Raw genomic sequence first — 59,961 nt, forward strand, 5'->3', positions numbered from 1 at the left:
TTCGATAATAAATTTAAATGCCATGATGGAGTTTGAGTGTGTTTGGGTGTTTGTTTTTTTTACACAGCATGTTTAAAAAAGTCCCTGTGCTTATTTTATCTTATTGTACACTGTTTGATCGCATTTTATTCTTTCTGTAAGCTCCCGGTTCTTGTAAATAGTTTTTCCTTTTTACTCTTAATAATAAACCAAAATGGGATGGGACCAAAGAACATAGTTAGGTATAGTTATGAGCCTATAAAGCACCTTTAAGGGACTTTGAATAATAATGCTTGTTTTGTGTTATATTTGAACTGGAAGGAATGTGTCTGTACAATGTGTGTTCTTCCCGATATAAACATTTAATGAAGAAAAAAAAAAAAAAAGTCCCTGTCCCAGATTTTTCCCTATATTGTAAAAGCAGCTTTTGAGGTCAAAATATGTCTGCTGTTTGCTTCTAACTATAAACAGAAATATATACATTTTCATAAAGAATGTGAAAATTAGATGCTGTCCAATAATCAGAAAGTGTCCGTTAACATTACTGTGATGGCAAAATTCCGTTGTGGTCTCAGAGTTGTGAAAAGTACTTGTAAATTCCTTATAGTGACTAATTAGGATTCTCAGAGTGCGTATGGTGAGTGAGGAATAACACTGGACCACTGCAAACTAGATCTGTTTTTCACATTTTTAAGACAGATCAGGTACAGCGCCTTTAAGCAGTATTAACATTATTTAAAAGGGGCTGTACCTGATTTTTTTAGATGTAATAAAGTGAAATTTGTCTCAGCCCAGTATTTATAGGGTCAAAATGAAACCACTGTGTGTTGTCTGCATGGAATTATTATTTTGAGTCATATAGTTAGGGTTTGGTCATAGGATTAGGGAGAACATGCAACCTCCATATAGAAAGACCCCAAGAATCGAAGTCCTAACCACGTGCCATGATGGGAACATAATAATCATTCTATATTTTTTGTACTACGTAATACTACTGTACTACTCAATATTAAAATTTCAAACTTGTTTCGACACTGAGGAATAGACTCAATATTCAACACAGATTTTGATACCACGATGATAATGACAAAAAAAACACTCTTTCTTTAGACAATAGAATGTGATTTTCAGCATTAACTCATAGTACTTTCTTTTATATTACCACGTAGCGTTATATCTGTGTATTCCTGTAGTCGTCCAGGTAGGTTCCATAGTGGTCCATGGGCGTATACTAGTCTATGTGTCTAATACTTGTTCTGATACAAGATTCAAGATCATTCTACTGTAAAGCTATTCAGGAAAGGCTCATTTCTGTCTTGTGAATGTGACTTTTTAGTATCAATACCTGCTCAAGTTAAGTTTCGATACTTGTTTTAGCATTGATTAGTTAGTTATCAGATTTTCAATACTTTCAACAACCCTGATATGAACTGTATAAACTTTGGACCTTTCATCTTCACTGTGTTGTTCCATGCATACCAGCCAGACCACCAGAAACCATTGTGTAACTAAAGTGCACTAACATTTTCCATTTTCAAATCATTTCCATTCTGTGTTGCATGTTGCGCAACCCCACCGCTTTCAAAAAGACATTTAATAACCACCGTGGTAAACAGCCCATAATGACCCCACAGCGAACCGAGCTCAAAACCTCGCAGCGAAGTACCATAATTCACCTTGAAACACACAAAAGACGTATTCTCTGTAGTACCGCACTGATCTACTACTAACCACACGACGCGGCGCAATTATCACTTGAATCGCGCAGAGGAGGTGGTAAGCAAACATCCCCGCTGGCTCTGGTGACATTCAGGGCCTGACCGGTTGTCATAGAAATGGGATGAGTCAGACTATTAGCGGAGCAGCGGCGATGACAGCTGATGGCGGCGGCAATGGAATACGTGGGCTGATTAGCACGGCGCTTAGATAAGAGGAGGGCAGAACAGCACAGAGCCGAGGCTGCAGGGGGAAAATGAGAAGTGGTGTAACGGGGGATAGGGGACTAGCCTCTGTAATGGAGCTCATTCATTTTTCTCATAGACTTTCTGAAATAAAATAAAAATCTTTTAAAAGTTTGCAAACATAGTCAGGGCCAATCTGCTCTGTGGTAACTAATGACCATATGACCGATAATTTTATTTAAAATTTGTTTCTAAAACTTTATAAACTGCCAAGTTATTAAAGCATTTTGTCAAATTTTGTGTTTTAAATGTGCTTTTTGGACTTAAAACAACAGCATTATTGATATTAGTTAGCACATAGCTGGTAAGGCTCCACAATGACTTTGAATTGTTAATATTTGAATTTTTTGCAAGTCTATGGAAAAAATGAAGGAAAAATCCATTAAGGCTATAACTACATGACTATATTTGAGTTATTACCAGGGGCTATTTAGGGTTGTGCAAAAATCAGAAAGTAATTGATAATAAAACGAGTACCAAAACTAGATACTCACTTGAGCAGGTATACTAAAAAAGTCACACATACAGAACAGAAATGAACCTTTCCTGAATAGCTTTAGAATGATCTTGAGCTGTATCAGAACAAGTATAAGACACATAGACGAGACCCATGGAGCACTATGGAGCCTACCAGTACAGCTTAAGGATTACACAGATATAAGACCACATGGAATATAAAAGAAAGTACTACTATTTAATGTTGAAAATTGTATTCTACTGTCTAAAGACTTTTTGTTTATTATTATCATTGTGGTATCAGAATCAGCATTGTGTATCGAGTCTAGTCCGTAGTATCGAAATGGCGTTTGATATTTTAGTATCGTGACAACACTAGTCTATATAATGACAGAATGATATGATAAAATTAATTGTAGTCATGTTTTCATTGGTAATGTCAAAGAAGTGACCTGTTTTTCCCCTAACAAATGTTTTAGTTCTTCTTCCCTTTCAAATATATGTACATCAAGACCCTGCATCTTTTTTTTATCTGTTTCTTTGTGTTTTATCTGGAACTCTGTTTATTAAGTGTTTATTATTATAGTATGTAATGTGCACATGTCCGAAATTTTGATACTAAGGAAAGGGCTTGATACTCATTATACGGAATGACATAAAAAACATTCATAAAACACAAGTACTGAATAGAAATTTCAACATACACTTTTACAAACTTTTTTCTCAAAAAACATTTTTTATTGGTCTTACTAGTACTTACTAGTACTACTTCAGATATCTGGTAAAATTCAAATTTTACTATTAGTAGTTTACTTTAGATTAGATTAGTTTCTTGATATTGATTTTTTTTGATAACCTCAGCTCTGGTAATGTAATGAACAGAATTTGGGTTACCAGATTTAACTAGATTTACATTTATGCAACAATCAGCAATCTTTTCAGATATTGGAAGAGCCAACAAAACTATATTGGCCTCTAGTACAGTGCAGGTTTAGAAAGCTCTGGATTCCTGCTGAACCGTGAAATTTAAAGTACATGCTAAGATTGTTTATTTAAGAGTTAGCCAGACGGGAGGGGTTGGTTTACATATCCAAAGTACAGTCTCATCCTCAGTTTTGTTTAGGAAACCTGGAATCAAGGGAAGACGTTTCCTATTGGGTAAGCTGTAACTCATGTTTGACTGTTAAATCCTGCATGTAGTTATGAATAAAGAAACTTATTATTTATTCATTTATTTAAACTTGTTATTTTTTATTGTTCAAGAATCTGATTTTTAAGACATTTTTGTAAATAAATAAATAAAATTGAGCTTGTTACAACAATCACCAAATCTTTGCATGCTGAAATTAAATTTAAAAATAATTTCACAATGACACTTACACTAGGGTTGTTAAAATGATTGCAAATCAGATACTAATCGATAGTAAAACTAGTATCAAAACCAGATACTCATTTGAGCAGGTATTGATACTAATAAAATCACATTCACAGGACAAAAATGAACTTTCTTGAATAGCTTAAGAATGATCTTGAGATGTATCAGAACAGGTTTAAGACACATAGGCTAGTCTACACCCATGGACCACTATGGAACCTACCTGGACGACTGAGGGATTACACAGATATAAGACTATGTGGTATTATAAAAAGAATATAATATGATTTAATGTTGAAAATGGCATTCTATTGTCTACATAAAGAGTGTTTTTTTTTATTATCAAATCTATTCTTGTCTCAAAATCAAGTTTGAAATTTTAGCATCATGACAACACTAACTTAGACACAGCTTTTTATTTTACCCACGTCAATTTGAATCAACAGAACAGTCTTAATAAAAACAATGACAAGAAATATTGAAACAGTACTTACTCAGGTAAATTGTGAATTTGTTTGTAAACATTGATGACTTCCTCGATGCTGCGTTCCACTTTTTTCTGTGGACAAAAAATCATGACGAAGGATTAAGGTGATGTTTTATATACAAAATAAAATGCAATGGATTAAGGCTATCTGGTAATTGCCGTTATTCAAACCTGTGTCAGACATTTAAAAACACATTCAATTTGACAACACGCTGTGCAGTCATAAAATGTTGAGGTTTAAAACAGACTTGAGCCATTATAATAAATTTGTCATCTTAAAAGCTAGAAAGTGTGCAAAGTTGGCATGAACGACAGGCATCGTGGTCAACTGGCTTCAACTCCAGAAGGCAGACAAAACTTGTATTGTCTCTTCAGCCAAAATAGTACAGTACTGTGCCAGTGATATTTGGGAGAGCTGACTCATTTGTTTCACTGAAAAATGTTGCTTTGTTCTCAAATTCAATAGGCCAAAAACCTTTTATATGAATGGGATGTATTGTAAGATGTTTCAAGTTTCTATTGCTATGACATCTTTGCTGTTGCTGTTTTACTTTACAGTAAGTTTGGGATCAATAGGTGATGTACGTAACTAGCATTGTTTCCCATTACTAGAGGAGGCTCACATAAACTAATTTTCTCACCCATAGTCTAAAAACAAGCTGAACGATATCATTTGTAATACCAATCTCTTTTTTTTGGTAATAATTTAACATTCACAAAATCATAAAGTATTAACTATTTAAAAAACATTAAAAGATTGAATAGAGGCACTTTATCACATTTTGCTCCAATCTGTTTTCAAATGATGATTACCTGCATCACCATCATGTCAGCAGAAGTATACAACAACAGGTAACACCAGGTTTTCTCACGTGTAGTTATATCTAAAGTCTAGTCTTCAATTAATAAATACAACTACAAAACAAGACAAAGTGAAAGAAATCAACAGCTAGTAAATATTTTTAACATACAGTGATTTAAATTGCATTGCACTGTACATATCCATTGTATGTGTAACTTCTTATTTTTGCTACCTACTATTGAACTGAAGCCATGTTTAATTTCAATTAGAAATGCATTTAGCAATTCTTGGCTCTTTTTGACCAGTCTCTCCCCTAGTGCCTGCCTTTCAAGGACAAACACATTGCACTCCCAGTGAGTTTTGGAGATTATCGTGCACACAGAGAATGCCCTTGGAGCGTCGTTACCGTGCTACAGTAAATTAACAATGGATTTGTGGTGAATAGTCTTAACCTTTAAACTTGTTTAGCTAAGTTCATTAAACTTAATCCCATTAGGGGCTAAGAGACGAATCGCTCAGATATGACAACACTCCAAGGATCAAACTCTATGGATGGAAGATCGGTGCTAATTTGTGCGATTGTTGACACAGATCTCACGCTGTTTTTTGGTTCAATGCCAGGTAAATCTGATCAAGCACTGCTCCCCATTCAGGAGTTGGGGAGAGTTAGCATTAGCATTAGCCACCCTGCCCTGATGGAGCTAATCTCGGCACACCTGCTCCACAGAAGTAACGGTCTCCACGCCGTCGTCCACAAACTTTTCCACCGGATGACAGTCCCTGAAGCACCGGAGAGGGGTGGCTCCGGCTTCCATGATGACAGCAGTGTGGAGAGCAGCGGGGATCTCAGAGGAGAGGCGATGATCTCGGTTTTGTTTTGGTCCTCTGCTCCGCACACTTCTCCAGCCCGTCCGCTCACTTCCGGTTGAGGTTGGAGTGGGCGTGGTCTTCTGTATGCCCGCTACGGCGTCTCCAAGGGAACAATGGAGGTTTACAGAAAATCACTTTTACACAAACTAGAGCTTTTGAAATTCAGTTTTGTTGACTGTAAATACATACAACAACAAAATCCCTCCATTAATAATTAAGTAAAAAATAAAAATAAGCGCATTTCAGAAACACCTATGTCAAGCTGTCTGTAACTCCATAGGAATTTCATTGGCTTTCAAAGTAAAGTTGGCAATTACGCTTTCCATTATCTCTACATTTTAGAAATGTATTGAACAAAACTCATACGCACACGCATTTGTTGTAATATTACACACAATATTTGTTTTTACACATGACTGCACATTTAAAGGTCCCATATAGACTGTGGCCAATGTGAGTTAAAGGTGCAGGGAGGGTCTGTTTGTCTCATGAAAATGTCATTTCTTTGCTTGGAATGTTCCACGGTTATGGGTTGAACCTATTTATCTTACATTTATTCACTCATGGGCATTCTGATGGCCAAAAAAATGCTGTCAGCTGCTTGTCCTTATTGCATAGTTAATGCTGTTTGGGGGGCGAGCCCACCTCTCTGTTCCCTTATCTCACAAAACTTTGAGAAGCATTGTTCTAGACCAGGCATGCCCAAACTGTGGCCTGGGGGCCAAATGCAGCCCTCAGACCAATTTTTCAGAGCCCTCAAGCTTCCAGGTGAATTGGCCCATATTACCTTAAAGAGTACTTTTTGCTCTACATTCTGAAAATCTACTTTAACAAGCCCATGTGAAATATTTAATGTGTCCCATTGAGGATGTAAACATGAATAAAGGTCTAGTGGTTCAATCTATCTTGTAATAATAACAACGCAGATTTGAAGTATTCACTCTATTGGTGACCAGTCTATGGCCCCCAATCGAACCTCAGCTTTGTCTGTGTTTTTATATGTGGCCCTTGATGAGAAAAGTTTGGACACCCCTGTTCTAGACTAAACACCTATATCTCCATATCCAAGAACTTTGCCAAGTACCATATAACTTTACATTGATTTTTTTTTAGCATCAAAGAGCTACCTAGCCTTGAGCAACATTGTATTACATGCCATGCAATCAGGAAAATTGGCACGAAGGCATAAGGCATGCTTTTACATCTGTCTTTATTTTGACTTGTGTCACCTTGTGTCCATGGAGATATATCCATTTTAATGCCATACTGTAGAACGGGGTATCCAACTCATATTCACCAAGGTCCACATCAGCAAAATGGTTGCCCTCAAAGGGCCAGATGTACAATATAAATGCAACTTAATGTAACCAAATGTAATGTGAATGTAACAACTTTTTAAACTAGTTTATTAACTGTTTCTATATTTATTACTTGTAAAGTTACAAATATTGCTTATGCATTTGCATAGATGTAAAAATGATGGATGTGTAACTGCATATCTCCCGATAAACTGGCATTTTAAGACCTTGTCCTGGGTCACATAAAAGGACATGGTGGGCCACATTTGGCCCACGGGCCTTGAGTTTGACACGTGTGCTGTGGAACATTCCAGGAAAAGTCATCTCCATCTCCAACGAAACAAGCAGGTAGTTGACCCACAGCAGATCAGGTTACATACTGCACCTTTAATGACATTTAACAGATAGGCTATATATTATTCAACATGTTTAACCAACCATGCAGTTCATCACTATCAAGAACCCATGATCTTCTCTGAGCTTTTACTCTGAAGTCTGTCCCCGGATGTGCCTCTCCCTCTGTGCTCGTTCACTCTGGTCCACACCGCACCCTCCGTGCGCGCGGAGGAGCGTCCCTGTCTCCAGCACTGCGCTCCGGTGACCAGCAGCAGACATGGGATGCGAGCGGTCAGCCTTCACTCACTCACCGCTGCACAGTTAGCTCATCCAGGCTAATTTCAACACTGTACAACCTTATTACAGATTTAAAAAATGGCTAAACAATACGACGTGCTCTTCCGCCTGCTGCTGCTGGGAGATTCTGGCGTGGGGAAAACGTGTTTGTTATGCAGGTTTACGGACAATGAATTTCACCCGTCTCATATTTCCACTATCGGTAAGTGCGGCTATGATTACGCACGTCTTGTGGTCTATTAATAATGCACGTTTAAGCACATCGTGGCAGTTCTTTTGATGTGATTTTGGCGTCACGCTGTCGCTGTTCCGGCGCGCAGTTTCTCTAATCAAACGCGCTGTTAATTGGCACGGCGTAATCACGTGGAGTGCGCTGAAAACTGTCAATTGGAGCGTGTTTGGGGCAGGTGGGGTACTTCTGGAGGGGCAGAGCGCACTAGTTACCCATGGCATCCCGTGACAAGGAATGGGAGGGATTACAATTAGGTTAAATATAGACTCTTGAGGTGTGATTTCAGGAATGGCAAATTATCAGACACAAGTACAGGGACTAATATGGGCAATCTCCAATCAGAAAAAAACAAATGTTCAAAGGTGCACTGTGTAACTTTTGTATTTGACAGTGTTTTTGCTATGAATGTCTCACAGTATGACATAAAACTCCTCTTTCTTTTTGGATATAAGCAGGGGACACCACCAAGCCATGTTACAGGTTACATCTAGGGAGAGGCGACCCCACTCACCACTCATCACAGTAAGAAAGAATGTAAATTTTTCTTAATAAATGCGAGTTTTAATGCCGTAGTCTGGAAAATTCAAGGCAAAACAGCAACATGGAGTCAGTCAATGGCCTTACATAGTTTAAAGCTTTGACAGTTGAGATAAATATGTCTGATGGAACAGTCTACACACAGTTTTAAAGACGCACTGTGGTACTTTTCTGGTAGGTTTCTGTCACCTGCTTGTATTCATGGAAATAGGAAATTTAAATGCCAGTGTGGAACTTTCCAGGCAAAGCAATAGCATCTACATTAGACAAGCAGGTCGCTGAATCACAACTGGAACAATGATATAGAGCATTTTTCGTGTTAGTTTTGTAATGACTGAGATGTTCTGTGTTTCTGTCAAAAGAACATGACACTTTTATTAACCTTTAGGTCCTTGGGCTCCTCTTGAACTGCTTTTAGGTCATATTAGACAGTGCAGTGCTCAGTGTTCCCATCTGCAAGGTCATGTGAATGTGTTTCTTTAGCAATTCTAATCAAGCCTTCATGGATGGTGTTTGCATCTCTGTCTTAGGCTTCACACGTCATCCTCGTCGTGTCCTTGTCTGATCCTGGTATGAACCCACTTTACTCCTGATACAGACTTGGTTTGGTTCTTTTTTTTTCATCCAGATTTAGTCCAGATTTTTGATGTGGTGCAAATGTAAAGTTATTAATGCACCCTGAAGTGAATGTAAGACCCATTTCTAGGTCATAAATTAAGCAAATTAATGAAAAAAATGAATAACAAATGTACTTTTTTTCTCTTTGTCGTAGAATAGCGACGTAAAAATAACTGAAATATTGTGATGCTGTATTGTCAAAGGTCTCACAATAATATGATGGGCTGTCACAATCAAATGAAATCCATTTTAGGGAAGCACCAATCCAGCTTTTTCAGTTCCAATACCAATATTTTTCCCTTTAAGCATTCATAATCCTCATAATGCAAGAGAGTAAAGCACCTGTCATTTATCCTTCACATCACTACTGAACAGCTTTATATTTAGTTCAAACATTATGAGACGTTCTTGGCCAAGGTGAGCCTGTAAATCATCTTATTGCAGCCAAATAAAAGCCCAACCAGGATATTGGCTTAACTGATATTATGGACCCAATATCCGATCCAGGAAATGTGTCCGTATCATATCATATCATGTTGTTTTGTTGCAGCGAGAGCTAAAAAAACAGGGAACTACATTGAAAAAGAAATAACTGTTATAAGGAACTTTATTTAAAGCTTAATTTCTTAATGGTTGTCACAGCAGAAATGAACAGGTTTGACTCTGCGCATTAGACATCATCTTTGACTCTTATGTGGAGACTGGAGACTGGGGTGTTGGTGAATACTATTGATTGATTGACTCTATATTGACTGACAAAGTAACAATTATCGCAACATACTTAATAAATTGCAATAACGGCAAAGTTCTGACAAAAATGCACTATTTTTTAGAGGTCCTATATTACGCAAAATGGACTTGAGTGAGCTTTTATACATATTATAATGTAACCTCATCAAAACATACCTGGAGTTGTGTTTTGTTTCATTCACACATGTTTGAGTAATCCTGCATTATTGTGTGTCTGCATCTCCAAAGCTCAAAATGCTCTGTTCCACCTTGTGATGTCACGGTGTCAGCTGTAGTTTTCAAGTTAACAGCTGCAATTTACATTTAGTTCTGTAGAGAAAGGCAATTCCAGGGCTGAAATTGTGTTAAACATGTGTGAATGAAACAAAACACAACTCCAGGTATGTTTTTGATGAGGAAACAATATTTATAACATTAGAAAATAAAGTAATATGGACCTTTTGTTATATGTTAAATAAAGCAGATGTTATTAATGATTTTCCTTATTAAGTCCATAATTAGCCATGATAATTTAGCCCTGGTTTTGTCTCTGTTAAGTTTTTATTTTGACAGATTTTCACTTATAAAAAAACTTTTAATTAACTAGTGAAAGTATTGAGTCAAACATATATTCAAATATTGCAATAACAACAACCGCGCAGCCATATAACATACTGCAAAAAAATGTGAACACTGAGCAGCCCTAATGGTAAACATGTTTGTTTTTACTGTAGTTAACGATGCAGGCTGACTTGAAGTGTTGGTGAAGCTCATTAGTTGTTTCCACATTGCAGCAGACAGGAGCGTATCTTCTCAAACTGCCCTGTGTCTGTGTCCTCGTTGTGTTTGTTTCCTCCTGGACTGGACTTTTACAGGGAGGGAGGGATCCATTTTGTCTGCAGTAATTGGACATGAATTAGGGAAGACAATTTTGAGGCTTGGGCAAGTGCCAAGCTTCAATGGGGATTATACGAGAGACGTGCGCTGTTTGGGATGAGTTAAATGATAGTCTGTTCTCATAGGCAAAGGTCAAGAAGTTACATACTGTGGCTTTAATTATTGTCAGTAATATGAATATGTGTTCCCGAGTATTGAAGCGTGGGGTTTGTTACAGTGGCTGTGGTTCTGTGGTGTCGTCCCTTGGCAAGACACTTTACCCACTTTACTTGTATGGTGTTCAGAGGGGCCATGAATTTCGAATTTCAAGATTTCTAACGACGATGTGCAGAGTGAATGAATAATATAATAAATGAGTGCTCTGAGTGCTAAAAACAGGGTAAATAAGACCAAAAATAGGCTAAATAAGACCCAAAACAGGCTAAGCATCAGTAGTGGTTGACTAGCTTCAGAATGATATTTGGTGGTTATTTTATTGTATTTATATTTATTTATTTATTTTAAGTAATGGATAAAAGTGCTGCGACACTCTAACACAGTTTCTAATCACATTGACGTTATTGATTGTAATATGTTTTTGAGGCACAAACAGTATTAGACCACAGTTAAACAGTTAAAGTCAAGTTAGCATTAGCATAATATAACATTACCAGTTGGCTTAATATAACATTACTAGTTAGCATTAGCAAAATATAGCATCACAAGTTAGCATTAGCATAATAGAGCATTAATAGTTAGCATTAGCATAATATAACACTGACTTCCTGTTAAAACGTGGACTACATAATTCCACCTTTTCATAGTGACCATGAGTTCCATTTACATGTGAATGTCTTGTTGAAAATAACTTCACATCCTTGGCAAAATATTATCTGAATATTGTTATAGTTTAAAAAAAAAAAAAAAAATTTTTTTTTTTTTTACAGCAATATTCCGTAAACATCTTTTGTCATAGCAACCATAATAGCTTATCCAATCACATGCCTTTAAAGCAGTGATATGATGGTGAGTGTCTCTGCAGGACGCTCTGTCCTGGTGAGCTCTGTAGGTGAGCACTGAGAATAGCCGTCCTCCTCTGTAGCATCTTAAAGGCCATACATCTTCTCTCTACTCATGGGCTTCACATTGTTATTCACTTTATCCTAATCTTTCATCATTCTGAAACTCACAGACACTAGTCTGCACCAGGTGGAACAATGGAAAGACTCATTTGAGATTGTTAATAAAAAGTTTGAGTGATTGGGGCTGCAGCTGGGAGATGTTTGTGCAGTTTATTGAGCACAAATTGATTTCTGCAACACTCCCAGAGCTCACCTGTGTCCCACATAATTAGTTTACAAGTGCTGGGTGTGTGCTGTGCTGTGTGGCTGTACATGAATATGGAACAAAAACAACACAAACAGTAACTGATGTAGACGTAGTATTAAAGGTTTCTAACTGTGTATGAAATATAAGGATGATATTATGACATTATTTTTTATTTGTGGCCATACGGCTTGTCAAAGCCTGATCTTGTCAGATCTCAGAAGCTAAGCAGGACTGGGCCTGGTTAGTACTTGGATGATAATATCAAGTGCCACAGTGGGGCACCAGTGGCAAAAACTGTTGTTGTATCCTTAGGCAAGGTACTTTACCCACATTGTCTTGTGTGAGTGTGGTGTATGCATCAGGACAACTGTGGCTACAATAATATTTTACCACCGCTGAGTGTTGAGTGAATGAAAATCATCTTTGAGTGCCCAAAAAAAGCACTATATAAATCCGATGCATTATTATTAGTCCTGAGCGCCCAGGGAGGTGTAGGGCCTGCTGTGATTGTTCACCAGTGTCATGCTCTTGCCCATTGCCAAGCAGAGTGACACTCATGGTATCGTGTAGTGCATAGCCCTGTGCCACAAAAGTGGCATAATTGTTCACCCCCAAAACATGGTGCCAAAAACATGATACACCCTCACACTGTGCACACACAAAAACAAATAGCAAAGTGCTCACCCCTTTCTAAGCAGTCATGGTGCTAAATAGTGTATGCAGTAGTACTCACTGGCATAGCCCAGTGCCAAGAAAGAGGCATAATTGTAACTGTTAACCTCAGTAAACTCACAAAACAGCCAGTGGCAAAGCCCAGTGACTCAGTGGTGACAAAGGCAGCACATGTCCCCCAAACACACTCCTGGCACCAAGCCCTATCCAAGCACCCATGCCAAAGGCACAGGCCATATTTAGAACTTATAAAATGAATGGAAGTCAATGGGAGGTCAGTGGGTGACCCTGATGAGATGGTGTATGGTGACGTTGAATAGTATTTTCTTTTATATTACCATGTGGTCTTATAGTAGTGTGGACCACTATGGAACATACCTGGATAACTGAGGGGTTAAACGAATGATCTTATACTTGTTCTGAGACAGCTCTAAATTTATTCTAAAGCTATTCAGGAAAGGCTCATTTCTGTTCAGTGAATGTGACGTACAGTCATAGTAGTAATAGTATTTTGTCAGAACGTATTAGTCTTAGCTAAGGGTCAGAAATATGGTGTAAGTTAAAAAGTAAACTATGCCTTGATAAATGGAGGCTCTTTCTATTCAAAAATACTCAATGTAATATTTGAGATATCAAGCAAGTCTATTAGAATTATGAGATGTAATTACCTTCATAAGATGTTTCAGCTGCTAGTATATAAAAAAGAAGACAAAATGAAAGTATATTAGCCAGTGTATGCCCACATCTAGCCATTCAGTCTCTACAAATGTAATTACCTTTGGTAAATGAAACTGATGGAGCTGAGAGCTAACACTTCTTTATCAATTTTTGCGCCCGCCCAAAAAAGATCTTTACAAATTTTGTTCTGAGCAAATCAATACGAGTGCTATATTAACAAAATCGGTGGTTGCACTATGAAATAATTTGACAGTGTTTTTAGCATGTTGCTGCTGAAGGAACTACATAGACCATAGAGTTTGCTGTGTTTCCAGTCCATTAGTCTCAACAGTGACCGCCCTCTACTTTGTTTCAGTTGTAAATTTCCCCTTAATTGCTTACTAAAAAGTTTTTCCTGAAGTTTTGAATATATTTTTTGGAAACAACCACCTTATGAACATTTTGTAGCACATAGCTGATTAGCCTCTGTCGTGCCCCTTTATATTTGATTTCCTGTGTGAGTCGGTGGGAAAAATGAATGGAAAATTTACTTCCCACCTAAATCAATGCATTTATGCTGTCTTCAGTGGCCTCTGAAATTTCAAGTATTTTGTGACATCATGAAAGACTGATTAGAGCCAGGTGTTAATGTTTACATACACCTGGCTGCAGGGGCAGATTTTAAAGTGTGGAAACCTGTTAAAACAATCACACTGTTCCATGTACCCTCAAACCCCGCCTTCCTCCCGCCTCCCGTTTGTAGGAGAAGTTTAGGTGTTTAGTGCCACTTTACTGCACTGCTACATTCATAATCTTTGTTGGTGGGTTGCATATCTCAGGTCTATGTTTTGATAAATAAAGATGTCAAATAAGTTATAGATAGATCCAAGCTACAGGGCAGAGGTGTAGTATCAGGGTGTGGTTGCAGAGGGGAACCATGTGTCTATTAAGTGATGTCTCAATATACAAATTATTTTTGTTATCAGGAACTATAACATGGTTTGTTTTTCTTCATGGTAAATGTTCGACTGTATTGCCAGTACTACTACTTCTACTACTACTTCTACTACTACTTCTACTACTACTTCTACTACTACTACTAATAAACCTGATTGATTTCACCAATATCCTGTGTAATAGTGACCAGTTTTATGGCTGGCATGTAAATGAGGTTTTACTTGTAAAACAATAAAACACAAATAACATTTTTTAATTATTTAAATTTATTTTTATTTAGTCTTAATAAAAGGGTAAAGTTCATGTTTGGAGCTGCCTTAGAGCTGGTAACACCTGGGCTCTCTCCTCTGCTCCTCCACTTGTCTTTTTAGTTGAGCGAGGTGCTGTGCCCTTTGTTCCTCGCTTTTCTTAAGAGCAGACTCCAGATTCTTCTCTGTTTTTATGAAGCACACCTCCTCGATGATGCAGCTTGAGGATAGCTCACCTTTCCGGACATGTTTGTTTTAATGTCCATCATTGGTGGCGTTTTGTTGTTCCACCTCTGCTCAGTGGCCCTGGTCTTTCAGTGCAGCGATTACACTGTACTGCCTTTTAAGTGTGTTGTTCATCATTTCCAAGTCTCTTTTGGTGAAGGCCAGTTCTTGTTTAAGCTCTGTTTTGTCTCTCAGAGCTTTGTGGAAATGGCATCTGATGTTGTTGTGTACTCTGGTGAGGTCATCCAGCTTTTTCTCTGTGTCTTGGAGCTTGCCCGTGACTTTGTGCAAGTCCGACTCAGTTTGGTTCATTTTTGCTGTGACTTCTTTGGCGAGGTGAAGCTCCTTTTTCATGCGCACATTCTCCTGTACTACATTGATGCACAGGTTTGTCATCTGTTTCTGTGCACTGACGTGGGCATCCACCTCCTTCTCCGCCTTTTGGAGCTTCTCCTTGACTTTGAGCAACTCCTGCTCTGTTGCATCCAGCTTTGCTGTGACTTCGTTGGAGTTGCGAAGCTCCTCTTTCAGCTGCACATTCTCCTGACCTGTGATGATGAACAGGTTTCGGATCTGTTTATGTGCGCTGATGTGAGCCTCCATCTCCTTCTCCGTCTTTTGGAGCTTATCCCTGACTTTCAGGAACTCCAGCTCTGTTGCGTTCAGCTTTGCTGTCACTTCTTTGGAGTTGCGAAGCTCCCCTTTCAGCTGCACATTCTCCTGACCTGTGATGATGAACAGGTTTCGGATCTGTTTATGTGCGCTGATGTGGGCACACATCTCCTTCTCCGTCTTTTGGAGGGCATCAGTCAGGTTTTGGATCTCCAAGTGTTGCTCTTGGTTGATCCTCTCCTGAGTTTTGAGCTTCAGGTCCAATGAGTGGTTGACTTGGACCTGATTGTCGAGCTCAGCCCTCGTTCGCTCCAACTGTTCGCGGAGCTCCCTGATCAGAGCGTCTCTCTCATCCAGGGGTGTTAGGACCTGGACTGGACCTCGTTCCTCAGGGTTTGAGGAGTCCTGGATGTGGGGAGACACCGGTGGGGTCTCCTTGGTCTCTTGCTCGTCCCCTGATGGTGTGGGGCAGAGCAGAGCCTCCAGGTTAAAGTCCTCATCATAGAGGTGGATGTCGTCCTCGGGTGAGTACAGATACCAGGGCTTCATACTGAAAGAGGTAGAGCTATCCATGTTTGCGTGCGTATCGATCGGTGTGTTGAGAAGTTGTGAGAAAATTCCCGTGGGTCACGTGATACTAAACCTCTGATTCTAAATTCTGGCATCATTCGTCATGGTGACGTAGTGATGGAATGGTGGCACCACTCCGTCTCCATGGTGATGTAGGGTTGCAATAGTGGCACCACTGACAGAGCAGTCAGCTGATCAAAACTATATTTATCATACAATATTAATATAATATTATTTTACTGAATATAATGTTATTTTATTGAATATAATGAAACCACTAAAAATGCATCATTATCTGTCTGTTGGCAGCATTTAAAGACCCCATATTACACTATTTTCTGATCTATGTTATACTGTTGTTTTCCTCATATTCAGGCTGAGTTCATCTCTCAAACAAAAAACACTCTGCTCCACCTTGTGGTGTCATGTGGTAATACATGAAGTGCTCCATGGTGTTTTTAAACTCCATACACTGGAATTGCCAATCTCTGTTGAACAAAAGGTAAAAGGTAGCTGTAAACCTCAGAAGGTGGAACAGAGCATTTTGAGGTTTGGAGATGTAGACATGTGAATGAAACAAAACACAACTGCAGGTATGTTTTTGAGGAGGTAACAAAATTATGACATGTCTTACAGCTCTCAAGAGTCAGGTTTGCGTAATATAGGACCTTTAACTTAATCTACATTCCAGTGGTGTGCAGTCAGGCAAGCAGTGCTTGTCCAGTAAAATCTAAAATCACTGTGTGTCAAAAGAATCATTAAATATAAAATCATCTAGACAAGCTGTACCTGCTCCACTTCAGCTCCTGTTTTTCTTCAGGAAACGCATGGTTTTGATTTGCATCTGTGAGAAGTGATTGTGAGCACTTTTCTAACGCAGGGCTGTGTTTAAGGAGACTCCATAATATTTGACTATCATTTCATCCCTATTGCTTTTAAAAAATACACCATCTGTATTTCCTGATTGTAAACTTGAATGCCTCAAAGCAGTACCTGGGTGGATGAGACTTTTCTAGATCCGTTCCATATTTCAAACCTCCCCATGCGCTAAACAAACATTTCAGTCATGGTAGAGAAAGAGAGCTCAAAGATGGCCACCACCGCTCCTTTAAATCAATAAATAATTTCCAAGGCTTCCCTCTGTCACGCTGGAGGATAAATCTTTGTCCGGGACCCCCCTTGTGCTCCTCCGATGTCATCTGCTGTTCCTTAAGGCCAAGGATGATACCATAAAGAGGGCATTGGCAACATGGCTCAAATAGACCACCGCCATCTTGGATTTATAGATTTAATTTATGGTATAGAATATATGGAATAAACTCGATACTCAATACAGATTCTAATACCACGATGATAATAAAAAAAACACTCTTTATTTAGACAATAGAATGTGATTTTCAACATTAAATTGTACTTTCTTTTACATTGCCATGCGCCCTAATATCTGTGTAATCCCTCAGTCGTCCAGTAGGTTCCATAGTGGTCCATGTGTGTATACTAGTCTGTGTCTTATACTTGTTCTGATACAGCTCAAGATCATTCTAAAGCTGTTTCTGTTTGGTTGACGGAATATTTTTAGTATTGATACTTTTTTCAAATGAGCATCTTGTTTCGATACTAGTTTTAGCATCTTAACATTTAGTATCTGATTTTTGATACTTTTGACAACTGTATAAGCAGTAGTACTGTTGCAGTAGCAGTATTAGTAGGCCTAATAGTTGATGTAGAGTACAGTCTTACCGCAAATGGTAATACTACTGGAGTCTAGATGTGGTTCAGAACAACACTGGGAATTGAATCTTCATTTGAAAACAAAGTTGGGCGGTGACTAGTTTAAGTAGTGTCATTAGTAGTTGTTGTTTGCAGTATAAAATGCATGCAGTAAGCTACAAGCCAAGTTCCTCCTACCTTTACATTTAGCAGATCTTATGAACAAAATATTTCTTGCTGGATGAAAGAGAGGCATGTTAAAAATGGAAGACGCATTACACTATTTTTGGAGCAGGTAATTCATTTCACCAGGCACATGTGTGAATGAGGCCACAGGCAGAACATGGAGACCATTTTTCAGAATATGTTTGATGCAGCTACAATCGTCCGTGGTTATATTTAGGCGCACTCTCTATGCACTGATTTTATTATAAACAAAAAATGTAATTATTTTTCAAACATTTCCAGGACAATGGCTGTAGCTGACGTCAGAACACAAATCGATTATTTTTATATAATTTATTTAAAGAAACTGCATGTTGCCTGCACTCTTACAGTTTTAAGAAAAAGTAGTAGGATCACTGCTAAACTTGTGTTGCCAGAGCCTTAACCTGCAGATAGAGACACATACAAGTTTTGCTTATTTTCAGTTTATGGACAGGCCTCATGTGAAAGCTCAGAACCTCCAGAATTCAATCGCTGATTTACAGAGGCTACATGAGCACTGATTCGTGATTTGCTGAAGGTGCTGGGGTTTATGTAGTGACCATTCAGATCAGAGAGAGGCATTTTTAGGTTTAACGAACTGGATTTCAGCATTAAAACTAGCAACACAAGTAAGAGACTCATGTGAGGTTTAAAGCTGAGAACACAGTATAGGTCATGTTTACAAAAATAAAAATCCTGCATACAGTTTCCTTAAAGGTACAGTATGTAATTTTCTGGAGGCAGTACATCACCTGCACGATTCCACAGAAATAGAAAGTTAAAACCATACTTCGGCACACAAGAAGAGGCACTTCTCCAGGCCAATAAGAGTCGTGTTTGTGGAGATGTAAGCCCGCTCACAGTAAGGATGCAAGTTTTCAGTGCAAAAAAAAGCTTATAATTTAGTATTTTTGTGGCTAGAAAGTTACATACTGCATGTTTTTTTGGTTTATTATTAACAGTGTAAACATAATGTAAATCTGCAGTACAAAAAAGAGGATGAAACCAAACAGTAATAGATAGGCCTAGTGAAATAGAACAAAGCAGAATGTGTTTTCGTGGTTTTAAATGATTGTCTGACCTTTACTATTTATTATTTACTCCTTATTACATTTGCAGGAGATTCTTGCCTGAACTCGTTGAAACTCACTACATTCTGCCAAGTCTACAAAACTGAACTGCCAATAATAAATCTTTTCCAAAAATCCATTTTCTTACATCTCAGTTGGAGTTTTTTCCTGCAGGCCTCGGGGTGCACATTACATTTCTGTCCTGGCAGCACGTGCAGGGTGATTTAGTGGAGGTATCAGGTGCTGCCTCCTTTTCCTCCTCCTCTTCTTCTTCCTCCTCCTCCTCTTTCTCACCTTGGAGAGCTGTTCTTGTCACCACAGTCGTAAAGCAGACAGTGGCTCTGTATCATGTCTCAATCAGGCTAGTGCACCTGAGCTAACTCTATATCGTGCTATTGATAAAGCAAACAGTTACCATTTAGATTGATCATCATAATTGTCTTGCATGAGGTCCAACATTTGTGGATTCTACTGAAAATAACTTAAAACCAGCTCAGGTCTCGTTCTGGTCCCTGTTTAGTGAGAGGCACAGTATCACATAACACTGAATAGTTTAAAACAAATCTGTGTTCTATAATTTGTGTTATTAAAGTTACTAGAACCTTCAAATCCAGAATGATATCACTCTATTTTTTATACACACAGATATCAGTCTGGTCCCCACTCTAGGTCTGTCACTATAATCACTAATCACTTGATTTATCATTCAATATATGAAGCTGGAACAATATTTTTGAAGGTCAGTATTTATCATGTATACTCTTTCTTTGTACTACTGGGAAATTTTTGGTTATTTTTGGTTATATGATAAGATTTAAGCCATAAAACATTGCATTAATAACTTCTATGAGTCACTACAAATGCAAACTAAGTACTAAAGTGTTTCATTCTGCTGTTTATTTATTGCATCTCATGATTTTTTACAATATTGTAGATTTCAACAAGTTTTTGTGGTTTAAATCTGCTCTTGGGTTTCAATGTTATCATTTATCGTCTGTATTTACTTCAGCAAAATATCTAACTTCAAAATTTACTATGGTGAGAGACCTACACCGCTCCATCACGTCTCGAGCCAGAACCAAACAATATCGTCCAATCAGATTTGTCTTTCTTAGTGACACGTGCGAAACGAAGGAGCTCATTGGTCGCCTCTCATTTACAGACAAAATCACATTTCTCTCACGTCAGATTAACAGTTTAGTGCTTTGCTCATTGATTCTACAGAAATCCGCAATATTTTTCGATCCCTTTTGATATTTTTTTCTTTCTTTTTTCCTCGTAAGCAGCCGTATTTGTTTTGATACGGGCGGACCATCCCAGGCAAAAAAGAACCAGTATTTTGATTGCATCTTCTACGTACTTGTATAACCTCCAGTACTGCAATACTGAATGCTGAGTAATTATTTGCAATTTTTAATTTTCTGAATATGGAGTTAGGGTTAGGCACAGACAATACAGTATGTTACTATTACTTCATGTACTTGCTGTGGCCCAAGAACCTGACAGAATCACAATGCCCTTTATTTGCCATACATTCCTTAAAGACATGGTCAAAACACAGTACCTCACCCTCTGCAACACCTGGTCCTACTAATTAACAGTCTTAAATAGTGTGAAGTGTTCAACCAGACTGAACCACAATGCCACACATCGATAGGGGGTGTTTAACGTGGCTACAGGACTATTACTACAGCTTCTCCCTGTGTGTATTGTACTAATATTTCAATGTCTCATAATGGCTGCTCTGGCACAGTAATTTCCTTCAGATTAATAAAGCGCTAACTTATTTTGCATAGTAAATCGAAGTAGCCTGAGAGTTGTAAAAAGAGGCAAGACACTGGAAGACTAATACACTGTGGCACTGTCCATTTAAACCTGGTTATAATTCTGTTGTAGGGAGTATTATACCTCTGCTAATGTATAGGCTTAAGGGGTAAGGTTTGAGCTGACGGTGTTGGGCAGGCGCAGCACAACAGTCCAATTTCTCGATCTCTTATCCTTTCTTACTCTTATTTATTCAGCTCAAGATAATGTAAGTCATTGAGGACAGCATAAACGCGTACATATAACAGCCCCTACCAAAAATGAATGGAAAAACTGTTCTCGATTTCATTTTCCTCCATCTTTGTTTCTTGTTTTCTAGTGATAACTCCAGCTGACAGTCCTGGTCCTGCTTGGCTTGCTCTGACTGACGGGGTAACCTCTCCCCTGTCTTGTTATGTCAAAAGAAGCACCTCCCGTCCGTCTGTCCATTAGGGACCCGTCACTACGTACACGCCCCGTACATTCTAAAACATCCGTCGTTTTAATTAGCAAAGTCATTTTTAATTAGTTTGAACATGGCACGTAGAGGAATTCAGCTATTTATATTAGATTGTTAATGCAGGTTGAGATACTTTATAATTGCAAAAGGATTAGTAGTGAGGAGAAAATACTACATAAGGATTCAAGCTGTACTATGACCAGTACTATAGGAAATAACCTAAATGAAGTACATTTTAAGCATCTGTCTTGGTCGTATGAGCTGACGGCAGAAGTGCATTAGTGGTTTTGCGGTTAAGCTAACACGTGTAGCCATATACAAGAAGACATGCTAAGTGAAGTAGCAACTATAGCAACACATAGTTTTGGCAATGAAATATTACTAAAGTTCATTCTGATATTTATTTGTTGCTGCTCATGCTTTTTAATGACAAAGTATATTTTAAAATAGGGTTACTGAGGCTAAAATACATCAGGAAACTATGAACAGGTGTAACACATGAGGGCGGGACAGGCAATCAACAGACAGGAAGTAAAACTCAAAAACGCAAGTAGAAAGGACACGTGTCAAATTAAAACACCAAGGACATGAACTATAGAAATAAATCAAACTAAAACTTGGAAAACATTGAAACAAAACATGGTCCATGACAGACTGGCTGGTTGGCAATGAATTCAGAGCATTCTTAATATTATTTTAACAGAATTTACTCTGCACTTTGCTTAGTTTCAAGATTGTGATTTTCGTGTATTGTTATTTTTTTCACAGTGAGATAATTTGGCTTAAAATGAATAAAACGTTTGTATTTTTAGGTGCATTTTCCTTCCACAAGCACCAGCCTTTTCTAGAAATGATAAACAAAAAAGAAACCCAACAGAAATATATTGAAATCTGCCCTGCAAAGACAAATAACTAGTCTGTACCATAGACTGTATATATAAATGGATGTAGCTAACCTGCTAGCCGTCGCGTTCCAAACAGGAAGTGAGGATGAGCGCACTTCCAATTCACTTTACGTTGAAAAATTGTCACTCCTCTCACTCTAACCTCATCATTTTGGTCTTAAAATGTTGGTATTACGTGATTCTGGTGTTTTTATTTTGCAAAATCTGAACATTAATAACGGACCAATCAGGCGCCATAGTTGTCAAATGTAACACCCCTTCCCGGTGCAGACGGGAAGGGGTGTTACATTTCACAGCCTCGCTTCTGATTGGCTCTTTGGTTGCTATGATACTCCAAACTTCCAAATATGGAAATTGGCTCCAAATTCGCTCCAATACCTGCTAGCCTTGATCAGCTTCATTTGACCAGAGCCGAACACTTAGAGTCACATCACACTCACTTAGTCCACTTCTTTATACTGTTAGTCTATGATCCGTAGCTGACTTTAATGTCGATTACTGTTTCTATGGCAACAGAGAAGTCGGCCTAAAACTCTGAAAATGATTTGTTCTAATATTTGTTCAAACTAAACAGAGTAACTTTCCAAATCAGAGCTGAGCAGATTTTGTCTATTTGTCTTTTAGTTTTCACAGTGTTGAAGTCTTGAAATCTACTTTACGTTCATACCTTTTAGATTTTCTTGCCAAGAAACTGTGTAATCTTCATCTTAGACCCGTGCCAGTTTATGTCCTAAGTATTTCTGCAGGTCAGCTTAATCCTATATATTTGACAGATACTATAATAAAGATGTATTGTTTACCTTAAGCCATAAAGCAGTGTTACTTTATTGCACAGCTTAAGCACAATGGCCTTGGCTCTAGTGCTGTAATAACAGAGTGGTCCCGTGATACAGTTCAATAAAAGCACATAAGAGATACATGGAAGTAGAAGCAGTAGTAGTAGAAGCAGTAGAAGCAGTAGAAGCAGTAGTAGTAGTAGTAGTAGTAGCATTAGTAATAGCAACAGTAGTAGTAGCAGCAGTAATAGTAGTAGCAGCAGCAGTAGTAGTAGTAGCAGCAGCAGTAGTAGCATTAGTAGTAGCAGTGTAGTCACGATACTAAAATGTCAAACTTGATTTCGATACTAAGCAATAGAATTGATACTTAATACCAATTCTGATTCTTTATAGACAATATCATGTGATTTTTAACATTAAATAGTACTTTGTTTTATATTACCATGTGTACCGTCCTTTTCTGATACAGCTCAAGATCATTCCAAAGTTATTCAGAAAAGGTTCATTTCTGTCCTGTGAATCTGACCTTTTTAGTGTCAATACCTGCTCAAATGAGTATCTGATTTTTGATACCTTTGACAACCCTAGTAGTAGAAGTTGTGTAGGCCTATTGAGCTTATAAGCAGACTACTACCCAATACTGTTACTTCATATTTTTAAGACTTTCTATTCATTATATGGTCTGCTTTAGTCATGTAGAACTGCTGATGGCCGATAAGCTCTGTCGATATTTTGGGGCCGATATGTAGAGCATGATTTTTGTTTTAGTGCTGTACTCCTTGTGTGCTGTAAACCTTGTGTTGGATACTCTGTGTTTTAAGCATGGAGGTGATCTTGTTTCTCAGTAAAAATGCAATGTCTACACTGGAACCTGCTACTTCAGTTACATCAGGGGTGCCCAAACTTTTTTCACCGAGGGCCATGTCTTGAAAAATATTCGACACGGAGGGCCACAGTGGTCAATACAGTGGATAATTCAGATGGTGCATTTAACATAGTTTTGACTTCATACTTTAAATAAGGCTTGAAAAATTAACATTTGGTCTGTTTGACAATGCAGTATTCAGGTTATATTGGTAGGATTATTCAAATTTGCCGTAAAAAAGTACTGATTATGATCAATTGGGCCAGTTCACCTGTAAGTTTGAGGGCCAAAAAAAATTGGTCTGAGGGCCGCATTTGGCCCCCGGGCCATAGTTTGGACACCCCTGAGTTACATGATAGGCCTTGTAATACATCTTTTCAGTGACTGCAAACATCTTTTTAGTGACACATTCTACCTCACTGCACACAACTCATTTTACATAGCTGTTTACTGTTAGCTAAGTCCTTATAAGACCAGCGTTCTATAGATAGTACCTTTCTCGGGCTGTAAGTACTGGAAAAACACCCTTGAAACACCACTCATGTGCTGCCGTCTGTACCTTCATTCATCTGATCAGATAAACTTCTTTCAGCTCTCTACCTGTTCTGCAATCTCTTCCTTCACAATTACACTGATTTGGATCATTTTCCCAAAAATATGTGATTTGAAAATACTATTAACATAAATATTGTCTATGTTTTTTACTGCACTGCATAATTAAACTATAACAGGGAAAAAAACACCTGGATATAAATGTTTTTTAGACGATCACAACCCTGTTTTTACTACTAACCCATAATGGAGCTGTGTAATGCTGCATAAAGGTTTAAAATAAAGTTTTATGCAACATTGTGTGAGCCCAACCAAAATATCAGCCTATGCCAATGACTAAAATTGGAAATATCGTCGACTTGATATATGTATAGAAGGAGCATAGCGGTGTTGTGCAAAAACCTACTGAAGATTTGTCTCCATTTTATCTTTCTTGGCTAAAAGCCGCTGTCTTTTTGTCCTAGTGAGACCTTTACCTCTGGTGTTTATGACGTCCTGCTCCTCTTTTCATTAGTCGTGTTCTTTGGATCAGGCCTGAGGCAAACTCTCTGTGTTAACACGACCTTTTACCTAATGTTCCACACTCAAAGGCCATCTCACTAATATGTCCACGCCTCGTTCAGCTCTTTGCATGTTAACAAGATAACCCTGTCAGAAGGACTTTAGCGACTTGGTGCTTTTAGGCAGATTAATGTGTGTTGAACTCAGGTAACTGCAATGTTATTGGGTAAATAACTCAAATCCAACAGTTTTAAGCATTAATGTTGTCCACTGTCTTCAAATAGTGGAGTTGGCGTTTAGTGTTTTGGTGCGTCCTCCTGTTTTGTGGTTATAATCCACAGAGAATGTCTTAACTCGTCTGATTTTGGAAGCTCGGGCCTGGTTTGTACTTGGATGGGAGACCTCTGGGAATACTAACCTACTTTTACTTTACTAATGAACGTGGTTGGGAAATTAATAAATACATGTACTAAAAATATGTTTACAAAATACTAAGAAACCATGTTCTGATACTGTTACTCTCTTTGGTGTTCTTTTGCAGTTACATTCAGTATTCTGTATTGTTAAAGTATGCGAGTGCGACGTCACCTATAGCGTTCAGCTCCAGTCAATTGAAGCTCGTCGAGGCTGCAGTTATAGGAGCCATTTTGGAGCAGAGTTCCATAGTAGGAATTCTGATCGCGAGTATCATAGCAACCGTAGAGCCAATTTGGAGCGAGGCTGTTGAAGGTAACGCTCCTTCTCGCCCGTATTGCTGATTTGGCAGGGAGCAGACTCTTAGCAATGCTGTCAATCTAGCCTCATTGCTAACACCAGCGGGTGTGAACTCGGGGGAACAAGGCAGTGGATTTGTCTATTTTTAATGTTCATATCTTGATTCACTGAGGACACAATATCGAAATATAAACACCAGGATCATGTAGAGCGAGTCAGTGTGAACATTTTAAGACCAAAATGACAAGTGTGAGAGCAGCAGTTACAGAGAGAGGCCACAGTTTTTCAATGTAAAGTGAATTGGAGCCAGAGTTGATGAAGCTGGAAGTGCACCCATGTTGATGTCCATTTATATATACAGTTTATAGTGAGAATGAAACATGACTGGGCTCGGTCAGTCTAAATACAGATGGTAGGATTAAATAAAACATTTAAAACACTTTACTTAAACACTTTGTACTTGGCGTAGTAGAAAAATAATTAGTAGTAGGGATGGGAGATATATCAGTTCCAGCATTCGTATGAACACTGATCCTTTGATATCTGTGGATGCTGATGCCTCATTCTGTTTTCCCTTTCTAAACAGAGTAATGAATAAAAATTGAAGTAGAAGAGTGTTATATTATGTTATTGTTACTAAATATCGAATATCAGTATCAGCTCAAAAAATTAATTAGCAGCATCAACACATTTTACATTATTTTTCAGAAACCTTTTATTTTCCCTTTAAGACAAAATATAAAAAAACTAGCCTGACTACAAATTAGGACAGTATTGTTACAGTATTTGCAGTAGTAGTAGTAGTTGCTGTAGTCTTGCAGTGCAGTAGCAGCAGTTACAACAGTCACGGTTTTACTTGCATTGTCATTTTGAGTTACTTTTACTTCCGCTTCTGTACGTTTGAAGCAGTATCAGTACTTTTCAGGGTACTTCTGCTGTCTGCTTTCTCATATCCTGGCAAATGACCACAAACCTGCCCCTGTGTTTTGACTAAATCGCTGAAGTCGTGACTCAGCCTGGGGTGAACTTTAATTAATTTCTGTGGGATTAGTGCAGTGTATAAAGCCAGTGGTTTCTTTGACGTTACATTGGAACAGACAGCCATAAGCCCCTGTAATTAGCCCCGCATAGCTCTTCAATGTTATCTTTCTCAGTCTGGTGCCACAGCCAATATAAAACAAAACGGTACATAGACGGTTTAAAGTGCGTTATGACAGGTTAGAAGTCTCATTTCACTAAAACACATTTGACTTTGTGACAGATTTTATTATACATTTTTACTTCCTGGTGCCTCCAAAGTTGTAACCATTTAGATTTTTGTTTTATATTAGTGTTACAACATTAGTGGCAGTATAAAGTTATCACACTATATTGTAGAGCTGCAACTAATGATTATTTTAGGAATTAATACAGCAATTATTCTTTTGATTAATCATTTAGAGTGTTTTTGCTTTCAGCCAACCGATATAGCTGTCTGTCTGTATAATTTACTAGTTGTTTAAAACCCAAAAGGCCTGTGAATGTGAGATTTTTATTAAATTTGACCCAGATAAAGCTACAGTGAAGGTGCTTGAGGACATTCTGATTGAGAGTTTTATAGATGATACACTTTCTCTGTCATTTTTATGTAATAAGAGCTTTATCTTGATCTTAAAACTTGTTCTCTCAGTGCATGGCTTATTTTGGAGCCTCTATCTTAACCAGTTAACCATTTTTCGATAATAAATTAGTTGATGATTACCCCAATAGTCAATAGTTAGTTGCGATTAATCGATAAACTTGTTGCAGCTGTACTATATCGTTTAATCAAATGTAAATTAAAACGTCAAGAATATGTGAAACTACTTCTCTTACTTGACTGGAGTTTTGTAAAATAAGTTTTTTTGGAATTTTTTGACTAATTTCCATAACTATTTTGCAGCCAATCCCTCCACACGGTTATCGTTTCCATAGTAATCCCATGCCGTGTGAATACTGACTACTCGTTGTTTTTTATGCAGTATTGTGTCTCTGGTCGCCTTGTATGACCTGGTGACAGTTTTCCTCTTTCTGTGGACTCCTCATATTGACTTGCTCTTCTCACTTCCCTCGCTCCGACTGATGCATCGATCCAACTAAAACCAAAGCACTTACTGCATCATTACCTCACATTATAGACACATTCAGCTCTACTAGCATCAGTTAATGGTCATGTATAAACGACCATTATCTCTGGCTAAGCTTTATATCTCACTCTTGATAAAATGAATAAAATCTGCTGTAGAATAGAGGTGGGGAGGGGGATTTCTCATTTTGATTGTGAGATAGGGCCAGTATGTTAACGTCAACCGCAAGAGGTCAACAAAGGGATACGTTTCATGGATTGCAAATAAAAGATGTGACACACGCTGTTTATCTCACATACCGTAAATTTCGGGCTATGGACGCACCTGGATATAAGCCGCACCAGCTAAATAATAAAAATAAAATCTATTTTGTTTGCTGCACCTGAAGATAAGCCGCAGGTTTTGATATTGTAACATTAGATATTTACACAGAAAGATGGTTGTTTTATTGTATTTAAGACATGCAATTTTTTCATCTGTGCCTGAAAATCTGCAGTACGGCACCAACACACGATCAACACAACCCTGCATGTTTAGAAAATAAAATTACACCAACTTGCGCCATCTGCTTTTATTTCCTCTGAAAGTTTTTGTCATCTTTTTACATTGACTAAGTTCTTCCCGCTGCCACCTCCAACGTCGCACCATTGATTCATTGATGCCAAACTTACGTGCAGTGGCTCTATTTCCTTCTTTGATGCCAGATTCATTGCCTTTATCTTAAAAGTTGCATCATATGTATTTCCTTGTGTGTTTTCCATGATAAGGGTATGTGCATTGTGTTGCATAGGCCACAAGGTTCAAAGCGTGGGGAAAAAAGCAGTGGCTTACAGTCCGAAATTTACAATATTTTCTTTTGTTACAGGAGTGGACTTTAAAATGAAGACCCTGGTCATAGATGGCATCAAAGTACGGATACAGATCTGGTAGGTTTGAACACGTCAGAGCACTTTGATGTACCTTTAGGGGCCATATTATGTTTTCTGGTTTGTGTTATAATGTTGTGTTGCATTTCACTCACACATGTTTAACACACAAACCTGCATATTTAGGCCGAGTTCTTCTCTCAAACTGAAAACACTGTGTGATGTCATGTGGTGATACAGGAAGTGCTCCACTGTGTTTTTAAACCCAATTTAAACTAGAATCATTAGGACTGTTTCATCCCTGGAACTGACTATCTACTGAACAAAAGGTAAAAGGAGCTGTTATCTTTAAAATGACCACTTCATGACATCATATGGTGGAACAGAGCATTTTGAGCTTTGGAGATGTTACAGACTAATAATAAAGTGTTACTCAAACATGTGTAAATGAAACAAAACACAGTTCCCAGTATGTTTTTGAAGAGGTAAAAACATTATTACATGGCTTAGAGTTCACAAGAGTTAATTTTGCCTAATACAGGACCTTTTAAAGCTGCAATATGTAACTTCTCAGGTCTGTTCCCAGTTTGTCTCCATGGAGATAATATTGCCTGGATCGGTCGGTTCACAATATGACATTAAACTTTACATTTTTATTGCTCAAACAATACCTTGAAAAAGCATGTACTGTGAGTGTGACTGTGCTCACTTCACCGCAGACCTGAGCTGTAGCTTGACCTGGTATCTGCTTGTATCTGTAGTAATAGATACGTTTAATGTCATACTGTGGAATATTCTATAGGAAAGCAGACAATCCTATGGGACACCAGAAAATGTGCATATTGCAGCTTTAATTTGATATGTCAGTTTATAAATGTATATGAATGTATTTTTTGTAGGGACACGGCCGGTCAGGAGAGATACCAGACCATCACCAAACAGTACTACAGACGTGCCCAGGTAAGGGACAGAACGTGAAATGAACTAAAAAATAATACGTTCATGGAGCTTTACGTATTGAGCGTGTCGCAACTGGATTTAAAATGTATAGTGTATATTTTTACAGTTTCAGGGGTTGCCATGGCGATCTGCATTTTCTCTCACACCAACTGTCTTTTATGTCCTGTCTCACTACATGTAGACTCTACTCTTTGGTCCTCTCTTTGCATGTTGTCAAAGAAGACGTGCTTTTTGTTGGTTTTCATAGTAACAGATTTATAGCAAAGTATTCCCATGTATTCTGTGTTCTAATGAATACACTGAAACGCACTGAAACGCACTGAAACGTACTGAATGTGTAATACAGGCTTTGACAGTTTGCGTTTACTCTGTTCTGTTCTTTGGCTGGACTCAGTCAAATTGTATCTTTATAATGTGAGATTCAAGTGAAATGAAACCAGTGAATATGTGATGTATCATCTGGAGTCTATTCAGTGCATTTATATTCATTTGAGACTGACTTTGGTAAAGAAAAAACACAATCTGTCTATCATCGTTATAGTTTTGCAACTGTTATACTCCAATATTCCATCCACTTATTCACAAATGTGCTTAAGTAAACTACAGATACCTAAAATTTTTACTTAAATACAGTAATTTACTACTTTTACTTCATCACATTCAACCACTGATTCCATCATACACTTAATGCAAAATAAACTGTATATGTTTAGGTTTAATTTAGTGTTACTCATTTTTAAAAAGGCTGAATACTTTAAAGTAATATTTTTGTTTTACATTTGAAAAGAAGCACACACACCACACAAAATTATAATTAAAGACTACAGTAAAGTTTGCATATACACACACACACACACGTAAAAGAAATACAAGGCGATTAATCAACAAATGATAAAAAAAAAAAATATATTCCAAATTTTCAGTCTGAAGTCGTACTGAACAGCTCTGTGCCTGAGCCTGTACTCCTCTTTCAGTATCTGTTTGTTCTGACTCAGGGGATTTTCTTGGTCTATGACATCACCAGTGAGAGATCGTTTCAGCACATCATGAAGTGGGCCAGTGACGTGGACGAGGTGACGCACACACACACACGCACACATGTACACATATATATACACACACAGACTCACGCACATGCAGGCACACAGACACACACACGTACACATACAGACACACAGAGGCACGCAGAAGACACGCACACAGACACACACATACTCATGCTAGGTTTCCATGCATTTTGTGGTCATTACATTGACTTTCATTCATTTCCTGCTGACTGATCTTAACTTGTCACTAAGTCCAACATAAACTCAAAACTATTTTAACCCATATCTGAGCATTAAATCGTGTTGTTGATTTAGGACCCTTGAAGTGAGTGTGTATAAAGATTTTCGTCCCCACAGTGTGATAAATACCTGCCCACACACGCACATTTTGGTTATAGTGCCCCTCGCCTGATTACACCGGACAGGATCAGATGAGATATGGCCTCAGTTATTGCAAAGGTTCCTTGGGTTTGATTCATAGGAGGAAGAGCAACATTTTTCACTGGTGTCTTGGCCAGTAAAGTTATAATAATATTGTACCACAGCTTCAATTTATGGAAACACTGGGCTGTCAGTTTCTAATTTTGAATATTTGATCATTAACGACGCTGTACCTGATTTATCCACATTTGAAGCATATTCCCCATTTTCCTTACACATTCCTAGTGTCCAAACAATTCTCCGCGATGAGTTTATGGCACATTTTAAAACTTTCCGAGACGCAGCGTAGTTTTGCCGTCACAGTATTGCTAACAACAACTAGCATGCTAACTGCGCACCAGCTTTACTTCCCGGTTCGCAGACAATAAAAGTTCTTTATAATTAGATGCAGAACTCACACAGCGGTCTCATTTTATTTACTTTATGATATGAAAAAAAATTTGAAAATCATATATAGACCCTAATATTCCTTAATGCCATACTGTTGAACATTCGATCTCCATGGAAACAAGCAGGTAGCAGACCAGAAAAGTTATAACGCACCTTTAAGACTCTTGTTCTTCAGAATATTGCAATACTTTATCCTTAATTACCTTGTCCTTTATGAAGCTGTGTTTTCTCTTTATTACGACTAACGTGGCTCTGATAAATGTCATTTCCTGTTCGGGCCACACACTAACGTGAGCTGTATTGATCCAAACACGCCATCTCTACTTTCATTTCCTGGTCCCTGCCTTCTGAGAGTCTCTTCATGCGATACACCGCTGTCTTGACATTATATCTTTCTCTTTTTTTTCCCCCTGGTAAATATTGGAGCAGTACGCGCCGGAGAAAGTGCAGAAGATTCTGGTGGGAAACAAAGCAGATGAGGAAAACAAGAGGCAAGTGGCCACAGAGCAAGGGAGCAAGGTAAGAGATGGAAGAGATGGAGATGAACGGCAGTGTTTGGGATTTACTGCACGTATATTCACATTTGAACTTGTATAAATCTGTGAAATAACATCTGAATATTGGATAGATTAATGCTAAATTATTGGTTTATTTTTACAGATTTTTTTTTTTTTTTTTTTTGATGTCTGATGTGACTTCTAAAAAACGGCTTTAAGCTCAATACATTTAAGTGGAATTTATAAATGGGGAGGTTATGTATTATTGTTTTGTCTTGAATGTTCCACAGTACAGCATTCTAAAATATAAATCTCCATAGAGACCATTTTTTTGTCAACAATCGTTTTAATTCCGTATTGTAGAATATTCCAGGCAAAGCAATTGTACCTCCATGGAGTCCAGCAACAGACTTCTACCAGAAAAGTTACATACTGCCTCTTTAATGAGTGTCTGGAAAATGTATGTGCTGCTTAAATGATGATAGATGGCTTTTTAAAAAATCTTTCTACCATGTTATGACATTGTTTCCTCATCAAAAACATGCATGAAAAGGTTTTAGATGTTATCCATGCATGTTTGAGTAATCCAGCGATCTCTCCTGGTCCTTATTTGAACCATCCTTACGTTTAGCTGTACGAATCTGTCCAATACTCCGCCCACATGCTCCTACACAACAATTCACCACAAATATACAAAAGCGTGATGCAAGAAAGTACACAACAACTTGACAAACCTGATGCCATGTGTCATAGCAGGACGCACGCTGATTGTGTTGTGAGAGAAACTTATAAAGCATGTTAATACGTAGTTTTCAGCAAATATAGCATTTTCAAAACAATAAAAGGTAACATGGTGATCTAAATGTTATGTGTGAGCAGTTAATGCCCAAACAGCTCAGTATGAATCAGTATGTCATGCTTTCTGCTTTGTTTTTTGTTTAGTTGGCCAAGGCGTACGGTATGGACTTCTTTGAAACAAGTGCCTTTACAAATCAGAATATAACAGAGGTGAGCATAACTGTGTAATCTATTTATTTTAAAATCTAAGACCAGTAAACATCTGCCAACGCTTCACACAACACTGTTAAAGATACTGTTACACTTACTTTCATATGCTCTAATACCTGTACGGTTTTATGCCTGATCTCAATACAATTCTTCTGCAATTTCAAGGAATTTCAAGATGTTTTTACTTCAGAATGTTTTAATCCACAACACTTAAGTGACTAGAAATATTTTTGTGATTTATTCATTTGACAGAGACAGTGCAGTGACACATAGAGACAGGCAGAGCGTTCATGTGAGCTGATCCATACACAGTATAGAGCTAGTGCTAACTCACAGCTCCTGTCTGTCGTTGGGCTTTTCCCTACACAAAACACTTCAAAATGTTATAAACACACAATCTTTAAACCCATTTCAGATATTCCCACGTTCAAACACATGTACACACAATGATGGGAAGGATACTTGAAGAATAGAGATGAGCTTATGATATGATAAACGTACGATACTTTCACATTAAAGTGTCATTATATTACACTGTTTAAAAAGGATTTGTGTTTGTTGCACCGTGTTATACATTTACTTTACCCATGGTCATGATTAGCTGCTCTTGTGGCTAACTGGCTGACACACTGAGAAGTTTTTAAATTGCACCAGCTGCACTTTTAAGGAAATAAATAATACTTGAAATAATTAAAGTATCGTCAAAATTGTGTTCTTTTCATGCAAATGGTGCCAAACTTTTTAATAGAATTCTTTCTAGTGTGGTATCATCAATGTTTTATATATTTTTCAAATTTTCTTTGCAAATTGCTTCTTGATTGGTGTAAAACTATAATTTATATTTACAACAGGTATTGTCCCACCAAATTAAGTCTAAATTATAGGATAAAAATCTGTCCCACACACTTTAAGATGTTTTGACAGTGAAGATAATTCATTATAAGATTTAATTTCACGTCATTTCAATCCCGAAGTAACACTTAGATTCTTTTTTATTTCCCTCCAGACTAAAACCCACACTAGTAACTTGGTGATAAAGTTGATCCATCTCTTCTGTGCTTTCAGACATTCACTCGATTGGCAGAGCAGGTGTTGGCTGTCCACAAAAAGGACTTGGATCTCCTGCAGATGTCACTGCACGACCAGCTGGACCTGTCTGCTCTGGAGGAGGAGGAGGGGCTCTGTGATCACATGACCGGGGACCAGACCAAGGCCTGCTGGTGCTAGGACTAAACCAGGACTAAACTAGGACCAAACCAAGGACCATTCGAAAGCACCATTCACAAAGACTCAAATGTCGGGTCCTCAAGCCGTAGTGAAGATGCTTCCAGTGCAAATAGTGAAGACGCTGCCACTGCAAGCCATTTGGAGGGAGAACTTGGATACTTTGTTATATAGTGTTAAAAGTGCACTATGTTTTCTGGTGGAGGGTCTGTCACCTGCTCCATGGAGATGTTATAGCTCTGCCTAGAATGTCCCACAGTATGGCATAAAACTTATCAATGTTCACTGAGACACGGAGATGACACCACCAGGCCATTCTATGTTTTCTATGTTGAAAACATCTGTAGCTGATTAAATACAAGATGTATATTAATGCCATACTGTGGAACACTGGATAAAACTGAATGTGAGTTTTTCTGCTGTGTTTATCTAACTGAAATTTAATAAATTCATTATTCATTTAACTAATGCATTTGGAAAACAATTTGTACAATGACCCTTGCATTTTCATGCTTTACTACATGTTACAGGCCAAATCTCTAATGTAATATATTCATATATATATATATATATATATATATATATATATATATATATATATATATATATATATATATATATATATATATATATATATATACTGGCCCCTCTGTCAAATTTTAGAGTCCATTGTGGCCCGTGTCTCAAAAAGTTTACCCACCCCTTTGTCTAAACAAAGCCATAACATCTCCATGGAGACAAGCAGGTAACCTACCAGAAAAGCTCTATAGTGCACCTGCAGGTTCTTGATATTTTAAAATATATATATTCATGCTCTAACCAAAACAGCCTTGTTCAGTTAGTATTAAATAGCATACGTGATACTAGATTTCAAAAAGTATTCAAGTTGTGAACCATATCTGGGTTCCCACGCATCCTGGAAATTATGGAAAATAAATTTCCAGACAGAGAAGACATGTGGAAAATGAGAAAATAAAGAGACTGCTGTCACCTATTACAGCAGTTGGGTTTTTAAAAAGCTCTTCTAAAATCCACAAAAATGCAGGAAATTACACCTATTTTGTATAAACTTGGGGAGGACACCCAAATCCTCTAAAATCGTTTTATCTTACAGACGGACCGTGGTGTCATGAACTCTTACTTCCTGTATTATTATAAGGTGATATTAGGTTCACATGTGTCCTCTGTCCAATTTGAGTTCCACCAGAAAATAAAAACAAATATTTTATATATATTTTATTTTCTATACATTTTATTTTGATCCAGCAAACTAAATATACAGTAGTGTGTTTGCTTTGGTGTATAATTAATTTGCAATAATTGTGGATTTAGGCTTAGACCACGTCTTTCATTATAAAAGCTGCATAAACATGGGGTCATCTGTTTGTAGACGTCATGATCACAAAACTAAAAATGTCCTGGACAAGTCCTGGAACATCATTTGAAGCAAACTGGGATCCTTGGACATGCCTTTGCATTTTTAACTACAAATTAAACACATTTCTCCATTTTAATTCAGTTTGTAAACTCATCTTAAAAAGATGACCAAATGAAATAGAAATACACATTTGCACCTCATAAAATTGTTATTCTGTAATGAATTGTATGGTGAACTTCTGCATGAACATTCAATGCCAGTTCACATAGACCGTCAACAACTGATATTTATTTTCTTTTTGGCTCATTATAATATTACTACTCAACCCCATCATGGAGACACAAAGTATAAACCTATTTATTCATCTAAAATAATTCTAATTCTACTGTTGAGCCTCAAAGACTCTTTCCTCCTCACATCTGCTGCCCCTTTATCAGTGAACCTCAGATTGTAATGGGGCGTGTGTGACACTAGGGGGTGCTATGTGCTTAGTCTAAACTCTGTATTCTCTCAGAACCTTTAAGGGGAGGTAGAAATATGCATCTTTATTATTAGCTTGGTCCCTTTCCTTGCAAATGTTTAACTTACAGCATTTAGTTTAGTTTTTTTAATCCATATAGTTGGATGAGTAGCAGTGCTGAGGAGGAGAACAAATGTATTCTATCTGTAGCAAATTGTATTTATTTATTTATGTATTTATTTGCTATTTAAATGCTAAACCTGGGGCAAGTTTCACATAAGTACTTAAGATCATTATACTGACATATTTGGTAAAATGTAATTTGCAAGTCCCAAAATAAGATGAGGTATTATATTGGGTATTTTTTTGTTTTGTTTTATGTTATTTTTTTAATCTAAATATCTATTTCTTATTTGTTTTTCAGAGCCTTAAACATAATTGTAGCATTGGTTAATTAATTTTGAGTTTGTAACCAAAGTAAATGAGCATCATCGGGACAACTACTTTTTATTTAAATTAATCTATTTATTTATTTTAATTATATATGTGTTAGTCTAATCATATGTCTATTTATAAAAAAAACAAAAAAAAAAACATAGATAAATAAGATATGGTTTTAAAAATATCTAGGACCTACGTTTTGGACAGTTTCTTGTTCAACACATTCTGCCATATTGGCTCGTATATAGGTTTGGCCATTTCTTGCAATCAAACAACAATATTTAATACTTGGACTACAATTAGAACATATCTCTTTTTTCCTTTTCTTATTCATTACTTCAGCACTGGTCTGGGTGGTACTTGGATGAAACCTGCCCCTTGTGTTTACATTGAGAATTGCATTGTTGTACATACAGATCTAGATGAGATTAGAGCAGATTATACCACTTTGTAGGGACATAGAAAGTGAAATATTTATGAATATAATGTATTATCTATTGCCCACTTTTTACTGTTGGAGATTGATATAAGATTTTTGCATGCGACCTACTCTTCTTATACTTGTCTACTCAACTTCAGTGAAGTTACTAAGGACTAGTGGTGTGAGCATTTGACCAGAGTTGCCTGCAGGACTATTTGAAGTTACTACTACTGCTACTACTGCTACTACTACTACTACTACTACTACTACTACTACTACTACTGCTACTACTGCTACTACTGCTACTACTGCTACTACTACTACTACTACTACTACTACTACTTCTACTACTACTGCAGCTGAGTGTGGGACTGTTGAAGAGATGCAGTATGTGTGTTTTGAAGCTTTTACTTGTATAAATGTATTTGTGTGGCTATATCAATGCAACATGTTACTATGAGATATGATGTCACAAGTTTATGAGTAAAGACTTGCAAATATCAAATTGTTCTTGTTTTTTGTCTAACAAGGTAAATAAATGTCTAATTTTTAATATAAAATAATAACTAACATAAATTGTTTATGAAATCACAATAGGTTTTACAACATTCAGTTAGTGCATGTTTTTGTGAGTCTGCTGTTCAATAATAAAAGTCTGGTCTGGTTCCACATGTGATTTAGCCAATATTTCTAGAACAGGTTTGAGCAGATTTTCACATCCTGTATTACCTGCTACAACCACAAGAGGGCACATTGAATCTATGGGTTTCAGATTGCTGTTATAGGCAACATTTTGAGGACTCGTCACCATTCAAAAGTTCAGATATTTTGTTTTAAATGGCTAATCGCTACAGCAACAGTCTTAATTTTTCGTAATGCTAGATTATCTATCTTCTTACCTCATGATTGTCACACTTGTTGTTATCGTTAAATGACCAGTCCCTTCCGCTCGCTCCACAACTCCTCTTTTCTCTCTGTCTCTCGCCTCTCCTTTCATTCAACTCTCTGCTCTGTACTGCTAATCATAAGGACGGTTTGAATAGGGCCTGGGAGAGATTGGGGCAAGAGTACTGGAACATGCATGGATGACATCTAAAACCTCTTCAGGCATATTTTTGATGAGGGAACAACGTTATAACGTGGTAGAAAGCTTCAAAAAGTTCATTTTGCAGAATACCCTTTCTTTAAGGCAAATAATTACAAAACTCTTTGATATAGTACACTTGAAACATATTTCATAAAAAAAGACAAACATGAGTGAATGCGTATATTTTATTTAAACATTTTAAAGTAAACAACAATTATTTCCTTCAAAATCAATAAACAGAAATACAGCAGTGCATGGGACCAATGTGTTGTTAATGCATTTAACACATCCTCAAGAAAACTAACATTCCTTCAGAATGGCTCTAAATGCTGGTCCTGTGGATTGGGGGTCTAATGGAAGGCCCTCCTCAGTCTGGAGAAGAACCGTAGCAGGGCAGATTTGGGGCGCTGGTGGAAGGTTCTCAGCTCACTGTTGAGATGTTTGACAACAGCTGCTTCAAACGCAGTGTCTGCTTCTCGAGCAGCACTCAGGAGTGCCTCAGCGGAGCCATATTCCACAGCCAGATGTTTGGCCGCTGCTTTGCCCATTTCGTCCAGGTGTTTTAATCGGATTTCACCATCTCCATCGTTCTCCAGTTGGTCATGTATGCTCTTGTGCAGGCTGACGGTCATCAGTCCGGCATTATGGAGATCATGGGATCCAGCCATTTTAAAGATTTTTCGGACGAGAGCACTAGTGATAAAGAAGGACACTCGGTAAGGTACAGGTGGAGATGTGCTTGTTGGTATGGCTGAGGTCTCTGTGGGGGAACAGTTCCTCTCAACTGCACAGATGTTCTCAGATGGCTCAGCTTTCTTAACTGTGGAGATGACTTCTGAAATATCACTGTTCCTCTCAGGTGTGGAGATGTTTTCTGATGGTTCACTGCTCCTCTCTGGTCTAGTTGTGAACCTTGTGTTTTCTTCAAGAAATATTTCAGTGCATCCAACAGACGCTGGTACAATGCTGGTCTGGTCTTCTTTGGTCAGAGTCTGAAGAGAGTAGCAGACATCTTGACTCTCCTCCTCACATGTGGTGGTTTCTTTTGGGTCAGACCACCCCACTATGCCGTCGTTCTCCTCAATCACTCCCATATAAGCCAACTGTGCCAGGATTTCAGCGGGCAGCACCCCTAGGTTCACTGCAGGTTCAGCATGTTTTTCTGTGGCGTCTGGAGAGGTGGATTTGGTGTCTTCTTGTGGCACCAGGTCAAATGATGGTGTCTGAATCTCCTCTTCTATTTCATATGTCTCTGAAGCTGATGATTCTCCTTGGATGAAGTCAGGTTTGGTAATGTCTCTAATTTCAGGCAAGTCTTCAGATACAACCTCCTCTGTATCAGTAGATGTTTGTTTCTGTAGCTGCAATGAAGTCTTACCCCACTGGACTGTACCGCTGCTGTTCTCTATCACCCCCATCTCAGCCAACAAGGGCAGAAGATCGGGATGCAACTGCTGCAGCATGTCCACTGAGTATTGGGCTGTGACTTCTTGGACAGGTGTAGAAGAGTCCTCCTGTGTCAGATCAGCTGGACCTTCTACAGGAGATGTGACCTCTTCAGGCAGCATCTCTGGCTTGTCTGCCTCGGGCTGCATCTGCTCCTCTGAATGGGCGGTGTTATCTTGAGAAACAGGACATTCTTCTTCCTGCTCATTTTCTAGGATAACATCAGGAGCATTCAGGAACGCCTCAGGAATGTTCTCGTCCTCTGGAGCTGTGTTCACCTCCGGCAGTACTTTACGTGGTGTTGGTTTCGGCTCAGTGTAGGTGAAGTTGTAGCCGAAGCTGTTGAGCAGTTTCGCAGCGGCGTTTCTTTTGGCCAGCATTTTATTGTGGCCTAGTCCCACCACAGCTTCACCTGCCACTACCAGTTGGACAAAGTAAATCCAAGGGTTTGACTCTCTGTCTACGTCTACAACAGTAACCTCTGGTGGCTCCCCTCTCCAGATTGTCAACAGCTTGTGAAGAACTTCCAGTGGGTCTTCATCAGGCTTGTAAAAAGGCAGTTCTTTCCAGAGCCCATTGTGTTTGTGCGTCTTCCTCCTGCCATAGTTGGATATTTCCTCCTCCTCGAATGGGAGGGGCAGGTTCCGCAGGTCTGGGAGAAGCTGTTGAGCTGCCAGGACTTTGGCTTTGGATCTGGTTGGTCCTTGGGCTACTGATGTGAAATCTCCAACCGTTAAACAAAAGGTGAAGATGCCCTCATGCAGTGGGCCCTCTCTGCTCACCTCTACAAGCTTTGCTTGTAAGCCGTGTTTCTTTGCCAGCTCAAAGACCTCGCACACCTCGTTTTTGTAGTTCACGGCGATCTTTTTCTGTAAATATCTGGCGGATACTTTTGGACGGGCCATTTTTGTGTATGTACAGTAGTTAGTTTAGTAACTGTACTGACTATACTTGTTATGTAGTTCAGCTGTACTTGTGGAGCTCGACTGTAAAATGTGACTGTCTCTTTCAGAGGATTTGCGTGAATGATGAGTTTAGTGAAAGTTCTCAGGCTAAAACTGTGTTACATCAAAGCTTTGTGACATCATGGAATGGAAGGATACTGTTGTCATGGAGACCATGGCAACAGCAAAACAAATGCTGTTGCCATGGAAGCTTATAGTACATGTATTGAGAGTACATACATACTCAATATCTTAAGGCAAATCAAGGCCCATGTTCTCCCATATCAATATGAACAAATTTTGAAAAATGTATGCAATATACATTTTCATACAATATTGTTTCATAAAATGTATGCAAATCATTTAATGCAATAAATTCTTCTGTTATAGTAATAGGAGTGAAGTTAACAGAATAATTGTCACAGGGTGTCTCCATACAATATATTAAGATACATACAACTTAATTATGTATAAAGTATAGATCAGTGAAGCATTTTTAGGGTAAATATTCATCATTCATATTCAGAAAAAAGTCCTGACAGACACAGATCTTTATTAGGACACAGATACACAATTATACACTGCTTGGCCAAAAAAAAAGTCACTATCTGGATTTAACTAAACAAATAGTTACGAGCCTATAGGTACGAGTCAGGTCTAGGTTCAGCAACAGTCTGTGCTCAAAGAATGAGCTTGAATGAAAACTTGATAAAAAAAAACATTTCCTACCATCACTCTCACGTTCTAAAAAAACATAAACTATTGGACTTTAAGTGCATGTTTTTGTGAGTCTGCTGTTCAATAATAAAAGTCTGGTCTGGTTCCACATGTGATTTAGCCAATATTTCTAGAACAGGTTTGAGCAGATTTTCACATCCTGTATTACCTGCTACAACCACAAGAGGGCACATTGAATCTATGGGTTTCAGATTGCTGTTATAGGCAACATTTTGAGGACTCGTCACCGTTCAAAAGTTCAGATATTTTGTTTTAAATGGCTAATCGCTACAGCAACAGTCTTAATTTTTCATAATGCTAGATTATCTATCTTCTTACCTCATGATTGTCACACTTGTTATCGTTAAATGACCAGTCCCTTTTAACACATGTCACCAGAAAGTGTAAACATGTCCAATATTTTGAATCAGCTGGTGCACCTTGGACCTGGACGTGACATCACACGTAACAACCACATGGGAGAATTGCTATTTTTAAATGAAATATCCAAATATATCCTCCACAAATTGTTGACCCGTACCTTTATTTGTTGGTTTTGGCTTCACAAATGTTCCATGTACATGTTTTGGTTGTACACACTTCTTATACACGAGGCATTGTTCAGTGTGAGGTGGTCTGCTGCAGGTGATCGCAGTACTCTGACATTTACCCATATGTGACGGTACAGAAACAGTACAGGATACATCTGAGTCATGTAGGAGCAGGGTATGTGGGGGCACGGAGGAATTGATTTCACCTTTGGAGCAGAACACAGAACACACAGATTCTATAGTAAAGCTCTTTTATTAGAAAGGTTAAGCCCAGTGTGAGGTCATGTAGCCTATAGCCTAGTTGATATTTGATTTTTGATAACAGAGCAAAACAAGCAATAAAAGACAATAGATATTTTGACTGTTCTTATCTGTGTGATTAGATTAGGTGTTAGTTTATGGACATTTTAATACAGACACAACAGCAAAAGTTGGAGTTGTGTTTTGTTTCATTCGCACATGTTTAACACACAAACCCTGCAGATTTAGCGGTTAACTTGACAACTACCAATTCATGACATCACAAAGTGGAACAGAGCATTTTTCAGCGCAAGAGTCGAACCTGTGACCTCTGTGTTGTGAGGTTTTCGTTCTAACCGCTCCGCGCCGCTCTAATAATCATCATTCCATCATTAACCCTTTGAGAGCTGTATCAGTGCAGCTTTAGAGCAGCAGAAGCCGCGCTCACACGTCTTACCCCAGAGATGACTCCCACTCACACTAAAAATACCTGACCACCACCCCTCTCTCCACTCGCTCCACAACTCCTCTTTTCTCTCTATCTCTCGCCTCTCCTTTCATTCTACTCTCTCTCCTCTTCCATCTTATCTCTATCCCTCTCTTTCATCTCTCCTCTCTCTCTCTCCATCCCTTCACTGTCCTCCTTTCATCTCTCCTTCTCTTTCCTCCCCTCTCACTCTCCTTCTCTCTTCTTTCTTCTCCTCATCTCTTTCGCTATCACTCTCCTTCCTTTTTCCCTCCTTCTCCCTCCTCTTCTCCCTTTCGACCTCTATCCCCCCTCCTCTATCTCCCTTCTCTCTTTTCCTCCCACTCCTCTGCCCTGTTTCCTCTCAGTATCCTCCTTTCCTCCTCCTCTCTTTCCCTCCTCTTGTCCATCACCCCCTCTTTTCTTCCTTCTTCCTTTCTTGTTTTTGCTCTCCTCCTCATCTTTCTCTCTTTCTGACTTTTCTGTTTCTATCTTCATTCTCTGTCTCCCTCGTTCTCTTCTCTGCCCACTCCTTCCTGCCCCTTCTTTTCTCTCCCTCCCTCTCCTCCCCCTTCTCCTCTCCCCTTCTACCCCTTTTCCTCCTCCTCTTTCTCTTCCTCTCTCCCCATTCCCATTCTCTCCCTCTCTCTTCTCCTCCTACTCATCTGCTACCCCATCATCTCTCTCTCCTTCTCCTCTCTCCTTCCATTTCCCCCCTCATATTTCTCTCTTTCTCCCCCTCTATCTCTGTCTTCCTATTCTGTCTCCTTCTCTCTTCTCCTCCCACTCCTCTACCCCTTCTCTTCTCTCTCTCTCTCCTCTCCCCTTCTTTCATTCTACCCCTTTCCTCCTCCTCTTTCTCTCTCCCTTCCATCTCCTCTCTCTCCTTTCTCTTCCTATCTTCCCCTCCTCTCACTCCCCCTCTTCTCTCTCTCCTCTCTCCCTCTCTCTTCCCCTCCTGCTCCTGTGCCCTGTCTCCTCCATTTCTTCTCCCATCCTCTCTCTTTCCCTCTCGCCTCTCACTCTCTATCACATTTTTCTCTCTTTCTACCTTCTCTCTCTGTTCTCTCATTCTCTCTCTCCCTCTTCTCTTTTCTCCTCTCCTTCCCTCCCCATCTCCATCTCCCTCCCCTTCCCCTCTCATTCCCCCCTCACTCCTCTGTCTTACCCTCCTCTTCCCCCTCTCACTCCCCTTTTCTCTCTCCTCCTCCTCCTCCTCTCCTGTCTCTCCCTCTTTTCTCCTCCAACTCCTCTGCCCCTTCTCTCTCTTTCTCCCTCTTCTTTCATTCTACCCCTTCCCTCCTCCTCTTTCTCTTTCTCCCCCTCCCTCCCCTTCTCCTCTCATTTTCCCCCTCTCTCCACCTATCTTCCCTTCCTCTCACTCCCCCTCTTCTCTCTCTCCTCTGTCTCCCCCGTTTCTCTCTTTCCAACTTCTCTCTCTGTTCTCTCATCCTCTGTCTCCCTCTTTTCTTTTCTCCCCCTGTCCTTCCCTCTTCATCTCCCTCCTCTTCTCCTTCTCACTCCCATTTTTTCTCTCTCTCCTCCTCCTCTCCTGTCTCCCCCTCTCTTCTCCTCCCACTCAACTGCTACCTCCTCCTCTCCTCTCTCTCCATCTCCTCTTTCCCTCTCCACCTCTTTCTCCCTTCTCCATCACCATCTCCCTATTTCTCTTTTCCTCCCACTTCTCTGCCCCCTCCTCCTCTCTCTCTCTCGCTGTCACCTTCTTCTCCTCCTCCTCTCTTCATCTTCGTCACAAACGCTCCGCTCGTCACGTCTCTTTCTGCAGACTTTCACAGGAGGACGAGGGAAAAATAGCCGCGGCGCAGTGCAGAGTGGAGCATGTAGGTGGTGCTGCGTTTTTTTTATTTATTTATTTATTTATTTTCGGTTCAGGCCTGGAGATGTGAAGTGGTGGAATTGTTTTGTTCCCCTCTTCCTCTCATGCCACCTGCGGTTCCTCTGAGCTTTTTAAAGAACCGGAAAACACGCACGGAGCTTGTACGAAAATCAAAAGTGTTAGCAAAGAGCTGTCTGTTCCACCTTGTGATGTCATCATGTGGTGATACAGGAAGTGCTCCACTGTGTTTTTAAACTCCATACACCTTCACTAGAATCATTTGGATGATTTCAGACCTGGAACTGCCGAATCTCTATTCAACTAAAGGAAAAAGGTAGCTGCTAACATGAAAACTAACACTTAATGACATCACAAGGTGGAACAGAGCATTTTGATTTTGGCGACAGACTAATAAAACGGTATTATTGAGATGTGTGTGAATGAAACAAAACACAACTCCGGGTATGTTTTTGAGGAGGTAACACTGTTCTAACATGGCTTAAAGCTCCACATGAGTCCATTTTGTATAATACAGGACCTTTAAAGTCACTGTATGTAACCTGCATCCTCTCACTGATTAAAGTGAAACTAAACACTAAATACACTTTATTTCGTTTTTGTGTCTTAATAGCATTATTTACAGTTTCTAGTGATTTTTTGGGGAAATCAGGTAAATTTGCAGCTTTCTGGGCAAAAACACCTAAATCTAAGTATGTGCTGGCTGTGGAGGCCATTGCAATTTCAAGTAGTTGCTGACATCACAAAACACTGTCCCCCAGCTTTGCTCAGTTGTGCCCAGTTACTTTTAGTACAATCACAATTGAATCTGGGTTCCACTGCCAGTTTAGTCAGGGCTCATTCTGTTTTCTGATTGGATAGTCATCATGCCCTAATGTCTAATGATTAAAGAATAAATTAGCTGCATTTGATTTGAACATGTTTATCTCATATCTGAGGACGCAGACATGACAGGTTTATGAAATTTAAAATCAAAATCTTACATACAGTTTGTTAAATGTCAAATGACAACTCAAACAGTACTTGGACTCATAATAATAATGAACCCACAGTAACATGCAAACTTCAACCAGCAAACAGCAGTCCTCAACCACAGGCCTGACTGTAGGTGAGCTACACTATGAACATGAGCGTCACTGAGTGGACTCGTCTGTCTAATAATATGTCATTACTCAGGACGGTTTTAGTCATTCGTGTGGGCGTTGCAATATACTTTTGTTGTCACAGCTGCCCTGGAGCTGACAGTATGCTGTCAATATGTGTCATACTCAGGGGAGGTGGGTGAAGTGCCTTGCTCAGGACACAACAACAATGTAGGCTGGACTGCATTTCCAAGCTCCTGGTTACTTGATCCACAGCCGTCCCAGTGCAGTTTACCCCCGGGATCTCGCAAAATGTGCTTTCCCTCATTACAGATAATAAGTAATAAGTAATAAGTCAGCTGTGTGCTGTCTGCATCTAATTATAAAGTATTTTTATAGTCTGTGAATCAGGAAGTAAGGCTGGTGTGTTGTTTGCATGCTAGTTATTGTTAGCATGATGGTAACGTCCAAACTCTGCCCCTGAAGCCAGGTGTTTGTAATTGCAGTGGCCACTAGAGGCAGCACACCCATTCACTTTTTTTTCTTTTTTCTTTTTTTTTTTTTTTTTTACAGTTATTTGCACTGAAATTACCCAACATGCCTTGTAACAGTAGACAGTACTCTTAAAACACCGTGTACACAGTTTAGTAGCACAAAAGGTTGATTGAGTGTTTAGATCCACAAAGCCCATCGTTGTAACCTCAAGCTGAAAATCAAGAAAGAATGCTGTCTAATGGTTGGTACACAATCCTTGGATTATTTTGACACATTTTCAAACATGACAGGGGGCTTTTCAAATGGCTTACACATATTTTTCCTTCATACCACATAATCAGCAAGTGATCCCAGAGATGACAGTAATCCTACCTCCTTAAGTAGAGGCGTGTTTCAGCATCTAAATTTAAACTCCAAAGAGGGGGATTTCTTGTTTGCTAATTAGTCACACTTACTTTATGGTTCTATTTTAACCGGCCCTAAATAGGAAATGTCAAACACAGACTTTCATAAACCATCTTGTGTGTTTTTTATTTATTTAATTATTATAACTTCAAATCTCGTCAAAGCGTGTCCTTGTTCTCGCCTGTGATTGGCTGCTCCCCACTATGAGGCTGGCATTGAAAAACAAAAATTCAGATGATAGTGAATTCAAATCTAGGACTGGAAATATGTTCAAGTAATTCAGCCAGGATTTCAGGGGAGTAGCAGTTCAAATGAGGTGAAAAACAATAGCGTAGTTGAGATCCGTCTTAGTGGAGGCTATTTGAGTGAACTAAATGTCCATTATGTGACTTTTCTGGTGGACTTTTCTGCTTCCTGCTCATTTTCCTAGAATGTTCACAATCACAGGAGTTTTAGATTTCCAGAAAACACAGTGAAAAACATTCATTCTAAAGCCCAGTTACATCAACACAGTTCTATTCTTTCCCGTGTTCTGTAAAAAGCACAGGTTTGTAACATCATTGTGATCGGGACCGTCGCATCTTCAGCTGTCCCACAATCCGCTCTGAGCATCGTCTTCGTCAGAATCAGATGAAACCTTCTTTATCCTCAACATGGCGGCTTTTACGCTCCTCTTCAGCTCGTTATCGACGCTGCCCAGTGCCAATCCGCCCGTTGCGCATAGGCATCTGGTGGAAGATATGGTGCTATGGGCGGAGTGAGTTTGTTCGATCCTCAGAACACACTTTTGTCTTAAGGGAGAAGTTACAGAGCGTGTAATCGGCCTCTGAATGGTGAGGAGTTTACAGACTGCAACGCACAGACAAACATAGAGCTGTGAGAACATGTCCCCCCCTGCAGCTACTGTTTGCATTCTTGGATGTGTCTTCATATTTGTGTTTGGTACAGTTCTCTAAAGTCCATGTAGTTGTTTTAGACTAGCAGCTGTTCTCCGTTCAAATGAAATAAGAGTAAGTGTCATGCGCAGAACTTGGTCTTGGCCACACCAGCTCAGCTTTCTTTGGGTTTTAGTCCCAGTGAGACCAGACTCAAGGTGACAGTGGGTTCTTGATTGGTTTAATACTGGGTTTATTGTATGAGCAGGGTCACCTCTCCCCAGATCTGACATGTAACTTTGCCCGGTAGCATCACTTTTTTCCACAGAAAGATGTCACACTGTGCGACATTCCAGACAAAGCAGGTAGCGCTTTCATAAGAGCGCACGGTAAACAGCTCAAAAGGACTGAGCATATTCAAAAATCTTTAAATATCCTCACCATATAAAGCGTCCAATGGCAGGTTACTTGTTGCTGTGTGATGTCACCCTCCCACCTCTGCATGTTATGACTCACTGCACTTATAGGAGCTGGAGGATCTTTAGTCCTAACTTCCTGTACTTTTCATGTGAGAATGGAGCCCTGCAAATGCATAAGGACAAGAAGAAAACCCCACGTGACAAGACATAAACAGAATGTACGTTTAAAATCATAAAAGTACATGCTAAACTGTAAGATGCCGTACTTATCCAAATATGGAGATTAAATACTTTGATGCAGTATTCCATGTATTCTCTGGCACTGACTTAAATCACCCGCCCACTCCAGGAAGCTCCAACCAATCAACACGCGCGCATTGTTCCCTATTGTGGGGTGCAAAACATGTTGTTGTTTTTTTCTTTTTCTTTTTGTCTCTGCTGCCCTAAGCTTTGATGCTCAAGGGAGGTTTGAACCACAATTCTTCAACATTCTATCTATTCTATATACGTATACAACGCAGTATTTTGGAGAGCAATGGCCTTTAAACACGCTTGCATCGTGTTTCAAGTCTTAACTTGTTCTGTCCTGTGTTAATATTAGCAGAATAATAGGTCTAATAGTTCAAATTAAACCCATTATGAAGGATTTCTACTGAATATTTGACAGAATTCCTCTCAGCTGTCTGCAGTACGCAACTTATGTAGTCACAGAGTCCATTCTTGTTTATATTTGTATAGTTACATCACATTTCTGTTGTAATTTAAAGGCCCTTTATCTGTTTTCCCCATGTATCTGAGCAAAATGTGTCTCGTCCCAGTAAAACTATATTCTATAAGCAGCTTGTGAGGTCAAAAAATGTCCGCCCACACGCTGTTATGAATTGTTTTACCGTCAGACAATCAGTAAGTGCACGTTAGCATGTTAACTGCCGCTAGCTTTACTTTGAAGGTTGTGGAAAGCTCTTATAAACTCATCACTGTGAATAACTAGGTTGCTTGGAATCTTACATTTAGACCGCTGCTCTAACCGTAACCCTAACTAGTTCTGTTTTTCACATTTATAAGACATTAAGAATCTGGTAACACTGTATCAACTGATTATTATACGTATAAAACCTATAAAAACACACAACACAATTCACACCAGTCTTTGCTTGTTCTATCCAAAATGGCGTCTCCTCTTCTCTCTGAATAGCTGCTAATCACTTGGACATTGTGCTGCTACAAAGCCTTAATTGCTCAGGCACTCCAATCAAAACGTATGCTCTCCTCTTCTAAACATCACAGAGTAGTGCCTCCAGTTAGGTCTGTTCCCACGTCTAACTGTCTAACATGAAGAGGGCTGTGGTCTAGTGCACTGCAAGAAAATAGTCAAAGTAATGGGTATTGTGCAAAAGGACAGGGTTTGCGATAAGGATGCAGAAAGATAGTGTTGAAGGCAGATGATTCACTCTGGCAAACCATCCAAAATGAACTGTATTTATTTAAAATGGCACTGTCAGGCTGGTTCTGCTGGATGAGAATGTGCCCGATGCAGGTAGATGCCCCTCTGGTGTCCTGGATTGTGGATTATCTCACTGGCAAAGCAAAGAAAGTTTATATGTATAGCACAGTCGGTACATAAAGTAATTCAAAATGCTTTACAGAATAAGAAGGACACTAAAATGACAATACAAACAAATCAAAACATAAATAATCATCCTAAAATTTACATTAATAGAGAAGAGTGCAGAGTAAAAACGTTTCAGTCGTATGCACAGATAAACAGAACAGTTTTGAGCCTGGATTTAAACATTGTCAAAGTAGAGGCCTGTCTCACATCTGTCTCACATCAGAATGTTCCAGGTTTTAGCTGCATAAAACTGAAACGTTCCATGTTTAGTCCTGACTCTGGGACCAGCAGGAGGCCGGTCCCTGAAGTCCTCAGAGTGTGAGATGGTTCATGTGGGACTAACATGTCAGAGATGTACTTGCTTGTACTTGTACATAATTAACCTGCTAGACATCGCATGCCGAATCAGAAGTGATCAAGGGCGCGCTTTCGGCTCCATCAACTCCAATTTACTTTCTATTGAAAAACTGTTGTCCCTCTCTCTGTAACTGTTGTTGTCAGGCTTGTCACTTTGGTCTTAAAATGTTCCTATTAACCCATCTTCAAGATATGAACAATAATATCAGGCAAATGTCGCTCCTGCTTGCGTTGATTGACAGCATTGCCAAACTGCTGCCTTCTAAACCAGCGGAGCAGGCAGGAAGGGACGTTACTTTCAACAGCCTCACTCCTGATTGGCTCTTTGGTTGCTATGATACTCGTGGCCAGGATTCCAAATATTGAACTCTGCTCCAAATTCACCCACATGCTAGTCTCAACGTGCTTCATTTGTCTGGAGCCAAATGCAGTGGTGACGTCACACTCACAAAGTTCACTTCTTTATACAGTCTATGGGCTCAACATAGACTATTGTGTAAAGTATTGTGTTACAAATAAGTACATTTTTAGGTGGTATTTATTAGTAATTACACATACAACTAGAAACAAGATTAATATTCTTCAAGTATTTTTTTGCAGCATATATAACCCCTGTTCTTTAGAATGCTTTGCTTCTAGGGACAACAGCCAGGAATTTCAGTACCATGGTAACTCAGAAGTACTCCCTCGCACCTCCCCAATGTCTGACTTGTTCACTTGACATCTTAATATACCTTAAGAAAAATGGCTACCCTGCCGTCCTCCCTTATCCAAGCCTTTGTTTGTCTGTATCAGATATAATAACATGGTGATGTGAGGTTGAAAATACGCTGTGGTAATAGAGTTAAGGTCAGAGGTGGAACTTTGAAGTCAAATCATGGACTACACGGGACAGAGTATGACCAAATGTGAGCATCAGAGCACAGCAGGATGAACAGGAATATTAAAAATGAAAAACAGAGATAAAAAGCAACAGTTTTAAAGCTGCTCTTGAGATCAAAATGAAACCGTTATGTGCCGTCTGCATCTAATTATAAGGCGCATTGTTGTCAAGACTATGGACGTGCGCTGTTAGCATGCTAGTTGCTGTTAGCTGTTAGCCTCTGAACGTTGTGAAAAGCACTTATAAACGCATCCCTGTGAATAATTAAGATGTTCAGAAAACTTTGAACTTCTGCAAATTGTATAAAATAAACTAGCTCTGTTTATTTATATTTTAAAATTTTGGACAGAAAAAGACATTAAACCATTAAATAACATTACAGTAATTTTACAGGTTCAGGAAAAAACAATCCAGGGGAAAAAATGAAAAAATGTGTCTAAAAAGAGAGGAAAATGCTTTAAAACAGCATATTTCCACAAAAATAAAAATGTAGTTTCGAATGTATTTGTTTAAATTCACACAGCTGTCAGATTGCACTACACATAGACCTGTCACGATTACACATTTTGAAGCATGATATATCGCTACAGAGAAATACAGCGATAAATGATAATATTGAAACTACTTTATGTCACTGATTAAGATTTAAATACAGCAAGACCATATTGAAATAGACTTTTTCATTAAAAGACATGAGCTGCAACAAATAAACTGCAGAATGTACCAATAATTAGCCATAAAAGGACATAAAAGGTAGCAAAAATCCCCCAAATCTCCCCAGTTTTTCAAAGAAAAGTACTCACTATGAATATTGAGGCCTAAAATATATTATCCCAGCTTTCATATATTAAACCATGAGTCGATACAGTGAATTTCACATAGTTCGATTCAAAAAATAAAAGTCCTGCACCAAATTTTTCTCCATGTATTTGAGCAAAATCTGTCTTACCGTAGTACAGATATATTTTATAAGCAGCTCTTTGCGTCTAATTAGAAAGCATTTTATTCTCCGACAGTCAGGAAGTGTGTGTTAGCATGCTAGTAGTTGCTAGCTTTACCGTCAAGGCAAAACTCTGCGCTGGTCCACTGAAATTTTTGCATAAACTCATCGTGGTGAATAATAAGGATGCTCAGAATATAGACTATCCATCCATCCATTTTCTTCCGCTTATCCGGAGCCGGGTCGCGGGGGCAGCAGTCTAAGCAGGGACTCCCAGACTTCCCTCACCCCGGACACGTCCTCCAGCTCCTCCGGTGGGACCCCAAGGCGTTCCCAGGCCAGCCGAGAGACATAGTCCCTCCAGCGTGTCCTGGGTCTTCCCCTGGGCCTCCTCCCGGTGGGACATGCCCAGAACACCTCCCTAGGGAGGCTCCAGGAGGCATCCTGAGCAGATGCCCGAGCCACCTCAACTGGTTCCTCTCAACGTGTAGGAGCAGCGGCTCTACTCCGAGCTCCTCCCGTGTGACCGAGCTCCTCACCCTATCCCTAAGGGTGCGCCCGGCCACTCTGCGGAGGAAACCCATTTCAGCCGCTTGTATCCGCGATCTTGTCCTTTCGGTCATTACCCAGAGCTCATGACCATAGGTGAGGGTAGGAACGTAGATTGACCGGTAAATCGAGAGCTTCGCCTTCCGGCTCAGCTCCTTCTTTACCACAACGGACCGATACAGCGACCGCATCACTGCAGACGCTGCACCGATCTGTCTGTCAATCTCCCGCTCCATCCTTCCCTCACTCGTGAACAAGACCCCGAGATACTTGAACTCCTCCACTTGGGGCAGAGACTCACCACCCACCCGGAGAGAGCAAACCACCTTTTTCCGGTCGAGAACCATGGCCTCGGATTTGGAGGAGCTGATTCTCATCCCAGCCACTTCACACTCGGCTGCAAACCGCCCCAGTGCCTGCTGCAGGTCCTGGCTCGAAGAAGCCATCAGGACAACATCATCCGCAAACAGCAGAGATGAAATCCTGTGGTTCCCAAACCAGGCCCCCTCCGGCCCCTGGCTGCACCTAGAAATTCTGTCCATAATAAATATAATGAACAGAACCGGTGACAAAGGGCAGCCCTGGCGGAGTCCAACATGCACTGGGAACAGGTCTGACTTACTGCCGGCAATGCGAACATACAGGGACCGGACAGCCCTTAGCAAAGAGCCCCGGACCCCATACTCCCAGAGCACCCCCCAAAGGACACCATGAGGGACATGGTCGAATGCCTTCTCCAGATCCACAAAACACATGTGGACTGGTTGGGCATACTCCCATGAGCCCTCGAGGACCCGATGAAGAGTATAGAGCTGGTCCAGTGTTCCACGACCAGGACGAAAACCACACTGCTCCTCCTGAATCCGAGGTTCGACTATCGGTCGGATTCTCCTCTCCAGCACCCTGGAATAGACCTTACCGGGAAGGCTGAGGAGTGTGATTCCCCTGTAATTGGAACACACCCTCCGGTCCCCCTTCTTATACAGAGGGACCACCACCCCGGTCTGCCATTCCACAGGCACTGTCCCCGACCGCCACGCGATGTTGCAGAGACATGTCAGCCAAGACAGCCCCACAACATCCAGAGACTTGAGGTACTCAGGACGGATCTCGTCCACCCCCGGAGCCTTGCCACCGAGGAGCTTGCCAACCACCTCAGTGACTTCAGCCAGGGTGATGGACGAGTCCGCATCTGGGTCCCCAGTTTCTGCTTCCTCCTCGGAAGACGTGACAGTGGGATTGAGGAGATCCTCAAAGTATTCCTTCCACCGCCCGACAACATCCCCAGTCGAGGTCAGCAGCTCTCCACCCGCACTGTATACAGTGTTGGTGAAGCACTGCTTCCCCCTCCTGAGGCGTCGGACGGTTTGCCAGAATCTCTTTGAGGCCGTCCGATAGTCCTTCTCCATGGCCTCTCCGAACTCCTCCCAACCCCGAGTTTTTGCCTCTGTGACTGCCCAAGCCGCGGCACGCTTGGCCCGCCGGTACTCATCAGCTGCCTCAGGAGTCCCACGAGCCAACAAGGCTCGATAGGACTCCTTCTTCAGCTTGACGGCATCCCTTACTTCCGGTGTCCACCACCGGGTTCGGGGATTGCCGCCGCGACAAGCACCACAGACCTTACGACCACAGCTACGAGCAGCCGCATCGACAATAGAGGTGGAGAACATGGCCCACTCGGAGTCCATGTCTCCAACCTCCCCCGGAATCAGGGAGAAGCTCTCCCGGAGGTGGGAGTTGAAGACCCCCCTGACAGAGGGCTCCGCCAGACGTTCCCAGCAGACCCTCACAATGCGCTTGGGTCTGCCAGGTCTGTCCGGCTTCCTCCTCCGCCAGCGGATCCAACTCACCACCAGGTGGTGATCAGTTGACAGCTCAGCCCCTCTCTTCACCCGAGTGTCCAAGACACGCGGTCGGAGGTCAGATGACACGACAACAAAGTCGATCATCGACCTCCGACCTAGAGTGTCCTGGTGCCATGTGCACCGATGGACACCCTTGTGCTCGAACATGGTGTTTGTTATGGACAAGCTGTGACTAGCACAGAAGTCCAATAACAAAACACCGCTCGGGTTCAGATCGGGGAGGCCGTTCCTCCCAATCACGCCCCTCCAAGTGTCACTGTCATTACCCACATGGGCGTTGAAGTCCCCCAGGAGAACAACGGAGTCCCCGGTTGGTGCACTGTCTAGTACCCCTCCCAGGGACTCCAAGAAGGCCGGGTACTCTGCACTGCTGTTTGGCCCGTAGGCCGACACAACAGTGAGAGACCTGTCCCCGACCCGAAGGCGCAGGGACGCGACCCTCTCGTTCACCGGAGTGAACCCCAACACGCAGCGGCTGAGCTGTGGGGCAATGAGCAAGCCCACACCAGCTCGCCGCCGCTCCCCGCGGGCAACGCCAGAGAAATGGAGAGTCCAACCCCTCTCAAGAAGTTGGGTTCCAGAGCCCGAGATGTGCGTGGAGGTGAGGCCGACTATATCTAGCCGGTAACGCTCAACCTCCCGCACAAGCTCAGGCTCCTTCCCCCCCAGCGAGGTGACGTTCCACGTCCCCAGAGCTAGTCTCCATGTCCGGAGATCCGGTCGTCGAGGTCCCCGCCGGATCTCTTTGTACCCGCCCCGAATATAGACTAAAGGTGTTTTATTGCAGTACTAATTTCATAAGTACACAAAACCCATGTATACACAAAATAATACCACAACCAAATCAACACAAAAAAAACTATGGCTGCTACAACGAGGGCCAAGTTCTGTTGAAAAAGTAAACATGAGGCTGTAGTTTTGCACAGAGAGTCTCAGAGGGTATGCAAAGTGACAGCTCGACGTGTCAGCACATCCAAACACTGTTACGTCACTGCACAAACTCAGGCATTTTGGCATATTCTGAGCCTCTCTGGGAAACGCTCACACTTTACACTACTTTCAAAACTGCATAAATGTAGCTATAGGAGAGAAAGACAAATGACACCGACTTGGCTCATAAAATAAACATCAGTGCGGTACTTTGGCACTTGGAGAGCTTGTGCTACCAGCTCAGAGTTCTGTGGGTTTTTTTGTAAGTTAATGTAGACTCTGTTGTCATTTTAGGACATTGAGTGTTCTGCATTTGACCCTTCCTTCAATAATAATACTACACCCATTTTCAGAAATTGAATCGCTCTGTTTATAGCAGCGTGCAAGCTTATTATATATATTAAGCTAACAGTCGCTTATTAAAATCGGAAAACAAAATAAACAACCGATTAAAATTCAAATGAATTAAAATAAAGATGACTGAGATGATTATTTTATATGTAGAATACTTCAGTTGTGGAGTTGTACTAATAGTCTACTTATTATACTGAGAAACAGACATCTCTCTGTCTAAACACAATGTCCTCTGCTGAACTTTTTGTTTTATTTGTGTAGTTTTTAACATGTTGTCAGTGACATCCACCTGCAGCTCCCTGTCCCCTACCTTATCTTTAAATATTTATTCATTTTAGCTTGACTCTGCAAAAACCCATCCATCCATTTTCTTCCGCCTATCCGGGGCCGGGTCGCAGGGGCAGCAGTCTAAGCAGGGACTCCCAGACTTCCCTGACCCCCGACACCCATTTTGGCCGTAGAAACATAGACTTCTTTACCACAACAGACCGATACAGCGACCACATCACCGCAGACGCTGTCAATCTCCCGCTCCATCCTTCCCTCACTCATGAACAAGACCCCGAGATACTTGAACTCCTCCACTTGAGGCTGTTCACTGCTGGACTCCTCAAACCTCATAGGGATAAAACTGGACAGGAAGTAATGATGCTAACAGCGAGGTTGCCGGGTGCTGTTGTGCGCAGAGGCTATTTTGTCCATAGTGACTACCTGAGGGTGGTGCTGCAAGGATTAAATCATTCCCGGTCATTCTATGCACAAAAGTTATGCAGGTGAACTCAAAACACTCTTTCCCACACACTCATACACCAGTGTACACTGACAGTAGAGTATGGAGGATCAAGTGCCTTGCCCAAGGACACAGTCACCTATTCACAGTCAGTCTGATGGTTATGCTGGGAGTGGATTTGAACCACCAACCTTCAGTGCATAGGACACGCACTCTAACTCAGCTGCCATTGCCCATATTACAGAATATTCCTTGAAAAACATGGATTCTTATTGCCAGAATGGGTTGCCTTTCCACAGATCTGACATGTAACTTGGCCCCATGAAGATAGAAAGATGTCTGTCTGTGGAGCGATCTGTCTTGATGTCAAAAGCACCGGCGTTACACTTTACAACTCCATATCATTTTTTTTAATCGTTATTCTTTGGCTCATTATAGATCTCTATGTAAAAATCACATTTCAGTTCAGTTAAACGTTTAAACCTTACTGAACGCGTCCCAACTTTTGTCTTCCCGCACTGCTCCAAAGTCACTCCAATCTTCCCGATCAACTCCCCCACACACTTCAGACGACACGCTGCATCCCTGTGGAAAAAAAAAAAGATGAAAGCTAGCCTGTAATATCCTAAGCTGTATGTTTTATTATCACATCAAATCAGACATTATTAATACATATCGTCATCTTTTCAAAGGCTTTACCGCATCCAGTGTCTCACCCAATTACAGCACTTGAGCTAATCCCAGAGGAGTCAACACCAGCGAATAATGGAACCACCTACGCAAATGAGCGGAGTGTTTGGCCTGACAGCGCTGGTTCTCTCCTTATCTCTATTGGAACGTTATGTTATGTAACTGACATTTAAAATAATACAAGTCAAATGTATGTGAAGTCGATGAGGGCAGAAAATGAACGCAAACGGTGGGATTATAGACTGTATAAAGAAGTGGACGAAGTGAGTGTGACGTCAACCACAGCGTTCAGCTCCGGTCAGATGAAGCTCATCGAGGTTCGAGCATTTACAGGGGGGGAATATGGGGAAAGAAGGCCCCTGATTTGTCTGATATGAATGTTAATATCTTGGTTTATGAAAGACACAAAAACAAACAAGAACACCAGGATCATACAAACAGCTTAAAGCCAAAATGATGAACGTGACAGCAGCGGTTACGGAGAGAGGGTGACAGTTTTTCGATAGAAAGTGAACTGGAGCCAGAGTCGATAGACATAGATTAGCCATGTCCATTTATATACACTCACCTGAAGGATTATTAGGAACACCATACTAATACGGTGTTTGATCCCCTTTCGCCTTCAGAACTGCCTTAATTCTACGTGGCATTGATTCAACAAGGTGCTGAAAACATCCCCCACACCATTACACCACCACCACCAGCCTGAACAGTGGTAACAAGGCATGATGGATCTATGTTCTCCTTCTGTTTACACCAAATTCTGACTCTACCATTTGAATGTCTCAACAGAAATCGAGACTCATCAGACCAGGCAACATTTTTCCAGTCTTCAACTGTCCAATTTTGGTGAGCTCATGCAAATTGTAGCCTCTTTTTCCTATTTGTGGTGGAGGTGAGTGGTCCCCGGTGGGGTCTTCTGCTGTTGTAGCCCATCCGCCTCAAGGTTGTGCGTGTTGTGGCTTCACAAATGCTTTGCTGCATTCCTCGGTTGTAACGAGTGGTTATTTCAGTCAACGTTGCTCTTCTATCAGCTTGAATCACTCAGCCCATTCTCCTCTGACCTCTGGCATCAACAAGGCATTTTTGCCCACAGGACTGCCGCATACTGGATGTTTTTCCCTTTTCACACCATTCTTTGTAAACCCTAAAAATGGTTGTGGGTGAAAATCCCAGTAACTGAGCAGACTGTGAAATACTCAGACCGGCCCGTCTGGCACCAACAACCATGCCACGCTCAAAATTGTTTAAATCACCTTTCTTTCCCATTGTGACATTCAGTTTGGAGTTCAGGAGATTGTCTTGACCAGGACCACACCCCTAAATGCATTGAAGCAACTGCCATGTGATTGGTTGATTAGATAATTGCATTAAGGAGAAATTGAACAGGTCCTAATAATCCTTTAGGTGAGTGTATACAGTCTATGCGTGGGATTCCAAATAGGGGGCAAGAGGAGATAAGTTTTCCCTTGTTCTTTGCCATGAAGTAGCCAAAAAATAGATTTACAAATGTTGAACCTAATTATTTTTTTTATTAATAACAACACCCAAGAACTCTCTACATTACAACAAAAATCTACATTTTAATTTTAGCTGCCCCTATCTGTATTAAATACTATTGGCCTTTACGATGTTGCCATATGAAACACAGTAATTGAATGATTGAATTGATTATGACTGATTAACATAATTATATTTAAGATTTTTAAATTTCACAACAATTATGATTAGACTAATACAAATAAATAAATGCCCCATATTAGACTATTTTCTGATCTGTTATAATGTTTCTTCATCACAAACAGACCTGGAGTTGTGCTTTGTTTCACTCACACATGTTTAACACACAAATCCTGCATTTTTCTCTCAAACTGAAAACACTCCACCTTCCACCTTATGATGTCAAGCTCCACTGTGTTTTTAAACTCCACACACCTTCACTAGAATCATTTGGATGATTTCAGCCCAGGATTTGCCAATCTACTGAACTAAAGACACAACATTTTGGGCCATGGGAAAAAATCATCTTGGTGGGCCCTCATTACATGTTGTCTAATGAAAAATGCACATTACAGACTTTATGAGGCCCCCTTCCTGCACTGGGCCATGGGTAAACAATACCTTTACCCCACAGTCTGATGCCCCTGACTAAAGGTAAAAGGAGCTGTTAACTTGAAAACTACCACTCCACGACATCACAAGGTGGAGCAGAGCATTTTGAGCTTTGGAGTTGTAGACAGACTAATAATAAAGGATTACTCAAACATGTGTGAATGAAACCGGATATGTTTTTGATGAGGTAACAGCGTTTTATAACATGGGTTAAAGTTCACAAGAGTTCATTTTGTGTTTTTTCGTAGATACAGGTACTCTGTTTTAGACCTCAGTGGTATTTCCTTAGTTTTTGCACTTTTCTTCTAGACTTTTTTCCCCAACAACTGCCACTTGACTGATGTAAAACTATGCTAAATATTTACCACAGATTTATTTATACCACAGATTATTTATCCCACTAAACTAAGTAATAATTAGAAAAACTTTTCATATACAGTACACTTAAAATGCAAAAACAGACAGAAGAAGTTGGAGAGTGTCTATACGTGACTCTGCAAAGACAATAGCGTGGGAGAAACATATGAACGCACTCCTACTGGTGGATTTTATTGCAGTGTGGGTTTAATTAGCAGCATACCTCCTCTTATCTAATTAAAATTGTATGCATGGGTAAGATATGCAAAGAAAGCAGGTTGAATATCTTATATCACTTATATTTATAAATGTTCCAGATTATTCAAGTTTCTTGAATTTGGGCAGGCTGAGAAATGTATGATCCATAATGTTGAACCTTCTCATTATTTGTTGTCTCCATAAACTTATCATAGCATTCACTTTCCACTGTTGGATGATGTCATAATTTCATCTGGAGGGGCTGATGTAACTGTGTGGGGGATTAGAGGTGGGCGTCACGATATGCTGAAAAATTAATATCACAATTTTCTTGGAGCCAGTTCATGATTTAGATTTTATCAGTCCATGTACAATTTGTATTTTCCCTTTGCTTTTAAGTTGTACAAAAGTCACCTGGCTGCTGAAAGGTCACACTTGATCGTGATAGGTTAAATCACACATAATCATCACATAGTGTGACATCACCCACAGCGTTCGGCTCAGGTCAAATGAAGCTAATGAGGCTAGAGCAGCTCCAGGGCCAATTTGGAGCCAGGCTCCATATTTGGAATTCCAACCATGAGTATCATAGCAACCAAAGAGCCAATGTGGAGTGGAGCTGTGGAAGGTAATGCCCCTTCCCCAGCGTGCCGCAGGTTTAGCAGGGAGCGGGCGCTTAGCAACGCTCTCAATCAAACCTGTTGCTAATGCAAGTGGAAAGGTCCTCGGGGAAAGAAGGTGCCTGACTGGTCTGTTATTGTTGTTTTATATCTTGATTTATGGACAAAAAAGCTAAATATAAAAAAATATATAAATACCAGGATCACGTAGAACGGGTCAATACAAACATTTTAAGACCAAAATGATGAGCCTGACAGC

The 59,961-nt window shown here is 40.0% G+C and overlaps 1 protein-coding gene across 1 annotated transcript; it reads left to right on the forward strand.

Moving 5' to 3' along the window:
* Positions 1 to 7,805: 7,805 nt before the first annotated feature.
* rab15 (RAB15, member RAS oncogene family) lies at positions 7,806 to 34,572 on the forward strand. The gene is made up of 7 exons (XM_033991051.2): positions 7,806 to 8,063; positions 28,657 to 28,717; positions 29,557 to 29,617; positions 30,613 to 30,690; positions 31,924 to 32,013; positions 32,934 to 32,999; positions 34,065 to 34,572. Exons 1-7 carry the CDS (start codon positions 7,940 to 7,942, stop codon positions 34,224 to 34,226), a joined length of 642 nt encoding a protein of 213 aa, XP_033846942.1. The 5' UTR covers positions 7,806 to 7,939; the 3' UTR covers positions 34,227 to 34,572.
* The last annotated feature ends 25,389 nt before the right edge of the window (positions 34,573 to 59,961 follow it).

This window comes from Periophthalmus magnuspinnatus, chromosome 24 (genome assembly GCF_009829125.3).
Source record: "Periophthalmus magnuspinnatus isolate fPerMag1 chromosome 24, fPerMag1.2.pri, whole genome shotgun sequence".
In the NCBI taxonomy this organism is placed as follows: Eukaryota; Metazoa; Chordata; class Actinopteri; order Gobiiformes; family Gobiidae; genus Periophthalmus; species Periophthalmus magnuspinnatus.

Coding starts and splice junctions, on each gene's coding strand:
- rab15 (XM_033991051.2), top strand. CDS start 7,940: ATGGCTAAACAATACGACGTGCTCTTCCGCCTGCTGCTGCTGGGAGAT. Junction 8,064..28,656: donor GTCTCATATTTCCACTATCG/GTAAGTGCGGCT, acceptor CTTTTGTTACAG/GAGTGGACTTTAAAATGAAG. Junction 33,000..34,064: donor CAAATCAGAATATAACAGAG/GTGAGCATAACT, acceptor CTGTGCTTTCAG/ACATTCACTCGATTGGCAGA.